This window comes from Leuresthes tenuis, unplaced genomic scaffold (genome assembly GCF_036924035.1).
Source record: "Leuresthes tenuis unplaced genomic scaffold, fLeuTen1.0.hap1 SCAF_15, whole genome shotgun sequence".
Classification (NCBI taxonomy): Eukaryota; Metazoa; Chordata; class Actinopteri; order Atheriniformes; family Atherinopsidae; genus Leuresthes; species Leuresthes tenuis.
This window is the reverse complement of record NW_027325369.1, coordinates 18,849,496-18,909,102: the sequence shown is the minus strand read 5'-3', so window position 1 is coordinate 18,909,102 and position 59,607 is coordinate 18,849,496. Positions and strand designations below refer to the sequence as shown.

At 39.9% G+C, this 59,607-nt stretch overlaps 1 protein-coding gene across 2 annotated transcripts; it reads right to left on the bottom strand.

Annotated features, from left to right (window-relative positions):
* Positions 1 to 7,828: 7,828 nt before the first annotated feature.
* stxbp6 (syntaxin binding protein 6 (amisyn)) lies at positions 7,829 to 58,034 on the bottom strand. 2 transcript variants are annotated; one of them, XM_072365230.1, is made up of 7 exons: positions 57,753 to 58,034; positions 49,894 to 50,108; positions 19,771 to 19,901; positions 19,449 to 19,614; positions 15,781 to 15,879; positions 11,103 to 11,260; positions 7,829 to 9,349 (listed from the first exon to the last, which is right to left on the bottom strand). In XM_072365230.1, exons 2-7 carry the CDS (start codon positions 50,045 to 50,047, stop codon positions 9,326 to 9,328), a joined length of 732 nt encoding a protein of 243 aa, XP_072221331.1. In that variant the 5' UTR covers positions 50,048 to 50,108; positions 57,753 to 58,034; the 3' UTR covers positions 7,829 to 9,325. The 2 variants fall into 2 exon arrangements, with proteins under 2 accessions (XP_072221331.1, XP_072221332.1); XM_072365231.1 differs by lacking the exon at positions 15,781 to 15,879 and having other exon boundaries at positions 57,753 to 58,031.
* Between the last annotated feature and the right edge of the window lie 1,573 nt (positions 58,035 to 59,607).

Genomic DNA, 59,607 nt, shown 5'->3' with positions numbered 1-59,607 from the left:
GGTTCTTCAGCTTCACATGACTCAGCTTAAACTGCAGTGCCCCTCAGTGGCTGAATATGGGGACATGCTAAACTTCTGAATAGAGGTGGGAAAGCGGCGAGAAAACACTATGCGAACACAAAAAAAATGGAATTTTCTGTCAAGTAACATTGTCTTTGCTGTTATAATGTATTTGATGCATATGACACCTGCTTTTACCACTTATTCCTCCAGTGTGATAAAAAAAAAAGAAAGCCCCACTAATTTGCCCGTGAACCATGGGATTACAATCTATTATCAGCTCATTATTTTGAGCAGATCTAATGTCATTTGTGAATAACAGGTAAGATGTGTGCGCCTGTGAGTATTTCGGAATGGGAGAATCCCCAGCACGAAAAGTCAGAGCTCTAAGCAGAGGTGATGGAGACTAAATCAATGTGATTTATTCATGTTAATTGCTGCCCTCTGGCGTTAGTGCCACGCTTGTCGTTACTTTGCTGATATACACGGTTTTCGGTGCCGCCCCTTTGTCCGAAAGATAAATCTCTCAAGTCGATAGAGAGACAGATACAAAGTCCTGCTGCCTCACAGCTTCACACTGCAGTTACTCTGGCTAAGACGAAGCAAAAAAAAGAGAAACATTTAAGAAAGAAAAAAGGAAAAAAACTCAGACCTCGCCTTGCTGCCTCCCCAATTGTCTACTGGAATATGGAGGATATTAATGAGGCTGTGGTGATGTATCACAGACAAACAGGAAGTGACAGGTTTTGTTATGAATTCTCCCTCCTGCATATTCCAGAGTAATTTGGAGGCTTCCCGCAGCCTGCGCCGCAAATCTGCAGGGCGTTGTCTGCACTCTGATGTCCTGCTCACACGATCGAAGGAAACAGAGATATTAAAGGCACTCCTAAAGGCCTCACTTCAAAAAGGAAGCTAAGCTCAAAAACAGAAGGAGTGAGACAAGGTGAGGCAATCACCCCTCCTTTAAAAACGCAGCATCTGTTGTTAAACTTATCCACCTCCACTCTGCTCTGGTCATAGATCAGAGACCAATGGGAGCTAATATTTAATGATGATTAATGACCTGCAATCAAGCAATATCATGATTAGGCAGTGCTCGTGTGTGCATGTGAATTATTACACAGTGTCATTCAGGCATAGGATAGTTTTTTTTTTTCCATTTGAAAATAAAACCTTTTCTATTCAATGTTCTCACAGACAAGTTCGACTCACCTGCAGCCATTACACAAACATCTTCACGCAGGGCTGACTCACACGATCATTCCTCTGAGGTTCCAGAAGCAGTGTGCTCCCAGAGGAGTTAAAGATTGCATGTCACTCCTTGTTTGAAGCCAATCCGTTTCTTCAGTCAAGTCAATATTGTAACAGCTGGATACTCTACAAGAGTGCACCTCTGGGTTTAATAATGACACCATGTTGTACCGTGACACTCCCGGTGGTTTTTTATGTGTGCATAAAGACACACATGACTACCAACAAAACGATTGATTTTTTTACAACAGTACACAGTGTTTCATAGTGTGACTTAGTGTGACAGGCATAAAGTGAGACTTTGCTCTGTTTCTCTCACTAACGAGACTGGCATTAATTTTCTCTTTTGGTGTCATAGAAACTGTTAGTATCTCTGTTTTATTCCCTGTTTAACAAAACTAAATCAGTACATAGTGCATTATGCAGATAAATGGCATGGAATGAAGAGGGACAATGCAGATCTTTTCTGTCCACCCCATTTATCTTCCGAAGCTAATTTCCAGCAGGCGCTTATGGTGATATTAATCCTAAGAGAAGATGTTTTTTTTCCCTTCCCAAATAGTCAACCCAAACCCAAAAGTCTTTGGGTTTATTAAAACAATGCACCATAAAGATACTCAAACTAAAGCGCAAATTAATTCAGAAAACAAAAGGAGGTAGACAAAGCGAATGCTTTGAGCAGCAGCAACAGGATCAATATTTGAAAGAATGTGCACCTTCATAGAAGTGCATGAGGTGACACATATCAGCATAATAAATGATGATTCAAGCACATCTGACATTGCACTCCACAGGAACTCAAAGGCAGAGAGGAGAATTGGAAGAATAGGCTGCTCAATTTAGAACAAGCAGCTGTTACACGCTTGCCTCACTACACATCTGCCAAGTCACTGTGGGCAAGCACTGAGGTGACCCAGGCTGCACCAGTCTACTTCCACCTTTCAAATTCTCTGTATCAAAATGTGTTTTTCCCCTCCTCGTGCTTCCCAGTTGCAGTAATTAGGATTCATACAATTACAAAGATGACAAGGAGCTCTATTAATTGAGAGGTTTGGAATGCGGTACTCAAGGAGGGTTGCTAAGGTGTGAATGCCTCCTCTTTTTAGCTTATTCAAGAAGCTGCATCAGATGTGCTGACTTTGTTCAAGTGAGATGCAGCTCTTTTTTATATATATATATATAGATGCCATGTGACTATGTGTGACTTGGCTCAGCAGAGGTAAACAGTGTGTCTTTACTGTACTCTGTCTACACTGCATAAAATCAGGCTGACCTCTTCACCTTGCTGCTATGAAACCTTTTGTCTGTTTTTAGTTAATTTGATGCTTGAATCTGTTTTCATGTTTTAGGAGTTACCATTAAGCATATTTAGTGGAACCGGGAACGGGGATTGACAAGTCAATACAGTTTATACAATTACCAATCATCCACATAGGAGCATTGCTGATTTAACACGGCGTGGGGCGTGAACAAACACTGCAGTTTTCAGATGAAGACACCTTTCGCTATCTGTAGATACAAATAGTTTGTTCTAAAGAACTCAACAAATGTTACTTTGACATGACTCTACACAAGTGAAAAATGTTGATAATATTGCTATGTGTTTCTGCCATTTATATACCCTCAACAAAATAACTCTCTTGGAAACTGTTCAAGAAAATTCCCAAGGCACCATTTTGTAGTTGGCAATCCTGCTCCCAAGTGCTCTATCGCACTGAAAACTGACAAATGGAAAGCCATGTAAATTTGAGACTTTAAATTGCAAGAAAAAATATTACAATTCACACCTACTCCACAGTAAAACTTGTAACAAGTTTACTCCTGCAGTATTAAGTTACATAATAGTTTCAATGCATTACTATTTACCCAAGTTCTGTGAAAGTTTGGAGCTCTTTCTTTTAGTGTGATCAGCTTGTAGACCTCTTATCAAGCCACATTTCTCTGAATCCCACACTCCAGAATACCTAAAGGACACAGGCAATATCCTGCTCCAGTTATTAGACCTTGGCTTTGTGGTAAAATCGAGTTTCTAACTAATAGGACAGCTGAAAAATCACTGCAGAGATTTGTATGTGATAATGAGAAACAGAAGCGCAGTCTGAATTCATTCGTATTTCCAACCTCTAGGTGTAGCCTGTAATTACTGCTGTGGCGCTTTTCACACGTTGGCAGATTAAAAAGGAGTTGCCCTGGGGCCGGTTGGCCAGCCACTTAGTCAGGCAGCCACCAAGACTCTGCTGAGGCTGACACTGTCTGGATGACAGGAATGCCAATGCACCTCTCAAGGTGACACCTGACCGGATGTACTATCCAGGCTTCATCTAAGGTCACTCAAGAATTAAGTTTGCGCAGTGTGTCATGCCTGGCAGTCTTCCCTCTTCGTGTGAAAATAATTAATCAGAGATATAGGCTGCAGTGACTCGAGGGGAAGCAAAGACATCCACGGGTCAGCGTGTTGGTGGTTGAACCCACAGCTTTCCCAGTCCACGTGAGGATTCTGAACTCAACTTTACCCCACGTTTTGCGCCGCTGTGTGTATTATAACAGTATGCTCAATGTGTAGAATTAAAGTGCTGCATGAAAGAACGTGGTCTGTGCTGTAAAGAGCTTTGAAAAAGCAACATAGCTAGAAAAGCACTACAGAAACGTAATCCATATGGCAGCTGATTTACCTAACGTAATTACATTTGTCCACTCAGAGTTGTCTGAAAATAAAGTGCACCCTCTTTCATTTCTAAGGTTTTTGAATGAAAAATAATCAGAATCATTAGAACTCATCCAATCTTTAATCAAGAAAATACAAACTTCGATGAGCAGCTACAACTTGACATATTAAACTGTGAGTTTTTTTCTTAAAAAGCAAAAATGCTGAAGTAGTATGTAAAAAATCTAAACACACCCCGTGACTTAGAAGCTTGTAGCTACCTTTAGCAGTGGTAACGTCTCTTATTGCTGTGGGGGAATACTGACCCACTCCTCTTTACAGCATTGCTTCAGTTATTTGAGGATTGTGAACATTTGTTCATGTACATGCAAATCATGAGCCCTCCACCACTGTGCTGGACAGATGGTATGAAGTGTTTGTTTTTGCCAAACCTTGGCTTGTATGTTATGGCCAAACACTTTCACATTGGTCTCATAAATCCAAAAGACATTGTTCCAGAGGAATTATGGTTTGTTCAGATGCAATTTTGGAAGCCCAAGCCATGCTGCCGTGTTGTTGTTTTTTTCCTCTTGGCAACCCTTCCAAACAAGCCACATTTGTTCAATCCTGTACCATCATAAACTTTAATATTAAACATGCTGAGGCCTGTAGAGTCTGAGATTCTAACTCTTGGGTCGTTCTTTTTAATTGTTCTGAGGTTTTCCACTTGTGAATAACCTTTCTCAATGATGGATTTCAAATAATCCTGAAATGGCCTTATAGCCCGTCCCAGATTGATGTGCAGCAACGATTGCCTCTCTAAAATAACTGTTAATGTATTTCTTCCTGAGTATTGTGTTAATACACACCTGAATGCTACAGACCAACAGACTGACAAAACGTCAGGTTTTATAGAGGTGCTCACACCCACTGATGATCAGGTAATCTGATATGTAGCACCTGGCTGCTACTTACCCTCATAATTCCTATGGAAGCAATAAGGATGAACTGTGTTTCACACTCAGTTTCTGCATTTACGATTAGCTTTTGTCAATATAAATGATGAAATAGTGTAATGGTTTGTGTTATTTATCCAAGGTATGGCTGTATTTATCTAACTTTAAGACCTGGTAATGACCAGATGACTTGTTTTATTATATTCTGACACTAACCTTTCAGTTAAAAGAGTACATTCTTTCTTTTTCACATTCATTCCACAGATGTGAATTATTTAAAGAGCAAGTTGTACACTATACATGAGTGCATTAGAGATACGTGTTAAGAGAGAGTATTCATTTATGCATTTATTGTAGTTCAGGTGCAACAACTGAATCCAATTTGAAGAAATAAGTTATTTTTTTCCCCTCTAAAAAGGTGCTTTCAAAACTTAAATAGCATCCTCTACATATTAGGGATTTCGCTCTGAATTAATCTTTGCAGAATAGTACTGTGGTGATGGTAATAAGTCAGATCTTAACTATGTGGTCCTAAGAGGTTTACGTGAACTGAACAATCTGTAGGATGGGAAAATGCGATAGTCTTGCTGCCCACTGGCTTTGCTGTGTCATTAACTGCAGCAATTACTGACATCGAACAGTTCTCAGCCCTTAATTCGCAGATTCGATCGCACATGTGATCAATGTACGCAAACAGAAATTACACACTGAAAATCAGCACTCAATACACCGCTGGACAGCAAAATGGAGAGTTGATGGTGCTTTTTTTTTTTAAAAAGACAAGTCCACCCCCTAGTGGTGAACAGAGACAATCAACCTAGCGTTGTTGCAAATGTAAAATGTGCAATGGATTAAAAAAATATTCAGTGCCTTTACCTTGTGAAGAGTGACAAACAGAAGAGCTGTCTTATTCATTTCCATCAAGCACAACATTTTTTTTTTTATCTAAGATGAAATATATGCTAGTTCTGAACCAGGTTTTGTTACCAAAATATCTTACAGGTTCCGAGTCATGACAGAGATACAAGTCCTGAACTTAAGGTCAAAATTTATGGACAATGTCTTGGACCTTGGCGTCAGTATGAAGCTGGGAAGGAAAGAAAGCGGGGACCTGAACAACTGTAGGAGGATTTTAAGAGGGAGGCAAGAATGATTCATAGAGGATGGCATAGTGAGTAATTGTAGGACTCCTGTGCAGGGGCTTTAGCCTAATGAGGTGCTTACTTCCCCCTCTCTGGTACTAAAAGTTATAGATCATGTATTTCAGCTCTGTTACTGTGCTAAGTGCCTCTCTGCAAGTCAGATTCATTTCCACTATTAATTGGAAGATTAAAATACTATCAAATGGAGGAACAGAGGGGGAAGTTAACCTAGATGCCAAGATAACATTAACCTCTGCCCACTTGCCCTGCTGTTTGTTTCAAAAGTTTTTATTTGGCCTTTGTTTCCTCCCTTATTCAAAGAAATCATTGAATCTCATTCATGTCCATCCACATGTGAATTTTATTCAAAATAATCTAAGAAAGTTCCAAGAAAAAAAAACTTTTTAGACATTTTAGTTATTGTAAGCTGGATCTGGATGTTTTTTATTTATTTAATTTGCTAATAATATACAAGAAATCTTTATCTGTATAGACGTTTTTTAAGTAAAAAAATTATTTCTTTTTGTCATTTTTTCACGCACATGAACTTACTGGAATGGTATAAAAAGATCTGTAAACACAAATGCAACCTGATTTGAAATAAAAGGTTGTTCAAAGGTGGACTTTTCACCTTGTTGGCTTTTGAGGTTTAATAAAAAAACAGGTCTCCTGTGAAGAAAGATGTTCAAACTTGTCATGATGAGATAAAGTCCTTTGAGTACTTGAAGGAATTTCAAAGCCTGGAACAAGAAAGCTTGTATGACAAAGTGGAGACGTGTCATTTGAAAGAAATGCATTTACCACGTATGACGTATGTAACCAGGATCTGCTACAATATCCTGCTGCTTATTGAAACTGTAGCATTCATATTGATAAAGATAATACTCTATTAGAATAAAAATCTGTAGAATTTGTTTTAAGTGTTGTAGTGGGGCCTGGTTCTGCATTTTGACCACAGATTGTCCTTTCAAATGACACCACATAAGGGCAGACTTCAATGGAGCAAAGCTAAGTGTGCATAATTTTACATCCTATCATATGTTCTTCTGTAGATGAAAAAACTATTTCATACGGAGCACCTTTCACTTTTCCAAGGAAGAAGCATTCTTATTTTGAGAATACTGGAAAAATAATTAGCAGAACACGAGGTGAGATCTTTACTGCTTATTACGAGACAAGCACAAATGCTAAAATTACAATGTTCCTATTTACTCAAACATATTCTACATCTCCAGTAGATAATAAACACACATTGTAAAGTTAGTCACTACAACATTATTTAAACTAGTGAGAGATCAGATATCAGCATACAGAAAAGACTGAAGTATTCAAATTTATCATCATAAAAAGCTAATACTAGATCTGCAAAAGGTAATTTTCTATGTACTATAAAAAACACTGAGGACTTTATTCACGTGAAGCCAAAACACTCAATTCATTGAGTCATGAATAATCTGAACTGCGGGATAATGACAGACAATGTCAACACTGATCTGCAGACCGAGATTTTTACATAAAGAGGAACTAATGAGGAACCATTTCACTGTGATTATGGACTGAAGTTTATTTCAAATCTTACAGAATTATAGAGTTGAGATCAGAGTGATAGGAGCAAAGTTAAAGCATGAAGTGAAACAGAGAAAGTGACATATTGATCCTTGAGACACTTAAAGCTATTGGTACCTAATAGTTTTTTGAGTGGGGAACATCAATGCGAGTTAAAAGCAAAAATGCAATAACAAAGAACAATCAATAAAATAAATGTACAACTCTGGATACCATCGTTTCACAGAACTATAAAAGCTGGCAGTAAAAATGACACAGAATAAGAAAAATGAATCTTTATATCTTGTTTTATTAAAACAATTAACATCCAAAGTGTTAGAGAGACATAAAAGCACAATAAAGTTAGGCAACTGGAACGTTTCTTTAAGAACTCAACAGTGCTCTTCTGCGACATAAAGTTATCAGTGTACTGTAACATCGTGAATTATAAAATTCGAAATATAAAAAGAATCAAATACATCTCAAGTGTGAGGGTGGTATCTTGCCAGTGAGAAAGCCAAAGCTATACAGTCAGTGTGGGGGACAAAAAAGGAAACGATCACAAGCCGCTGCTTTTTGAGACATTTTGCCCCCTATTAGCATACACATCATTATGATAACCAACTCAAATGAAAAAAGAATTTAAAAAAGCACAAGGTGCGACTATTTGATGTTCGAAGTTGAAATACAGCTAGGATTAATTCCAAAACATCCCATGATCAGGGACAATTAGATCTACAGACATTGAGATAACACAATATAGGTTGCTTTTTACAATGCAGAAGCTGGTTTACTGAACTGTCCCACTGTAACATAACTTAATACACCATGTACTTAATATACTTAAAAAGAAAAAAAGCTTATTCTTAAGACAATGTTTTTCAAGTACACTTCCAAAAAAGTTGGCAACCATGTATCTTAGTTGCTTCAAATTATAGACAAGGGGCAACAATATTTCAACATCTTTAGATAATTTAGAACGGCCGCCCAAGCTGTTCTATTCAGTCTCATATGCACTTTATGAAATGGAAATATTATGACTAATACTGTAAAGATACTTTTTGAGATTAAGGACAGAGCAACAGCCTGACTAATCTCAAGAGTCAGAATAGAGAATCGTCACTATAAAGATGTATAAAGTGGATTGATTGATGGTCAAGGGAAGAGATACTCTTTTCTCAACTGATGTGATCCTTCCTGTCATCTGAAATCCTACACTCCCCAAATATATATACACATGTATGTCATATATCTATGTGATTTGCCTATATTGTCCCCTAGTCCAAAGTAAAACCCACAAGAAAGTCCCTTCCTCATAAACATGGCTGAAAAATCATTATGGTGCTCATAAGTAACTCTTAACAAGTAAAAACAAGCTGTTTCCGGTCTGGGAGTGATTGCTGATCATTACAATTCAGCTTGTGGATACTTGCATTAGTATCTGGGAAAATTAAAATAGAAAGTGTATGGAGGGGCTGTCATTAGTAAGCACAGTCATGGCTGGAACTTTTTGGCCAGTGGATGGATGAAACGTTCTGCTGACAGTCTGAAGCAGAGTTGCTTACATCTCCTCTTCCTCTTCTGTGCGTGATGCATCACCATCATTAGTAATGAGATGCTCCAAAGTACAATAAACCAAAACATTAAAATGTTACCATTGTTAAAAGATATTATTCATGTTAAAGATTTGAAAAAGAATAAAATCTGGGATCCTTCTCCTGTGCAGCGACTGGCATTTGAATCCCCCCCCCCCAGCCCAGCCCAGTTCAGTTGGTTTTGGCAGTGGTCTAACACTTGTGCTTCATGGCAAGCTGTAGAAAAATTAGGGTGGGGGTTGTAGGAAAGTACAGTAAGAAAACTCAAGAGAATGTCATTGCATCAATCAATTACCTTCTAAGCTAAAGTTAAGGCAACTAAAACCAACAGGATGTATCATACTGTTCAATAAAACACAGAATGCGGAAACAAAAAATTGACTGAGATCTTTCCCAAAGAGGAAAGATCTATTAGGCAAGCAGTGAGCCTGGTACTTTCTAAGCAGGCTCTCTGCATATTCATCTACCTCATTAACAGTGGTTCTAATGGGCTTTACGGGAGACTCATTAAAGAGGTGACAAAGCCACCAATCTAATACAAAACGACAGGGTGTGGAAATGTGAAAAGAAACACACACACACACAGCAGAGTGAGAATGGAGTATGCTGCTGTGGAATGAGGAGAAGTGAAATCCACAAATCGATCAAGTGGGGGCAGCAGAGCAGCACAGAGAAATTAGTGGTTTTGATTCAAACTGAGCAGTGCAGTTAAAGTGTCTGCTGTCAGAAAGTGCAGAAATGAGATTGCAGAGATGGACTAAGAGGAAAAGAGTCAAGGTGACTCACTCACTGTACTGCAGATGCTTGCTGCTGTACTTGACTAGAAAGCAGAGATCCACTCTCTGCTCTCGTCTACTTAGAACCAGTTCTGGAGGGTCAGAACTGGTTCTAAGTGGATAATATGTTATATCTAACAGCATTATGTAAGAAACTTACAAGATGATGATAACAATTTAAAGTTACTAAGAAATGTGTGATTACAAAGTGAAACACTGTAAAATGCTCACATATACAATGTAACTTTCATTATGCTGCATTGAATTTTTTCGCAGCACCAGAATTCCTACTTTTGACATCATTTTAGGGAATGCAGGCAAGCACCTCTCGTCTGCCAGTCAAATCAATGTGCGCATTGCACAGTCTCCGTCAGCAGCTTAAGACTACCGTGCCTTCGGACGGTAACCTCACCAACATATGCAGAAGAGTTGAAAAGTGGGAAGACTCAAAGCCTTCACGATACATCCTCAAGTAATGTTCAGTCAGAAATGACTTTCCATCCTCCTCTAAGGCTGCCACTTGCATGTAACACAGAGTTCTCTGACAAACAGTATGTGTCTGGATGACACTGTGCAAGACAAATAAGTTATGAAGACAAATGTGTCGCAAATAATGTATCAAGTGAAATGAGAAACAGCAGCAAATGAGGAATTCTTTGTGGGGGGGGAGCATGCAGTCATTTCCTCCAGAATCAACGGAAGACACAGCTTTTTGTAATTCATCACAGAGGGGAAGCTCATCTGTGAGGAGTAAGAGGGTCATGCAAGGCTTTTCAACTATCTTTCAATTGTCTTAAGCATGATTCACGTGGTCTTTTCAAGGGGTGGTGGACGGATTTGATAATAAAGTCAAAGAGCATGCAATTAGTTTTCAGAACAAACAAGAGATGTGTGGAGTGATGGAGGATGAGAGCACACTCTATAGAAAGCCACCAGAGAGAGAAAATGAGGGAAGAAAAACACTATTATTTCCACACAGCAGAGAACACCACTGCTAAGAGACACTGCTATGTCAAAATGAAGCACTTCTTAAAGGTATCCTCACGTTTAAGCACTAACAGCACACAGTATTTTTCAATATTTGAGGTGACACTTGAAGATGGCATTTCAATGTAATTTATTAAAATAGATACAGTGATCCCACTGATAGACACATAGATACAGTTATGCATTTAGCTTGCATATCGTCTCACCTTGTGTGCAGTGACAGCAAACTGTTCAGCGCTGTTCATCATGTCTGCAGTCCTTTCCTCAGCCCGACCTAACCGCTCACCGCGCTCATTGAGGGCTTGGCTGGCCTTCTGTACAGCACTCGTCACACTGTCTGCAGCTGAATGCAGTATACTGTTACCTGTAGATAAGGATGGGAGTAAGGCAGCAGGCCAGACATGGCAAAGGTAGGCAAGAAAGGGAGGTAAAACACAGAGAAGAAATGGATATTAATTTCATAAACAGCATGATGTAAGTGGCCTGTTGTCATGAAATAGCCTAACGTGGCTGTGGCGCAATCAGTGTCCCTGAGCATTAGTGGTAATGGCGGAAGACAAACCCATGAAAAACAAAATGGTTACCAGCAGGTGCAGTGTGGGAGGGTGGCTAATGAGTTTTCTTCGAAGTTGATTTACTTCAAGGAAAGATCAAGAGAAATTAACCTTTCCAAACTTGAAAGTATGGCGCAACAAATCGAGTAGCTTCAGGATTATTGCACCCTTGCAGGAAGGTTGTCATTGAATGAGACATTTCTTCAATTTTGAACTTGAAGTCAGCCCTTTTATTACTCTTTTTCTAAAGTGCAGTGGGATAAAGGATGTTTAGCTGCATGGGCCACCCTGAAGGCCCAGCGGTGGATATAAGACAGAGAACACATCCTCAGATAGCTGTGGCAGCCTTGCGGATGTTTTCTCTGACAAGCCATTAATCTACCACACGTTGGGGTGCTGTAAGAGCGCTGCCTAACAACTAGACTAAGAACAGCAATCTTGCTGCTGAGTTTCTGTTTTTCCACAGTTACTTTACATCACATGCCAGTTTAAGAAGACAACTGCATTGTTTTAATGCTGTCACCCCTCCTCATATCTTTGCTTTCTGCCTCTCTGAGATACAGAAAAAAAAAAAGTATGAAGGTACAGAGTGTATTAACACCTGACAAGCTTGATTCGATCATTTCCCACAGGAAACCGCAATATTGTACAAGAATGTCTCCTGGCACAAGGCAGGTAGGCTGAGTGACAGATAATTGGGACAGCTCCACTGCACTGGATTATATGACAGCCCAAAAGCAGAAGGAGAGGCCAGCTGGCAGTCCTTCAAACAAAGTTAACTTGATAAGATTCAAAGTAATTTATGTCGAGACATATCCATGCTGCAGACACACAGATGGGAGTACATATAGATGTTTATGCTCACACCTACTCTCACACAAAAAGAAATGGAAACACATGCACAAATACAAGTCCATCCTTCCGTCAATTTTTGGAGGGATCACACTAAATGAATCACACCGCACATGTTAAACACATCTGGAGCAATGATTAAATAAGCTTCCGGGCTCTTGAGAAAATATGTGTTATGATAATTTAATGTGCTGCCAATATGATTTACTTTACACATGGCTGAAACCCTTTTATAGGAAAACACACTTTCTCTCTAAGATTGTAAGTCTTCACTAGAAAGTTTAAAACCTTTTGACCTCTAGAAAGATTTTTTTTAATCCTCTCCTCCTCCAGGGAAGCCCAGGGAATTACTCCCAGCATCCTCAGTACAACCCCCACACTCCAGTCCACACCTCACAGTAAAAAGAACATCTTAATGTATTTCTCTGCCCACTATTTTCCTTTTTCTTTTGCCTTTCCTCTTTTATTCTCAAAGATCAGCGGCTGGCTGTAAGCTGGGCTGCCCCCGAGTGAGCTGCTGAAATATAATTAGTGAAATGCAGGGTGGAGACACTATGGAAGGGTTATGAGGAGGGAAATGAAGCACAGACTGAATGAAACATGTGTAGGAGTTTGATATGTGGCGCCATTTCTGTGATTCATATTGTGTCTTTGTGTCTCAACTTAAAAGTAGAAGCGGATCAACAATCCTTATTATCTGAATGAATAACAGATTTCTATTCTATTTTCATTGTTTTATATTCGCCATGCAAATGAACGAGACAAGAGTTTAAATTCCTTTCTATGAGGACAATGATATTGCATCAAAAATGTAAAAACATAAAATAAAATCTTCTTTTGCGATCTAGTCAATGAATTGACTAAATCTATGACATGCCCATCTCGACAATGTACAAGGAATTTTGTTGCCATTCTTTAGGATTTTTCAAACAATGGAGATTGAGCAAAAAGGCAAGTTGTTGTCACGTAACAAAATATTCCAGAAAACAGAAGCTATGAGCAAAGATAAACAGAACCAGGAAGTGGGACCCCCTCCTCTTTTCAGTTGTACAGTAGATTCCAAGCGGCAGAGTACAGGCTGAACTGCTGAAAACAATCTGATGGTTACTAAGAGGAATACCACGCTGACAGCAAATTCCCTTTTCCTATAAAAATATATACAATTTATGAGATTGCATGGTCAAATTAAAAAAAGCAAACACACCTACACAAAAGGCCCGTGCAACAATACACGCTGTACTTCTTGAACATTTTCATTCTGGCAGTATGTGTGATCATATCGTGACTGTGCTCGGGTAATGGTGTGCAGGGTGTATGTGTGGGAGTCTTCAAGGAGAGTGTACCACATGAAGATTTCTTTAATGCAATAACATGCGTGTGCTTATGAGTACTCCAACAGGCTCCATCAAAAATTCTCTGTATTGCACAGCTATCATCAATGACGCACACATCATTTGTCCAAACAAACGCATGAAGCATTCTGTCAAGGAGTCTGGTGAGTGATCCTCCTCCGAGTTATTTTTTACATGCATATTATTGCTGTTATTTCAACCAGCAGCAATTTCCCAGTTTTTGTTACAAGGGACCAAATTAAGCTGCTTTTAACTGCATACATGTCGACATATTCAGTACATGGATGGCATGAACGAGCCAGTCAGCTGTACTTACAAAGACTATATGCTTCTAAAAAGAGTTATAACATCAAAAAGATATTTTTTTTTCAAAACTGACAAAATTATATTTCCTACTGCTAGAGATTACAAGAAAATAGAGATTAAGCAGCCCTGTGATGGACTGGACCCATCCAAGGTCCAAATTCTAACAATGTTACAATATACCTACAAAGCACACATTTAAAACACTGATTCTTTAAGTAACTACACTGCTACTTCAGTCTTTCCAATGGATTCATTATAAAAAGAATCCATAGGAGATAGCTAATAGACACGACAGGAGCCTATAGGCAAAGCTATACTGCTACAGCTGCAAGATCTCTCTGCTGCAGTTTAATTAATGCAAATCTTGACATTACCAGGAGCAGTATAATGAAACTATAGCAGAGGATCAAACCGAAGGGACACCTCCTCCTGCCTCCTGACACACACACCTATTATTTCTTTGTAGCGTGTTATCCAGTTACTTTTTTTCCCCCCTTAATCCAATCATTTTTCTCCAATTTTCTTCTCCCTGCAGTTTCACTCTCTTTCGTAAATTATGCTCGATTCACTTCATCAAGCAGTTCTTTTCTCCCTCTCATCATTTCCTTCCAAATCGTTTCCATTGTATTCTTTTCAAAGACTCTCTTTTCAAGTCGAGTCAATTCCACCCCTAATCATAAATGTAAAATGTGTTAGAAGGTTTACACGGATATAATGAGTAGTAATTCAGTACCTGTACCACCCCTCCCCCCCTCCCTCCACACTGATATAGCATTCAATTTTTTTTTTGTTACTTTATGCATTCTACAGATACAATTGGCTTTAATTCCTCCTTTCATCCCTTGATGAACCCCTTAGCTGGCCTTTAGTTAAGTCCCTGTCATGCCGTTTAAAAAAGGCTGTTGGGAAAAAACAGAACATTATGTCCTGATTGCACCAAAGAGCTGTTCAAGTCCTGATAGAAAACGACTAAAGTATTCAAGAACAACCTCCTCTCAGAGGCTTTAATTATCAGATAAATGTCATTATCACACCATGCATTAAAAGCCATTACTTCCATTATTATGGTCTTGACTAAGCTTTCACTTTTATTAGCAACATGCTACACAAGCAGCACCGAATACCGAGTACACCATCGGTTAAGAGCCGTGCTATCACTGCACTGCCCTTGGACAGCAACAGGTACCTCTGAACAGTTTTTGTAAGTGACTCTGCACACTCTCTAACAGTGAGGGTGCAGGACAATGAGCATGACTCACATAGCCTTTGGATCTAAAACATAAAATCCTTATCGGCTCAACCCCCGTAAAGAAACATATGAAGGGAAATATGCCCTTGTGCTCAATGGGAGCAGATAGAAAAAACTAACAACATCAGTTGCTGGCCTTGAGAGCCAGGAACAAAGCTTGCTTGTCAAAGGGAAGAGAATGAGTTTTCATGACTTATCCTTCTTTTTCTGTTTATCCAAATTGAACATGCCATACAGCTTGAGAAAATTAAATTGTTTGTTCCCAGGTGGACTGAAGAGCATACGTCAGATATCCTTAATTTGCTGCTTGTCACTCAAAGATATTGCAAAAAGTACATCTATTCCAAACAGGCCACGATTAAAACAAATAACCTTTGTTGAGTACAAATCAGCTAAAATGTTATGCATATTGGGCATAAGATCTGATCATTCTTGACGTAGGTTTTCTTAGCATCAGTGGTTTTAATGTTATGGCTGATCGGTGTTCTAGAAACTCTTTATGACACCTGGAAGCCAACACGATTATAATAGAAAACACACTTTTGTTTCTTACATTTTAATTCATGCTTACCTTGTCTTAATAGATGGCCTTGATGTGAAACTAACTGTTTCTTCATTCTGTTCAAAAAGACCTTGCAACGGAAAATGACCGAATCTACAGCTTGGCCTTCTGTGATGAGAACATATCAGAAATCATATTCAGCTTTGATGTTCAACAAATGATGCAGTTTGAACATAGTTGGACAGTTACCAATCTTTTTAAATATTATTATTAAATTAAGAGTTAGGCAAATCAGAAGTTTAGTTCATTATGAAAATCATGCAGCTGTAAAAGTGGTATCATTCATCTACTGTAAGATCTGTTACGTTGTTAACTGGTTGGAAACTCAAATTACAATAATACTTTTTAAAAAACAGGTTGTCTTAAAACCCTGTAAGAGAAGGCTAAATTCTCATTCTGCTCAGGAAAACATTTCACACACACAAATCAGTTTAAACTAGGGGGAGACAATTTAATTATCAATAGCAAATGGGAGTCAGAGAGAAAAGCTCCGGTGGCAAATTAGGTTATAACAGTATATAACCTTGTGGGCAGCAGCCCCAGTCGTCTGATAACAATGCAATTAGCAAATGAGCTTTTATTTCCAAACCAATTATATGAGATTTAAGATTGGACCTAGGACTTGGATATGACATAATGTTTAATGTTTGTAGACTGTATGTTGATAACATCTTCTGGATTGGAGGCTATAATAAACAGCTGCACATCGTGTCTTTTCCACACTACAGCCCCCATTAACAGGGATTTTGGTGTTGCAAACAAGATTTTCTTCTTTATTTGAATTCTAAACATTTAAATGTACAAATTTTACCTGCATCTACTACTTCTAAGCTTCAGTTTGTTTAGCTTTTTTCACAATAGCATCAATGACCATATGTTCCTCGCGTCATTCTATGTCAAGTTCCTCAGGGAGGGTTTGTAGGTGCAAGTCTGAGTAGCATCCATCCTGGGAGATGGTCATTCTGAACTCCGTTTTTTTGGGTCACAAGGCTGTTACAAATACTAAATTCAACTCATCTCACAGAGCAAAACAGGACCTCAAATGACGGTTTGTTTATAGCTTGCAGTCCAAGTAGCACTGACCAATCACCTTGTAGTTTCAATAAACATTGTGAGGAGAGCAAAACTCTCAAACGCGTTGGTGCAGTTAGATTCACCAAAAACTATCTGTGATCATCTGATGGCGACTTCATTTTTTAGCAGCTTTAAAAGATTGTTCCCACCGTAATGGAGGACTAGTTAGCAGAACAGGAAGGGTTGACCTGGATAATTGCTGTCCGTAGTTATGATGAACACTTTCAGCTTTAGAAGCAAGGAAATACTGGCCATTGCCCACAGAAGGTATCGTGTTAACAAGATTTCTTCACAGGCACATTCCTTGGAAAAAGCTAGCAAGTCAGCTAACGACAAAGCTCAAACCAAGCTATATTTCTAGAATAATCACTTACACTTTTCCTTTCACTAAAAAAGAAATATTAATATGCTGCAGGCTTCTGCTTTTAGCCAGTTGAGGGCTGTCTCTGGCGAGCACGTAGTCCTGAATGTGAGAATACCCTGAAACTGTGTGCTGAGGCAGTTCCAGTGGAACAACCTGTCCTTTGACTATCAAAGCTTTGGAACCATCCTGAAGTTGAATGAGTTCATCATCACAGCCGAGTTATTGCCTATACTTGCTGTAAATGTAGAGGTACAACACTCTCCAGTAAAAAGAGACTTCCTCGGTTTATATGCTGAGTGAATGCATGTGTAAACTTGCACAAGCAGCAACGGCATAGACTTATTCATCACTGATATTGTCGTAGTTCCCAGTTTGACATTTTTCTTTACTGCATGCACACTAAATGAACAGATGTTTGCGGCTTCCTGAGAAAGTTAATTTCCGAGGAACTGTCACAGGAAAGTTAATTTGGCAGTAACAGCCGTCTTTTTTATTTTTTATTTTTTTTACTATATTGCCTAATAAATTGTTTGTACTGCAAAGATAAGCACATCTCATTTTGTAAAACCATGTAAAAAACAGATTTCTGGGCAGTCTTTAGGAAGCTATTTCATGCTTTCCGGGCTCTGCAATCTGGGGGTATTTCTGCAGATAGAGTCTCCCACAGTTATGGTCCCACACCTGAGCAGCGTCATGATTTTTGTTTTGCACTGGTGTGAGACTTAAACTGGAGTGGACAGAACTGGCAGAAGGCTGGCATCCTCCCTGTTCTTCCTGTCATAATGTGCGTGGTGAACTGCCATGTTTTTCATCAATAATGCACAGCTTCCCCCACACTTCCTGAGATCAGGGAGTTAATGATCAGATTAGTGGCCAAAGATCTGACTTGATGTCAAATGCTGCTTCTACGAAACCAATTCTAAAGCACAAAAAAGTCTCTTTCTAATAGAATTAACTGCTTTCATTGATAAATTCTGCATTTATACCGCATTACATACGAGCATTTATAAATCTCCAAGAGTTTGTGCAGCTAAAACAATGCTGCACGGTTGCTAAGAGTAATTTTCAAATCTTCCGGAGCTATGTGGTTGAAATGCAACATTTGCACTCCATAGTTCACCCTTCTCTAAAAAAGCCTCAAATATGGTGCTCTTTGGGACACCGCTACCTTCCCACCTACACATACAGAGACAATAATACACACCAGGGTCAGCTGAAGAATGCTAAATATGGACTGGGCTGTCAGTGTAGGAGGAAGGTCAAGGCAATGTAACAGAAGGTTCAGGAGACAGGGCGTCTTTATCATCAATGAACAGATAGTGAATTCCCACACACAAAGAGGGAAAAATAGAAACAGAAAATGTTCCTCCGCTTCAGATGAACTACAAAATATAACCAAAATGGCAGCTCAACAGTTGAAAGTGGGGGGGAAATGGGCAACGTGCAGGAGGAAGGTTAGGACATGTTTTCATGAATAATTTCATGAATAATGCAACATGCTGAATAATGTTTGGAGATGAGAGCTGCGTGTACACGGGTCGATATCTGATTAAGCTCCGCAGAATGCTAAATTCTCACTCATACCAACCTCCTCCTACAGCAGACAAACCATTGCATTTTCCATGTGTAAAACGTTTGGCACTTGAATGTGCCATGGCCTCTTTGAGGAGCTTGTCTTTACTTATTAATTGGGCATGAAATCAAAATCCTTTCACGGAAGAGACGTCAAATTTAAATGGACTGTTATTCCACAGTGACTGATTTAGTATCATTATAAGAAATTAAGTGACTGCTGCAGTGACAACTTTGAGGTTTTATGTTACTTTTGAGGTATGAAAGTCTTCAAAATCATTAGTCTCAAACATCAGCCACACAATGAAATGTGTCAAAAACACAAATTAGAGAAAGTTACGGTTCAGTGTTGTGCCGAAATAATTCTCTGTGCTGTAAAACCAGTTTATATATCTGTCAGATGCTTTAAGGCAAAGCTGATGTATTTTGTTGGACACTCTCTTTGACATCGCTCCTGGAGAGCCCACAACAGATGCTGTGTACAAGAAATAAGCATACATTTTCAAACACACCAGGTGCTGGTTGTCATCATACATAATTAGATTCAGACTGGCTTACAGCACAGTGTGACAGCAGTGAACATGGCACTGTAGAGTCACTGTGTTCTGAATAGAATTAGCAACAAATGTTACTGTTTTACGAATACATTTCTTTTAAAATGTCTTACCCCCAAGCAGTTTGGACTGACAGTTGACAAAGTCTGGTTTCCGTGCTGAGCTGTAGCGCTGGCAGGTGTGGTGAAGGATCTGGATAAAGGTGCACTTCTCTCCTGCTGAACTAGCAACCCACTGGTCCAAAGCGTTATCGAATGTCAGGTCAAATTCTGGACAGTCCTTAGAGAAAATAGGAAAGGCTAACATGACGTAGCAAGGATAGCATGTGGAAAACAAATGGGTATAAATGCTTTTGTTAAATCTGAAGTCATTCCTGGCAATATAATCGTAGCATGAGTTGAAGAATGAATAAGAAAAATGAATTACTGAACATACTTTGTTTGGGTCAATGCCGTTGACCTGTCGTAGCTGATCAATTGTCCACTGTGACCTTTTGATAAAGGCAGAGGATCCTTGGAACTGCTTCACCTTAGTGATGGATACGCTGGATGGTTTCTTATTTGTCACTGTGGAAACAAAAGCAATGAAACATTCAAGATGAACCCGACGCATTAAACATTAACTAATAAAATTCCACAATGCAAAGTTTAGAGTAACTTGTTGACATAATTAATATACGGCATGGACAGTTCATCACATAACAAATACTGGACAAGCAGAGGTTACAGGCTCTGGGCACAAAGTGATCTTTAACAATGAGCAATTTCCATTTGAGCCAACAGTAACAGTAATGATGGAGGAAAAAATAAAAAAAATCCCATGAGAAGAAACAAGACCTGCTGGCTTTGACTTTATTATTTAATCAGAACAAATTGTATGCACTAATCTTTTCAAGTTTTCAACAGTAATAGTTTCGAAGAAACTGGTTTTGAACTTAAAGTTCCATGACAGCATCGCTATTGGTCACTGTCGGCTTTTCTCAGTTAATACACACATTATAAAACAGCAAAGGTTTTAACTTCTGTAAATGCAACATAAAGTGATTATGTACTGGAACGCAAAGAACTGTACTCTGATTTTTCATCTCCTGCTTAGCGACAGCCCACATCAGATGTTTATACAGGACGACCATCAGCGAGGGTTCTGGTTCCAACAAGTGTCTGAATCTCTGGATGTTTTTGAGAGCAGATTCTGAGACCTTTTGTCCTTCCCAGTGTCAATATGCTCTGTGTTGCTTTTTTAACCCAGACAACAAAATTCTCCTTCCGCTTTCCAACATCCGCCTTTGTGTCATCTCAAAGAGGAAAGTGATCGGGTCACTTTCACTGCTGTTTCTCATCAACCCTCAAAAAACCAATACTTCCATGCTGACTATTATGTTCCATTTTCCCTATTGTTCAGGCTCACTTAGCGGAGGATGCGCCGCACCCTTCTCTGGAAATGATTCTGAAAATATAGGTAGGGCCGAATGTTACGTCAGGTGATACAGTCACTGTGCAAACTCCCACGAGATAAGGGATGTTTGGTTATGTTTTGTGTATCCATTTTGACAGCTGCTGTTAATACTGAGGTACTGACCTGTGGTTCCAGCCTGGAACAAACAGACAGAGAGAGGAAGACAGATACTTATAAGCAAGCAGTCTCGTCTCCGTGATCTTTTCTTTGAGAATTTATTTTCACTCAAACAGCTATGACAAACAGATGAACTGAGTGATCAAATCTGTCTGGGGTCACGCGGATGATTAATTGGAGCTCTAGAAACCAGAACATTTCATAAAGAGGATGACATCTGGGTGTAATGAACCAATGTGTTGAAGGACAGAAGTCTATAAACTGAGGTCATCCAATATGCTACAAGAATAATGTGTCGCCGAGTTACACTGATAATAATAGCACAGGATAACTCCTTTCCCAGACTGATTAAACAGAAATGATAGCTTTTCTGTCCTTATCCTGTAAGGTGAAGGACCGATAGGTGAAAGACACAAGTAGGAATTGTTAAAAGGGAGACATGTCACTGTCTTTTATGCAAAAATGCCGAACACTGCAGGGACGTGGACTAATGTTATTCTCATTAACAATCAATCCGATGTTTTTCAGTTGACAGAAATGTCTCCGTCTACATCATGAAATAGTACTAATGCTAGTTTTAATCCCCCCGAGGCAAAGGTTATGTCTTCAAATACCTTTTTAGATATGCCTGTCAGAATACTTTTTTTAAGGTAAATTACTGACCTATCATATTAGCACAGTCCTGTGTCTGTGTGTGACCTAGCGCCTAATAAAGCACAATTTACTGACATCTACACAAACAAAGGTATCAAACCCACTGGAAGAGAAAACAACACAACCAAGGCTGGAAAATGGGAAACAAATGCGTACAAAAAGGTCACATTTGATTTTAGTGGTGAAATGCTTGAAAACACAAAGACATACTGAGTGTCATAACTCCTCCTGCTGATGCTGCACATCTGTATCTGCTTTCAGCTCAGTTTTACTGTTTGGTAGCTTATAAAGACTTAGCTCTGGGTTCTGTACCTTGTCAGCAGTGCACCCCACCACACAGAAGCTTGAAGACATTTCACAGATATTGCTCGCGGGTGAAAGTTATGAGAAGGCAACTTCGCATAATTTAAAGACATCGAGCAATAAGTTGTTTTTCCCATTCCACGTGGGAAGGACCTTTTTGCACTCCGTCTCTGCTGTTTAATCATAAAATGCCCAGTGACTGAAAGTAAAACAGTAATGTAACATACTGAAAACCCAGCGACTTTTGCAATACACAGCAACAACCAATGGTGGCATGGCTCAGTGGTTGTAAATGTTGTCACCTGTGGCATACTATTCATCATACAATATGATAAAAATATCTAATAACGGTTATGAAAGAGTAGGAAGTACCTAAGTATGAGCAGCTTTGACTGACAGTCAACTCACAGCTTTCTGAGCCTGACTTCAAAACTATCCCACACTTAGTCCACTGTTAAAATAACAGTTACGCAACACTGGACAAATGGGATTAAACAGGAGAGACACATGCTGAATGCACTTTTTCGTGTCAAAATTACAACACATTTAACCTGTCAACAGTGTGCATGTTTTCAGCTTTTATCAAATCAAGCTCTGACATTGCATCGAGACCCAATCACTGAAATGCCTGAAGGCCACGGAGAGAACTCATCCACACATCAATACAGAGGTCTTAATCAAGGCACAAGACACCTTTAAGGCTCTCAAACCAATTTCATTTAGAGCTGCTAACTTGCATCTTGTTTAGGGAGATCACAGATTATCAGAATTACTGACAGTTAGAACAGGTGGCCTTTTTCAAACAGCAATCAAGAAGAAACATGACGTTAAACTTTTTCAATAAAGTGCAACTTGATGATGCTCTAGTGGTATATTTAATCAAAGCAATATTGTTTGTGATGAGCAAAAAGGCACAGAGGCAAAATTCTAACAAAATTCAAATGGCAGCAAACAAGGATACCATTTATAACAAAAATCATAGAATGAAGTCTGGCATTTGTTTACCGCATTAGAAACACAGAGTTTATCAGTGTTAGATATCTAGTGTAACACCCCAAACACCTTGCTGTCGCCACAGAGTTCTCCAGTTGCTCTGTTGACTGCGTTTCAGTTCTTGAAATGATCCAAAAGACGGATGAACATGTTGCTCATCCCTTGAAATAAACTACAAATGTGAAAGTTTATTATGAAATGCTGTATCTCCACAGTAGAAATCACCCCCAAAAAAACAGGCGTCAATCATATACAGGAAAAGTCTCCAACCACTAAAAGGTCGCCAAACACTTTGTTTCCATGTGGGCTGGCTGTCAGGGGAAGGCCATGCTGTTCCTGTCCTGTTTCTTTCTCATGCTCTGATGGTGACATGCTCTCACTTCCTCCAAAGGATAAATCCCTTGTTGTGTTTGGCTATGCGTGAATACTGCAGCCTGAAGGGAAACTCGTGGTGTTCCCCTCAGACTGCGGAGATCACAGAGGGAACATTCCCAGGATCAGCTCACCCTCAAGGAAATATTATCACAGTTGTGCTTGTTAACATAGATATGCGAGTAGCACTACATGAATGACAAGGTAAGTGAACCCACTATGAAGGAGGACCACCCACATGGGCATATATTAAAAACTTCCTTTCCCTTACATAACACAACATGATCCTCATTTCAACCCTGATGCTTATCGAAAATTTCCAACCAAATGCCAGAAATATGATAAGCGTCAACATTTTGGGCCATCCAAGCAAAGCTATGAAAATCCAAAACCGCAGAATAACAAAAGATCACATCAGATATGGAAGATAATGAGAAATTCTACGGTCTGGGAGACACAGTGTTGCTGCCAATTCCTTCTCTGGTAACAATCCCAAAATAAGGCACTTCTGTTGCTTCTAGAAGTACAAAAATCATATTGCCACACATATCTTTCTTCACATAAAACTTCAGATTAAAAGGTAAAAAACATCTTGTTAGTATATCTGAAAAAAACCTGAGTTTGTTTATAATTGCTTGGCTCCATTCTAACCACTTCAAAGCATTTCACAGCCTCTACCACCACCGGGTGGGCTAGGGACCTCTTGACAAATCTAGCGTTTTCCATCAGTAGTCAATCTTCTCCTTGCAGGCACAGGTGGTTACCAAGGTGATCTCAAGTGAATGGAACAGAAACACCCGAGAGGCCAAGGCTGGCACCTGACTAGGTTCATACTGGGATAGCGAGGTATGAAGACAATGGTGCAAGTTTGACTCTTAAAAAGCAAATAAGTGCTCAACTGCAATGAAATGCAGTACTGGTGTTTGTTTGGCTTGGCAAGGGGCCCCGTCTTCATTAGTAATATAGGAGTGCTGTCAAGGGAGAGAGCATGTGTGTTCGAAAAAAACTAAACAGATGAGGCCGCGAGAACCAAGTCATCAGCACTGTGCGGCAAATTATTCGAAATGTAAAAAAAATTTTAAATTAAAATCAGGAAGGAGTTCAAAACTTGACTTTTACAGACAAAAACACCAAATATTTCAAAGCTCGATCTCTTTGCAACAGCCTGAAATCATTTCCTGCTAAGCTTACAGACCGTTAAGTATTCAGTAAGGAGCTTGTGTGTCTCGGCACGAAGGGCACATTCTTGAAAGCTACACATCCAAACAGTTTGCCTAACAGGTTGAATTTTGTACTTTGTTATTAGAGCTGCCAACTGAGCATGTCTAACACTGTTCTCCATCTGAGTCTATGATTACAGCTCTATTTTAAAGCCGTCCCCACTCTGTACGAGCTGGAACACACTGTTATCTTCAGAAAGAAGCTGTCACTGCAACGGACCACAGCACATGCTATACTGGCAACAGCGCCCTGAAACAAAGACATTTACAGTCTATTCATGGGTTCAGAAACAGAGGGGCTGCTGTGTTCAGGGCCTTTTCAGGCAGGATGGTGCTCATGCAGTGACAAGGCACCAATAGTAAGAAGTGCATTTACAATGCAGAACGACAGCGACGAGACAAAGACAAGCTTCTTCCTGCTGTTGTGAGTGACGAGTCACTCGTGGAACAGATACACATACCACTGGCATGTGTATAACAGTAATAATGAAGTAGTTCAACCTTGTGTAACAATAGAATCTTTATTCAAGATGGTAACAATACAGCTTCAAATCTGAGTAACTATGAACTTGTTTGACAAAAAACAATGCAGTGCTGATTTTTTAAATCTTTTTTATCAATTCTTATGAACTTCATATTATGCTATAAAGATCTATTAAATGAAAAGATCTTTGATCAGTAAACAGGAGACGGTAAACTTCTTTGATCAGAAACAAATTTGGTGTAAACTGGCTGAAATTTACTCCACAAAAAGGGCTACACATTGTTCAGATAGCATAAACTTAAGAAAAAACACATTCGGCGTAGTTCTTGCCATCAAATATCACCGCCGACTTTCACGTGAAGCAGGACTACAAATTCAGTTGTTTGTACTACAAGTTTGGGTCACCGTGACGTCATTCCCTTTCCATCTTCTGTTCATTTGTTTTTTGCTTAGTAAGCGTGTTTTGTGTTCTTTTTTAATGTAAATGTGTTTCCCCAAAATGTTTTTGTGTTAATTTGTTTCCTAAAATTATTATTTTTTATTTTTTTGCTAAAATGTCATTTTTTATGTGAATTTGTTTCCTAAAATGTAAATTTATTTTTAAAAATTAAAAGTTGTTTTTCAAAAATACATTTGTTTCCTAAAATCTAATTTGTTTCTTAAAATAATCTTTTTTTTTTTTATTTGTTAGTTGTTGTTTTTTTTATTTGTTAATGTGTTTTTTGAATTGTAAAAGTGTTTTACACTTCTCAGCCACCGTACAAAACCCCTGGAGTCAAGGGTCTTTTGTCAAACAGATGCACATTGTTGTGTTATTTTCTCCTCCGACAAAGCTAAATTAAAAGCAAAATTGCCTTTACATGCGACCTCATGCTTATGCATCATGCTCAACAAATATATAAAGAGTAAAAAAAAAAAAAAACAGAGTATTTTGAAAGGCACATAATTCCTTTTATCCCAGTTCCTCTTAAAAGTACGATTTCCACAGCCAAATACGCTTTTCAAAACATCGCCTGCAGTCAAATCAACCTCTGTCCAATTTTAACACTCACACAAGGAAAACACATTAAAAGGATACTGGAGCCATGACAAATAGCGTGTCAGCCGTTCAGAACCAAGACTCTCTTCGGAAGCATCAGACAGCCTGTAAGTTGATGATTTATTTTTATAGTTATGTCATTAATTAGCGGGTATGGAGAGTATATTATGACGACATCATAAAAGCACTCATAAGAAACACCTCTGTACAGTGTGAGTTCCCTTCTGAATATCTGAGGCAGTCCACAGAAATACAGGATATTTCATGTCTCATAAAAAAGTAATAGATGGTTTTAGACCCACAACTTGTCATGGAAAGATTACATTTAATCACGACGAAGACGCGATATACGACTTAATTTAAAAAAAGAATACAGAAGAGACTAAACCAATTTCACCTTCTACAGAGGCAGGTCATAGCTTTTCCCTTTTTCATTTTTCCTCTTGCTCATAAGTGCATCTCGGGAGCCCAAGGTCTATTTTTCACATAACCCCTCCCATCCAAAACTTGTCCATCACCCGGGTGCTCCATGGACCACTTAATAACCCAGCAATGCAGACAGGCTCCCAGCCCACATAGTAGACATTCCTCTAAATTCAAAGATCATGGATACAAGGACATATTTAATTACACTGGGACACCTACCTGAGGCTTCCCCACTGAGATGCAATGGGACTGATTTAACACCAATTCGCTTGTCTCGGTTCCCTATTGGCCATGTAACAAACCTGGATAGATAGTGTTTCTGCATGATTCCGCAAGACTCAAGGGTAAAATTTGACACGTTTTAATCTTGTCAGTGTTAATTGTTAACTGATTGGTATTTCTCAAAATCTATATCCCTCTTCTGAGGTTAAAGAACAAAACGTTAGCAGGGAGAAGAGGGAGTGATAAAGATGCAAACCTGTCCGGTCATATTTTTCCAAAGCTAGTAGTTAAAAAGATATATACATAAAGTATGTAATAAACAAAGCAGCTATCAGCAATGTCATCTGGATATCATCACAAAACAGCAAGCGCTGGCATTTCAAACAGCCAAAACAAGGCGTATTCCTCAACAATGAACTAAAGTGATGGGCCTGGAAAGGAAATCCTCAGAGCAAAAAAAAAAAAAAAAAACACCTGTGTCAAACCAGGGTTATATGTTATTTGAAAGAACTTTTTATCCAGTAATAACTGGTTCATAAGCTGAGATGGCAGGGCCGCAGAAGTCAAATGCGTCATACTCATTACAGTAGCATATACACTTCTAGTCTAACCTTGATCCCGAGAGAAGAAAAAAAAACAATGCCACCAGTTTATTTAGTCATTTTAAACTAGAGTACATCCCTCTTAAATTGTATACACTGGACAGGAACATCCATAGTACCTTCTCACTTCAGTTGTTCTTCAAGCTCTGCTCGCACTCTCTTAACTGCAGGCCAATTTGCATTTTTAGACTTCTGTAAGTATTTGTTTTAGAAATGTAAATGACAAGGTGGTTCCATCATTTCCTCGAAACATATTTGGAAAATATTCTCCTCTGTCCCTCTAAGTGATATCAATAATTATTGTTCCAAACTTCAGAGTGAGGCTATTTCCTCCAGAAACGCTTTATTTCTCTTGGTCGCCTCAAATGAGTCCAATCCAGTGGAAGGCTTCACTGTAGCCAACATTAAACTGATTAACCTAATGTGTCTGTTTAATTTCTTTCTGTAATTAAATCAGCCTTTTTTTGCATTTCACCTACTGAGTTCAGCTGAATGTAACTCACCAGCAAAAAAAACCAAAAAAAAAAACCTTTGCACATAAAGTTTCAATTAAAGTGCTTTTGCCTTCACATTGCATATCCCACAGTGTTTTGGGTGTAAAACGCTATGACATTTTGCAGCTCTGTCAAAAACTGCTTGATTTGTTTTGCATGTCGGACCACAGCATGATAGAGGTCATGCAGACAGCCCAAGGAGACACAACTGTCCTGCCTTTGCATGGAACAGAAGGTGTAATTAAGTGTGGCTCCTAAGGGACTGTATAAATGTGATTAAAAAAAAAAGCATTCAAAATGACGGCAATTCAAGTTTTACTATCATAACCAAACACCAACTTAAGACAGACAACGCCCCCATTAATGGCCGGATAATCCTGACTCCTCCTGCCTTCTACTCTGGGGTCACTAATTGGACTGTTCTGGATTCTGATCCACCAATCCCTGGAGCATCTTAGCCTTTCAAACCCAGTTCTTTCTACTGTTTGAGGCCACTGATTTGGTGTGAGCAGCTTGCCACTGCGCGCTGTAATTGTATTGCTAGGTTTTTGGTGGGTGGCACTTGTTTGTGGCCTTGGTGAACCTTTTGTAGTTGTACTGCTTGCCCTTGAGAGGCTGTAAGCCTTAGATGCAATATTTGTTTTTGTGTAGCCTTAGTGTTATAATTCTTAAGAATCTTTGAAGGGGGCTTTTGAGGCAGAGTCAGGCATGGTTAAAGCCGCTTATGCTACAATTTGATTTTTTCTGTTTTGTTCGACACATTTAAACACCCCCGTTAACCATTGAATTTATGTTAAGGGAGTTGGCCCTTTTGATTTATTGCTTTGTTTTGGGTTTTTTTTCAGTTCAATCAATTTTGAATAGTTAGTGTCTGTTGTGTGGATTTCTCTGATCTGTAAACACCCACAGGCTCTGTTTTCAGTTGCTTTTCTGCTTTTGCTGTTGTACATCCAATCATTGTTGTCACTAAACAAGAAATTACTTTTCCTTGTAACACTTTGTTAGACAATTTTCCCTTAAAACGGCCCCTCATTTGTTGCCTCCATACAGAATAGTCATCTCCAAGATAATACAGATGACATAACCACATCTTAAAAATGACGCATGATGACGGATGTGTTCACTTCAATAGATTGCAGGACACATGTATCAAATGAGACTGGAAACAGATGATGTTTCTTTAGAAATTCAAGTTAAGTAAAGAGTTAAAAGCATTCTTAACAAAAGGGTCACACAGTTCCCTTAACTTTAACCATAAAACACATCTTTTTCTTTCCTGTCCTTTATCATTATTATTATTATTATTATTATTATTATTATTATTATCATCATCATCATTCCTGCTCTCAGTAACATTTGGCCAAAGCAGAAGCTGAGAGGAAGATGAATAATGCTGTGATCATAACAGAGGGGTTGTAGAGGAGAACAAAGTGGTGATCTGGTTACGTAAACATACAGTTGTCAGCTGTGAACATATTTGTGCAATGACACATTATGCAGGGAATAAGCATGACACGTGGCTCTGTAAAAAAGGCCTGGATCTCAGATATATCAAAAGAATAACCCGAGTCTGAGCACGAGTGGCTCGTATCGATGGCAGAAGAGTACTGACAATCTAAAGGAAGACAACTGGGTCGATCAGAGGGCTATGGCTTCGAGGTATTTATGGACAGAAATATAATTATTGCTGTGAGCACAATAATGAGGGAAAATGAATAATCTTAAAGGAATGAAATTGGTATTGGTAAACCTCAACATTAGCTCACCTAAAAACCGGATCAATATTCTCTTCAAGTATCGAATTAGACTTGTTGGCAAACGCTGGATATTTCTATTGATTTTCAGACATTTTTTGGTATACCTTTGGTCAGACTTTCAATTTGTCTGAAGAACTTATATTCAAGGGGGGAAAAAAAAAGTTATCTTGTTTATGTAGGTTCAACTCAAACCTGAAGTCCAAACTAAACACAAAGAAATACATCACATGAAGAAAGTACACTTCAGCAGGCACAAACTCACTCTACATCACACTCTATCATGATCTGGAGCAGCCAGCCAAGGAGAAAAACTTCTGTGGTGGCCACTGGCACACTCTACAGCTAATGTTCCATCACATAAAACTTCATCTTAATAATGGTATTTTCTAATGAGTTTGCCTGCCGGATTGTAGAAATATGATGCATTTTTATAAAAGAGAATTAGGCTTTTGGGTATTTTATCATACAATGTTTGATGTATAAACATGTATGTACTTTACCAAATTATTGCAAAATGTTCCTTTCTATATTCTTAAATCCTACTTTGTTTTCACAACATGATTTGGGGTTTAAGGAGTCTGCAGGATTGTTATTTTGATATCACATCAGTGTGTGTTGCTAACTTCTCCTAAGGGCCAAGCTTCCTTTGCTTTGACATTAGGTCCCTTGACACTTGCCAGGGGACTGCAAGAGAAGAGGATGGGTCTGCACTGGCTACAGGGGTTTAAACCTAATTTTAACTATGGGAAGTAGAGAAATAACTACAAATGGAGAGAGAGAGATACCAGTTCTAACTGCTAGGCTAGGAGACAAGACAACAACACTAATAGAATGGGTCAAGTACAAAAGGAGAAATATATTTTGCACCAGCTGCTCACACAGTTAGCGTCGTTACAATCTTTGATGTTATTAGAAAAGCAGATCATTCCATAAAGAAAAGTACATACCACAGAAACAAATGACCACGACTCTTGTTCTGGGCTCAAGTGGACAGCAATCCTTAGCTGTGTGCACACACATTAATAGAGATTCTGTGTTGGCCCAACTGATAAAGACAGGCAGGTTTCTCTGTCGTTCTGTTAGCATTCAAACCTGAGGGTAGTATTCATTAAATGCACACTACGAAAAGTGTGCAGCCAGTCACTGTGAAAAGCATAGCAATACATTCATTCATGTGTTGCTCTGACAGGTTGGCAGAGCTCAAAAGACTCTCTGAACTCAGTCAAAAGTTGTCGTTTTATTAAAATCCATTCAGCAAATTAGTATTATGCATACTTCATGGCCACAAAAAAGGTTACACATTTGCAGTGACATCATCTTGATGAGCATTTACAAATGTTAAAACACTCATTTCGAACCAGGGTTGCATTATTTTCTGACAGTATAACCCTGTAACAGTAATGGTAGAGTGGGACCGTTGCATGTAGTCTTCTCCAGCACATCCCAATCTGTGAGGAAACGTGTGTGTAAAGCCCCCCCGAATAACTCTTTCACAATTTGAGCCTGATGAATCTAGGGTTTGTTGTCCTGGAATATCAAGGAAGAAAAAAAATGCAGGATGTATAACTTATTAACTGAAGCAACTACATATTCTTTGCCTCATCAAATTAAGGTGTGACTTTTTTTTTTTCCTTTTTGAGCCAGTCACAGTATATAAATATATGGGTGGATAGAATGATGGGCACAGATTGTTGCTCTACCAAGCTGAATCAGAAATATGCAGGAAAAGGTTTTATTTGTTCCCTCAGTCAATGGGTTTCCATCTCGTCTTTCCATGGCTGATGTTCCATGTTACAGGAAAACAGCTGGAGGACGTGAGACCGATATTAGTGATCTCATTCTTCCTTTCTTTTCATCTTCAGCACTGTGTCGGGGACAAGCGGGAAACAAAAGGAGAGCCTCTGCAGTTTTACAGTTAGTTCATCTAAACAGTTGCTAGCTACTAAAAAATAAAAGTGTAACAACACTAACAGATCCTCCATCAAACAAAACAGCAGGAAATGTCCCAAAAATAAATATATATGCGCATGTATTCATTTTTCTGCACGTGTGTGGGAAGCATCTCACTAGTAAAGAAAGTGTATTGATGAAGCACTGTCAGGGAACCAGCAGGGGTGCTGAGCAATGCCCTTAATGTGAAATACCAGAGCAAAGCCCACCCTGGGCCTGACAGAGGAAGTCTCAACTGAAACCATTAGAGTGCCTGCAGTACGCTGTCATCAAGCCTGTTCAGCCACACAGCTACCTGGAGAGAGGGAGATGCCAAAGTGCCAGCCCAGATCCTGTCTAACCTTTAAATCCTGAAAGAAGCTCGTCTTTAAGCTACCTGACAGCCTGGTGTTGGCCTGAACACCTGCTAAGAAAAAGTCATGCACAGAGGATAACTTTATTTGTCCAACTACCTCTGCACAGTATTATAAAATATGGTTTTATAACAAAGTGAAAATTACAGAGATCTCAGAGATAAATAGTATTCAATCAGACAGCAACAAAAACTGACTCGGGGACCTATAATGGACATGATTCTGTCCCCGCTATGACAAAAAAAAAAGAAGCTATGAGATAAGAGAGAAACTGAAATGCAAAGGCATGACACAAGTGGTTGGTCTTTAGATGCAAAGTGCGGCTTTGATGCTCACTTTGAACCAAGACACCTATCAGGACAAGTCCACCGGCAGCCATAATTGAATGACACAAACTAAATGTGCACATTTTTGAGTGGAAAAAGGCAACTCCAAAATCCTTTGCACCAAGAAGATCCAAATCCAACGCATTCATCGATGTGCTCCTCTTACAGGATTGGCAGGTATGCGTTTCAGGCTTGAATGATCTGAGGAAAGTTCAACTTTTCACGTTGTGTCAACTGTTAAAAAGTCACATCTCTGCAAATTTACCCACAACCTCGCAAACTTTTTCTGTAGCTGTGAAGCCATGGCTCTGAAATACCTTTGAAAATGTGCTTCAAGTCAGGTGGATGCCATGCAAACTACTGAACTACTCCCACTTACATCGCAACGTGCGTGTTGCTCCGTCTTTGCTGGACAGTAATTCTCTGCTTATAGTATTGCAGCCATACCTGCTTAACAACAAACTGAGCATTTTAAAAGGTGTGTTTTTCTAAAAGCTTTTACTTTCCGATTCTTCTTCAACAGCAACAACAATAAAATATTTGGTAACTGTAATCCACACCTCAAATTGTGTCACTACAATTCTAAATGGAAAACAGCTTTTTAGGTTTGTGTCAGGCAGGAGAGTTCTGTCTCATTTAAACTTAATTTGCACGTCCGACCTCACTGTGTCTCACATAACTTACACGGCTTTGGGCTCCGATTGAATTTCCCAGTAGCAAGCCTGAGAGAGGTGTGAGGGCGTAGGTGGGGAACATATGGTGTTTTCTGATGTCCTGGTGAGACATACACTAGGCAGCAACTTCCCAACTGAGAGTGTTGAAGACACAAAGTAGGACTCCAGCTGCTCCTCTGGGTGACCTTCATTATCACAATTAATATGCATGCCACTCAGAGACATTAGGCTTAAGAGAATGTTTCAATGTAGAAACAGCATCGGAAGGGCATCATGATGCAGCTGGACAGTGTGTGTGAAAGCATGGGCTTGATTGACAGATGTTCCATTAAATCATTACATCGATTACGTGATCTAACCAACTTTCGTAGCAGAAGTTGACACGATTCACTCCTTCATCCATCCCCAACAAGCTTTCCAAACTGAGAGAATTTCTTATTTTTTTCTTCCTCCACGGAGACCTAATAAAACAGTGATCTGCGCTTTTTTGCATAGCTGATATTACCTCCCACAGCAGAACAGCTATGCACAAGCCCCTAAAAAGAAAACATCCGGTGCTCTTAGACCACTCTGTTCCCGTCCATACAACTGACCGACTATTGCCTAATTCCATTGTGAGAATTTATTGGTAAATTAACCAAAAACTGTAGCCCTACTGATTACATAGCTGGTAAGTCATTATAAAAGATTGTTTCTTACATGCAGTGTCATATGTTGTCCCATGTTTTATAATGTTATTTGATGCATTGTTGCAAAAGCACTTTAAATACAAGGTTTATGTCACATGCTAATTCTGATGAAACATACAGAAAATGCACTTATTTGTCACTGCCCAATACTATAGGCAAGGCATTTCAGTCAAGCTGAAACCATAGTTTAAAAGAAATCAATACACAGGTTCCAGAGTATTAAATAACTATTCCCTGTGCATCCCACCGGGCGCAGTACAGAAAGAGGTACAAATCAAATGGAAAGCGCAGAAAATAAAAGGCTCTTTTCTAATTTCTCTGTAAGACAGACAGCCATATCTACCACTGACATACTTGAGCTTTCAGTGAGAGTGAGTCATTGGGGTTATCAAGTCCACAGGTCTCTTACCAGAGTGCATAAAACCCTGACATACCAAGAGGGCAGGACTGTAGCCTTTTTACTGTTATTGCAAAACGAATTCCCACAATAAACACAACGCAAAGGGCAGTAATATAAATTCACAGATTCATAAAACATGCAGCTCCTGGTCTCCTCATGGCCGCAATAAAGTCCAACGCACAGTCCTTAAGTGCAAAAGGGAGAGAAAAAAAAACACTGACAGATGAAATCATATAGACCAAGGTGAAAAAATATCTCTTTCACGTAAATGCAAGGTGTGAATCATAGAGGGGGCCGAGTTTGATTCATATCTTACTTATTTCCTGAAAGCTATTTCGCTATGGGCCGTTTGGTTCCCGTCAAACCTGGACGAGAGCTCGGTTTACAAAAACTGTGACAGTTCTGTCGCCATTTACCACATTTTCTTACCTGCAGGTGGTCCATGTTGCGATGCTTTGCTAGAAAACGGAGATCCCATCCATGTAACTGTCCGATGCAAAAGCCACGCTGTGCAAAACAGCCATGATATATCTTTTGCCTGCGCTGCTTTGAAATATTTAAGGTTTGAGTTGTTTAAGTTTTTCAACCTAATCAATAATCCTTTATCCTTGAATAGTAACTGCAATTACCGAAGGGCTCCAAATGATAGATGAGCGAATAGACCCTCAGAAATATTCATTTTCAGGGGTACTGGGATCAAACTTGGACTCGGACTTGACTGTGTTTTCCAGATAATAAATCCCAACTATAGTCATCTCCAGTCATCTGTTTGCTCGTAGAGTGTTTTTAGCTTTCACTGCAACTATGCCCTCTGTATGGGCCCACAGGTGTTATTTTTAGCTGACCCGTAAGTCGCTGCAGTTTGGTGCCCTATTGAGCTGATATGTTGTGTACAAGCTGAAAATATTTCCTCATGCTGGTTTAGCTTCTTTGCCTTATTTGAGGCAACAGTTAGTTATAATTACATTTGAATAAGGGTGTTCTTGTCCATTCTTTACCTGGCACTGAAGTACATGAATGTACACTCCGAAGAGGCAGGAGAGCTACATTTAGTGAGCTGCAAAGCCTATTCGTACATCCACTGATCTATCGGACACATGGTCTCAATGTCTCCTCACAAATGTGGGATCAGTCTGATAAACCTCAACTTCAACCCTAAAAGCTGAGTTAGATCTTTCAAGAGATCAATTACAAACAAAACAAAAAAAAAATAATCAATATGAAAACAGCTAATGGACACTTTCATTTGGAAGCTTTTGCTTGTTATTCTACAGCTAATCAATCAAGAAGGTGAGACAGTTAACTCCTATTTTCCACTGCTTTCTAAACCCATATACGTTCATTTACATGCCTGATCAGGTCCCTTGGTTCAGGCACGCAAAAACACTGCTTAATTGGTCGGTGAGAGGGACAGACTTGTAATGACCAAACCACAGCAGAACCACAGCTCTACTTCATTATTCAGAAGGCTTCCCACACGTATCGATCTACCTTGGTGATTATTAAACAGAACGGTGGAGGCTAATGAGGGCACGTTTGGCTGTCCAGGTGTGGTCATTAAAGGTGAAGTCGGTCACTGGTCACAGTGATGATGATAAAAACAATTATCTGGAATAAAATACAGCAGACTTGGGGATGCTACTGGAAACCATAACAAAATCATTTTATGAAACAGTAAAATGTGTTATTTTCTACATTTAAAACATTTAATATTCCATTGTGAATTAAATATAGGTTTATACGATTTGCAAACCACAGTGTAGAAGCTGGAAAAAAGAGTTGGCGCTCCTGCCATCAGGCTAGTTAAGGATTAGTTTGGGCCTTATTCTCTATGTAACAATACCACGCTACAGTCTTCATAACCCTGACTGTCAAAGTTAGCCGAGTTAGCTTATACTGTGCTGACAGAATGAATTAAAGACAGAGATTGAGCTAGACATTGAATGATATAGCAGTGAGATAATGACTTATTGCTGGGTTACTGTTTGGGAAGTGTTCGCTGGCAGATGGCAAACGCACATATTTCTCCAATCTCCTGCAAAATCAAGAGCCTCAACCGCACGCCCCTCTTTCACTGCATTTTTGAGAGAAAGCTTAATGGATTTAATGCATATTTACAGCAATCAATCAACCAAGCATTGGTTGTTAAATTAAAGTCCTAATCCAACTGGGCCTCAAAGGGAAGCCTTCTTCTATTTGTCTTCTTCAGTGTCACGTAAAAACATGTAAATATGATAAGAACCAAACTGAGAAAGGAGCTGTTAGAAGTTTCATGGGAGTACAACAAAGTTAACTCCATCTCAACTCTTATCAATTTATTGATAGATCAAATAGAAGGAAAATGTGGATGAGACTGGAGCAAAGTTGATCTTTGAGCATATGAAACACAGAACCAGCATGGCGACGCGAGCATTTTAAGAAAAAGACATTTGTGTAGCAGTATCACTCTGGAGAGTGGGTCTACATGGCATACAAAACAGCCTTTTTGTCAGTATTTATAATCAAAACGTCTCGCTCTAATCCTCTCTTCTAATTCAAATTGACAATTCTGATGGGTTTCTCAGAAAAGGCCAACTTCAATTTCACACCCACAGCCTTAGTTGATTTCATGACCATCGTGAAAAGCCACGATTAAAGAACATCCCAGCAGAGTCGTGTTTAACAGACATGGTAACACTTGCCAATTATGAGGACCAGAGTTGATTAATATGCGTTTCCTTTTTTTTTTTTTTTCCTCTCCATACTTTTGAAGTTTGTGCTTCAAAGTACATATATGATTATACAAAGCGTATTTATATTTCTTCTTTTCCTACGTTATTAAACGGATGAAAAATACCAGATCCATCCCAGCCTGTGTGATCCCGACCTACTTACTGAAAAGATGGAAAAGAACCAAACTGGAATTCAGAATAAACAGCTTCTAATCTGTCAATGAATGTAAACAACTGGGTCTGAGAAATGAGATGTCACCACAATGTGTGGGACCCACCACATTCCCTGGAGAACTACAGAGGAGTATAAGTCCAAACTTGGCATTTACACCAGTTATCATAGATTTTTTTTCATTTAGTGAATTTATTTCATAGTGAAACACTGTGTTACTTGTTCTTTTTTATTATTATTCATTTAGTCTTTTTCATGACAGCAGCAACAACATACATTTCAGCAAGTAGTTTCAATAAATTAAGAAACATTTCAGCCTTCCAGGAGTTACTGATCGTCGCTAGTTGCTACAAAAACATTTTCTAATGTTTCCCTAAAAGGTTTGGTCAAGTCGAGTAAGCGGTGAAAAAAGCACTTCCTAAAAAGACAAACGACCGATGATGCTAAACATTTGTTTTGGCGAAGAGGCTCCAAAAGCCATCTATTTCCAAACAGCCTGCGATTTAAATTTTATTCTGTAAACTGTCAGAGAAAGTGTCACTTTGGAAAGCAGTGTGTTTGCGTCTGTGTGCATTTATTGTCATGAGGGTGCCTATGTTCCAGACGTGGTTCTGATGTTCCCCACAGGGTCCAATTACTCAAGCTCAGATGATTCAGTCCCATCTGTTTGCATCAAGGTTGATCTACGTCTAATGGCCTGATCTTACTGAAACCACAAGTCTACATTCATAAAGAAGAGCATAAACAGTCCCTCCATATCAGCAAAGGACTGCTGTGGGAATAGTTCATATTTGTAACTTGCACTGGACGTCTACCTGCCATAAAAACCAAATGTATTCTGGCCAAGTACCCTGTACAGCTGTGCACTTTATGTCCACACAGCCTGAAATTTGCACTTGGTGACTTCTCCAACTGCTCTACATTGTCATTCAGTCTCTCCAGCATTTTCCAAGTTCTCAGCCATGCTTTTTCCCCCCTCTGTCTGCTGCTTGTTCAAGACCTGTGAGAGGGAAAGAATTAGAGAAAAAGTCAAAGATCTGCCAGGTAGGAGAGCGTTTTCAATATGGTCCCAACTGCTCTGCGGAGAACTAAAGATGGCTTGACTTGCATTAAGCTTGAGCACATGTAGCATATTGAGTACAAATCATTTCCTGTGCCAACCTCCCCACTGGGGCAGCTTGTTGTGGATGTGGTGATGGGAATACTTGTGCCTCTTCATTACAGACAAAAAAGAAAAAAAATAACAGAAAAAGGTGAATATGACGAGACATACTATGTAGTTATGAATCCAGCTCCTGCATCTTTCTGCAAAATGCAGCTCATCGTGGATTTGCTTGGAAAGCAGAATTTTTCTCCATTTTGGGGCCAAAGATAAATCCCCTCTCCCCTTAAAGACACTGATAAGAGTTAACTACAGATGGACTAGCTCAGCAATTCCATGGGCCTCACCTCGAAATCAATACAAGCAGCTTTAAATAATATGAGAATCACCAGCCTCAGCGAGCATATGCCCAGGAATCAGATACACCCCCGAATTCATTACATCTGATGGTATCAATCCCGCTGTAATTCATTCAAGCTCCTCGAGGAAAGAACCCTTTCCTTCTCCTCCTTTTAAATCTTTCTTTTCTGACAGAGATAGACTTTAGGTAAGAGGGAGAGGAGTAAGAAGTAAATATCTGAAAATAGGAATTCATGACAAGAATAACGGGGCAAATAAATTTCATAAACTCCTTTCCTGTCGTCAGCTTCGTGTAATCCTGCTTATTTAAGTAAGTTTAGTAAGAAGGCTACTGACAACAGCAATACAGCCCCCATTTAATCACAAACCTTCCATAAATCAGGTTCATGTAACAACTTCATGAAATTATTTGACCTTCACATGTTGAAGTCAGTCTATCACGTTGCCAGTTTGCAACCTTTAACATATAAATGCAACAACACTTCTGCCTGATAAAAGCCACGGCGTTCATTTATCACACATCTGAGAGGACACAGCACAAAGCAACTGTGGCACTGAGTGGAGACGCTCTCTGCCCGATGATTTGTTGCTGCAAGATGTGTCACATCACCAGAACGTTTCTTACTTTATATTTTAAAGGAAAAATTAATGAATAACAGAACATGGAACAAGTAATATGAAACACTTTATTTTTTTTTAGTCAATACTTTTATGATCACATAGATTATTTTTTAATGAAAACACACAAAAAAAAAACACTGATTTGGTATCGTCTAAGAAAATGTAAGAAAATGGTCACAGGATCCACTAACTGGTGGTGTTTTGTTGATCTAAGTGGTTACTGGTAACCAAAATTAGACGGTGATTGAAGTTTCATCCAATCAGCTGTCATGTATTTTCAATAAAATAAAAAAACACCTCTAAAAACATGTTCCCAAATGGCTCAAATAAAGTGAAATTCAATAATGATTGTGACCTTGATCATCCCACAAACGATGTCCCACATTTTGATCAGCTCTTACTTCTTTTGCAGTTAACACTGCAGTGGTTCATTTGCAGATTGGGGAAGAACATGACACGAAGACATAGACTGTTGATTGTGCTTACTTTCTAAGTTGGGCCATAAAAATTTGACTTAACACAAACATATCAGTTGGTTGGTAGAGATTCAGTCGCTCCCACTCAGCCCTTTCACTTGATCTCTTTGATTAGACATAAATGCTGGATAAAGAGATGGTTTTAAGTATCTGCTTTTCCCAACTGTAATTAAGCATATGCTGTCTGCACCAGTTCTGGTGGAAGAGTGCTGAACAAATCTTTGCTATGGAAGCTGAAAGAAACCTTTATCAGTCATTTTCAGTTATTGCCTTAATTACTTAAAGGCAGTTAATAAGCCAGCTCTTCTCCCGAAGAAATAAAAAATATATTTTTAATAGCCGACAAGCTAGATTTGAAAAAAAGATTATAATGCCATTCTGTTTCAGCATTTTATATATTCATGTAGATATGGAAAAGGCATCCATCCATTTTCTATGCTCCTTTCTGGAGCCTATCCCAGCTGTCACTGGTACATTAGGTCATTAGGAACAATAGGAACACCCTGCACAGGTCACCAGTCAATCACAGCGCGGTGGGGGGAACATAGAAGAGGAAGAGATATAGAAAAGCCACGTTCTCAAATAGCTCTGCATGGAGAACAATCGCACTCACCTGATAAAACTTTCACACACCCATGAAACTATGATGGAATTATGATATTCAAACAGCAGATAAGGACAGCTCAAGAGAAAGAGGCTGGTGAAGCAGAAATATCATGCTTCTTGTGAAGGATCTTCAGCTATGTAGACAAGTCCCTCAGGGTACCGCAAAGCAATTTCAGCCGTATGGCTTTTTGTATGCGTGTGTTTTTCTGTGGGGCCATTTTAAATACAGCAGGCTTTCCACTTCAGTAACCCCGCCCCATGCAGGTTTACACAGAGCTGACTAAAGGCATCTCAATGAATGAGTAAATAGGAGAAAAACTAGTTTAACTGTATGAAGAAAGAAAAAAAAAAGATTGAGAATTTTAAAAAAGCAAAGTAAACAAAACTACTTACTTGTAACCTCATAACATCTATCCTGAGAAAGTTTAGGAAACTGAGGAGCAATAAAAAAAAGTTGTGGAGATTGAGTTTTATTGTTAGTAGTTCCACACAGCAAGACTGCATCTACACTTAGAGACAGAGTGCAGACATGCGCGACAGAGGGAGGAAATATCTGACTAGAAAAGCAAGACAATGCCTGGAAAAAGCTGTAAATTAGGATTTTTTTTGTGCTACTGCTTTCAGATTTGGACGAGGACTTCTTAAGGTATAAGGCATGTGTATGCATGTGTTTTCCAGCTTTCAACTGTAGTCACCTACAGGCATCTGCTTATATCAAAACAAGCGCTTTGCCATTTGCTCGTGTTCTGTTGCTGCAGAGAGAAACTGAAATAAGAGCTGCAAAAGGTTTTGCTGCCGCAGATGTTGCATGACGACTCCTAGTTAGAGATTCCAGGTAGTTTTTCAGTTCCACTGACCAATTGGGAATAAAATGGCCCGACAATCAACCTGTTCCGATGTCGTCCTTTCCTGGCTGTATATTAGGAAACAGCAGAAGAAGACAATTATTCCTTAAATGAAGGGAGATTCTCGTTCTTGGCTCACTCTGCTCCCACCGGTGTTGTGTAACACCTGCGTGTCCTTTTCTTTGGCAGTAAATAACGGCATAATTGGCGGCGAACCGCACGGCACAACGCTCAGTAAATCTCTCTGATAGTCACTGTTTCACACCAACAGGTTAGGCGACTGGTGGGATGCATCAGCAGATCTACCCTGTAGTTTTACAACTTTTACTTTCCATTAGAGATCTTCCCTCTTTCCAGTAAAGAGCGTCAGAGGTCAGGACACTTGAGATCTATCCCACCCTTTAATCCCACACATCTCTGCTGTCTGTTTTACTACACAATGCCCCCTCCCAGTCTGCTCCTCTGCCAGGGCGAGTCGTTACAAACTGCACCAAATAGCTCCCCTTTTCTTCTTAATTGTGTCACAGTTCTCAAATAGCCTCCAAAAGTTTTTCATGACCAAGAGAGTCACAACGGGCCTCTTGACATCACAGATTTACTGGCTGCACCTACAGGAAAAGGCAGAGGATCTCAGCCAAACTTATCCATAGACTGAAGGTTATTCGTGGAAAATTGGTACAATTCAAGCTTTTGGTTTCTGCAAAAGAAAGGGAGCTGTAGGCAGTCTTAAGGGCCATCTTTAACAGATCAGAGAAACTAAGATATTATCTTTTAGATAAACTGCAGTCATTTATTTTTACTTGAATGCATATCATTGCAAAATATAAAACAAGAAGGAGGAGTGACTCTTTTTAGATTAACCTACTAAATATCTCACTATACCCATGGATCTGTGTCATCTGTCTTTAAAAAGCTCCATACCTTTCATATGTATCCCAAAAGCCAAAATCAGACAGAGAATGTAGCTGTATTGGAGGCATGAGACCTGAATGAGTGTAGTGTTCAGCCAGCAGACACTTTGGCAAGTAATCTAACAAACAGCAGCAGAGCTGAGAGGAACAACCGACACTAGACTTCACTGCAGGAATGTCCCCTGAGGATGAGTGAGCTCTCCTGTCCTCTACACCTTACATGCAAATCAATGTTTTGGTGGGAAACCCCAGAATTACATTAGAAATAGGAGGATATAATAGCTCTCTGTACACAGAGACTGTGATGAATCATGCTACCACTCTATAACTGAGCAACTTGTACAGTTGTGGAAAAATAGAAATACCTCATGGTAAACATGAATAAAACTAGAGTTATTAGATTCAATAAGTAATAAGCAGCTTTTATACGTGGTACACCCATAAATAAGGTCCGTTCTTATGAATACCGTAACATACATTTGGGTACACACGTGCAGAAATACTAGGTTACAGGAGAGATTATACTTTTCAACATGGTTGAGACTGTAAGAAAAGTTAAAACATGTGTTTTTCTGTTCCTGTTTCTAGAGAGCATAAGTATCTACACAATCCAAATGTGGTACAGGAAGCCGTCTGTAAAGATTTAATGCGAGTTTGTTGCTTTGTAAAGACTGGGACAAAGGCCACGCTCAAACCATGTTCAAAAGATTCAAGAGAGACTAAGCCCAACAAGAATTTAGACTAAATATTTGAAGAATTTTGCCCACCGTTTCATTAATACCATGTAATTTTTTTTCAATTACTGCTGGGGGAATCAGACCACTGCATAGAAACCTCACACACAGGAAATGAGTGCAAGGAAAGACAGACAAATACAAAGCAATATCCTGCAGGTGCATGCCACCTCCCAGTCATACAGCAAGTAAACAAGAACACTGCACTGGTTTCATCACAAACCCAAGTATATAAAAAAAAAATAAATAAATAAACCAGGTGAAGCACTCTGACAGGACAAAGAATCTGAAGAAAAGGTCTAAATCAAATGTCAGAACAGGCTTTTATGAGTTTTATCATTTTATTTATATACACTGCAAATGTGTTTTCTCTAATAAATTATCCCACAATCGGTTTTCAACACGTGCAGCAGAACATTTTACTTAAGGAATTCAATTGCTGTTTAATATCATCTGTTATTTCTGTTCTTCAGTTTCTTGGTAATCCATGGGCTGACATATCTGCTGCACGGAGCCATGATGCTCTGGTGCTAAAGACAAAAACAATACCTCATCTCCCGCGTGTTCTGCTTATTCTTAACAAAAACTACAGAGCTCAATAAGAAGAAGAAGAAGAACAAGAAGAAGGAGGAGTGCATTTTCACAAGACAAATTTAATTTACTACTGGCAGCAGCTGGTTATCTCGCACTCCTTGAACTATCGGAAGACTTATTACATGTGGGATTGTAATGCAATACCAACATTTGTCTTCGCACAATGTCAACAACTGCATACTAAAAAAAAACTTTATTTGACCAAGACACAAGTACTTCTTTCAGTACATGCAGACACAGCTTTAATACAGCTAAATAAATACAGCCATGACTGAATTTGATTGACTAAAGTTGGTTGTTAAACATTTAGTTGTGAAGACTCTTGGGTTTAACAAGAACTGTGCATCAGCTAATTATACGGATGCCTGACTTTTATAAGGCTACGCACTTCACTTCAGTGTCACCGTTCTTCTGTCTTTTGTCTTCTCTTCCTCCCTTTTTTCCTTCATTTCCCACCGCAGAGATGAGTGGAAGGATGTGGAAGCTTTGTTTGCAAGAAACAAAAGCTGAGAACACCACATATATAGATCCTTTTCCCCAGGCCAGATCTTTTCTTTGTTAGTGAGCCAATACATATGGTGGAAGTAACTATCAGAAACCGCTGTAATATGATCCCCTTCTCTAAAAAATTACTTCCTCAATGGCCACAATACCTCATCTACACAGGCCATTTCCTGCTCTCTGTGTGTCGGCACTACTTCCAGAAACAATTACACACCCAAGCAAAGAAACCAGATGGGGACCCTCTTCACTCCAAACACTTCCGTCAAAACATGACACAATAGCCACAAATGTTTCAGGTTAAGAGCAACCACACCAAGTTCTGGAGCGATCAGGCTGTTCTTTAACAAGAAGAAGTCTCTGTCTACGTCAATAAAAACAGTGTAAGAAGAGAAAATGAAAGACGTACACATTCTGAACTTTTCTTATTTATTTAATTATTCTGCAAAAGATTACCTAATTTCAGAAGTATGTATAAGAAAAGGAAATTCATCTCTACACAAATGAATCCAAAGCATTCAGATCCAAGCTTAACCACAAACAACTTTCCAATAGAATCTGAAAGTATGCAAGGTACAATCAAAGAATAACTCAGACTTATTCATTTCCATTTTCCAATGTCATCTCTTCTTCCAGTGTTAACAGGAACACCACAGAATTCCAACCCATGGAATCCAAGGAAAAGTGTGCAGTTACACAAATAGCAGCTGAAGAGGGAAGCACGAGAGCTGAAGGCGTCTTCCACACCCACAATAGTGCACCGTCTCCCCTACAGCAATCATCACATTCGTGTTAGAAAGAAAGCACCCGACTGCGTCTGCTGAAAGATGAGACACACCTACATGAGATAAAAGCAGCAGAAACTGAACAGCACACATGCGGCTGAACTGTGAGGAGATCCTGATGTTGAACAGAAGGAGCGTTCGTAATATGAAAGTCAAGCAGGATGAGTCCAGCAGCAATGGACAGGAGGACGAGCTGATGCAAAATGATGATAGACAGCTTGGCTTCAGTGCTGTGAAGACAGCCGCTGGAACCACTGGAATGCCCTGATTTCCCAACAGACACACTCACATACCACACTTCGTCTTCAAAGCCTGGGCATGGATGGTCTCTACAGAAGAAGGCTTTGTTGGACAGCCCCGCACACAACACTGCCTCCTAGCAGAGCACCGGAGCCTTTCATATATCAGCTCCACCTGCTGTGGGTGCCAACTGTTTGAGAGACCAAGCACACATGCAACTGCCAGGCTGCGTTTTGTTCGTGTCTTTAAGAAACATCTTCCTTCCATCTTAAAACTCGACAAGTTTGCTTTGGTAAAAGCATCTTTTGGTTTGCGAAGGGTCTACAAAAGAGAACACGTGGTTCCCAAACGAATAGAATAGAAAATGTTGGAGTGCGATGCAGCCATAACAAGGGGCTGAAGTGCTATTGGAATGCGATAATATTTGATAAAAACACAACATCTGCAGGTAATCAAATGTCAAGGTCAGACCTGTTGGAGTCCTGATCATTTCTGTTATTTCTTACCCAACAAAGATGATGTTATTTGTGGGGATGCTTAAGCTGAATAATAAAGAAATGTGCACTAACTCCTGCCATTTAACACATCTTGAAAACATTGTTCTTTCACACTTGGAGACTTGCACATACGGAGAGATGGACATTCCATCTCTTTAATCCGTTGTCTTATTTGGCCTTTACATCTCAAACCTAATTTTCTCTGCTCAGATCACTCGAGCTCTAGATCCTTTCTTATAACTTCCTCTTATCCTGGGGATATTTGAAGCAATGGGATGAGGAGAAGGTTGACATTACAAGGCAGGCAATTATAAGGGGTGACGGCAGTCCATGTCTAAGAGGGTAGTCAACCTCCCACATAATTTGCGTCAGTAGAGGGAGAAAAAAAAACACTTATTCTAGATGAAGAATGCCAAAGCACACTATTATACAAAGAGGCTGTGGTATGGATGGCATGAACATTGAAATGCATGCACACAAGAAAAGAACAGACAGCCTTAGAGTCATGCTGATGTATCTGGTCCTGTGTGAGTGGGCTGTTATGTCTCTGCTCTCTGTAAATACAAGGAGGCCAACATCAGTCACAACTGCTACACTGGCCAACAATCTTCACAACAAAATACAGAACACCCACGCCTTGCAAAACCTCGCTAACAAGCCGGCGATATGCTTATAAAGTCTCATCAGGTCGATGCAGGACAAACTGGAACATTTTGTTAAGTTCGGCACATGGCTTAGTGCTGAGGTTAACAGCCAGAGCCAGACTTTTCATCTCCACTTCAGACATAATGAATGACCGCAGAAGTCCACAGCTACACATTTATGGCCCTGAATCAATATTCATTCGAATTTGTTGTTGCATTCGAGCGATCTCTGTTGTTTACATAAATCTGCAGCAAAACTAATCATTGTATTCTTTTTTCTTTTCTTTTTTAAACCGCCAGCTGTGTTAACAAGTCACGGTCACTGTTTTGATTGGTTTGCTTTAAAGTTGCCAAAAATCAAAGAGTTTTTCGAGCTTTAAAAAAATGTGAATCGATATTGTGATGCTGAAAAAACTGAAATGCATGTATCTGAGTACAAAATGCTGGACTGGTGAGTTTTAGGATGGAGTAGCTAAGGTTTTTAATGATCTGCCTGTGTGACTGGTCTGAGCTCTTTAATAAAATAGACTTTTTTCACACTCATCTTAACTGGCTAATCAATGATGATGAAGACTCTTGTGATGAACGGAGTGAAGTAGAAAGTATACAAATGAAGTGTTTGCTGTGGGTTTTTTATTCTTAGGGGGCTGGGGAAAAAAAAAAAAGCTGATATATCGCTGTGCTACTGGTTGCATGTGACAGAAAGCAAACAAAGAGGCCTCAGTGTTGACAAGTGGATGGAAGATAGATGGAGGTGACAGTAACACGTGCAGTTGTTATAAATCACCAACTCCAGTTCAAGGGTTGAAAAGTCTCATGAAAAGTCACAGACATCACATGAATAAGATGGCCTACAAACAGAAATAAACAGTTAAACCAACCCACAAAACAACATGCCTGCATAAACATGCCATGCGCAGAACATCCACAGCTATGGAGGCCTGTGTGCTTCCCACAAGGACATTAACATAGAGCATCAATAAAGCCAAATGTGCAAAAATGACAGTCTCTGATATGATTCAGAATCAAACAGATGGTTTATTATTTCCTTCACTAAACTGCAGACCCATTGAAGTTGGAGCAAAAATAAGAAGAAACAAAGAGAATATATTTCGTTCAATGGGTTAAAAGGGACAGAGGAGGAGGAAAAATGCGTATTCCTCTTGGACGGGAAATTTTTTTTAAAGAAAACCGGGTAGGTTATTGAGCTACACTGTGCCTTATCTCATTCAACTGGCCTCAAATCTCGCCTGCCAAAAATTCTGTGGGCGGTCCAGAGTTTCAGCCCGAAGGTCCAGCCATGAAAGCACCACGTGAAGCCCCGTGATCAAAGAGGAGTCTCACTCACCAACATGGTCCGTGTTGAGCTTCTGGCATTGCTCCAGCACACTCCTTTGTCATGGAGACCCCTGATGTTGTTGTTAAAGCGTTAACACATGTTTCTGGGCAGTTGTATGTGTGTTTAAGATCAAAGACATCTTGGACATCTCTATATAAACATGAAGAGTGTTTGGTTTTTAACTAAATTTGGTACAATAAGCTAAAATATGAGGGAGTCAAAGATTTTGGACACGCCCCCCAAGTAAAATCCTTAAAAATATCTCCTTCAAATTCATGTGCAACTATGTTTGCTTCCATTGGTTCATACTAAATAAATACAAGGATTGAAGCTGCCTGGTCACACAGTTTAGCTTTAGTCCTGCTTATGCACACTGGCTTGTGACAAATCAGTCATGATGTACTTCGAGTAAATGTGCTTGCAGGTATCATCTTCTTTGGTGTTCATGAAGAGCTAGCAATGAAATGATGAGACAGCAAGAAAATGATGCAACCTGACTTCTGACGACATGATGATAATTCCCATTCAGCATCATCTGCGAGATAATCTTGAAAAAGTTTAGTTTCGCCTTGCATTGTACCGCACATTTTGAAATGGAAATGGTCTGAGTTGTCACTGAAGGCACACGAAATCCAGGCCCTCGCTGACATTTACCGCTGCTGAATTAGATCATGTGGACAAAAGGCATCAAATCAGTATGATTCCAGGGAATTTGAGATAACTGCGAATCTGTTTCGCTAACATAGAAACGGATTTTTTCCAAGCTTTTTACAGTGAAGCCAAACAACAGTTAGCCACGTCAGCTGAAGTTGCCTCGTTTTCCTGGAGCCACGTGTTATTCTGACAAAAGAAGGCCTGCGGCCGTCTCTACCATACAGCTCCTCACACTGTAGGCTTCCCTTAGCCGTGACATGCCACAGATTACTCAACTCTGCCACTGCATGGCCCTCAGGCCTCGACTATCTGCTACTGTAACCCTGAGACAGTCAGCGACCGCCCCCTCACTTCCATCCCCCACTGTTCCATACATACACAGTGCTGTTAAAGATAGTCACATGCACACATGTTTCGCTCCCAAAGTCACAAGTCGCACTGTATGCCAAATGCCCTTTGAGCATGTGTTGGCCGCTTTCACAATCATATAGCACACACACACCCACACACACACATAAAACCCAGAACAATGCTTGGCTGGCAGAAAAACATGCCACAATACTGAGAGAACTTAACATAACAGTGTGATCCTACACAGAATCAGCTGTGTCAGGAGATTGTTTAACAGAAAGCAAAAGTCTTACAGTCACACTGAGGCAGGACATGTTATATTTGTGCTATGGTGGTAGCACTGGTGATGAGGGTTGTAAAAGTTTTCTGATTTGTGTGAAAAACGTTGTGTAGCATCCACTCAAAATGATAACAAAAAGCCCAATGTTTCTTCTTTAAGAAAAATGACTTGCTCAAGAGAGGTTTTCATGTCTTAAGAGCAGCAAATGCAGGGCAATTAGTTCTGTCTGTGCTTTGAAAAATAAAAGGCAGCCTCAGAGTCAGCGTACATCCTCTGTAGACCAAAGCAGAAAACACATCTATTCAGCTGGGCTGAAGTAAACCTCTAAATCCTCCACTAATAGCAACTTGTGAGGCAGTTAAATTGGCTCCCAACTGACGCGTCTTTCAGACACACATCAGCAGAGCCCTAAATGCTCACACATGAGCTGTTTTTTATGAAATAGTCGAGTGAACTTTGAAGTGAACTTTTGAAATGCTGACAAATAACATTGCTGGTGTCAGACGAGTTTCTCTTAATAGGTTTGGAGCAAACAAACCAGGCAGCCAAATGATATGAGAAGGTGATGGTATGTCCGTCGCTATCCATCCCTGTAATAAAAAAAAAGCAGTGGTTGCCTAACCACACCTCGAAGAGGAGCCCAAAAACAAACCCAGCTGTGATAACTGTATGTGAGCGAAATGGAGAAAAAAATCTCTTTATTTTCCATTTCTTTTTCCCCACAAATGGGTATGTGGCGATTCTTATTTCAAGTCAACAAGTATTGGCTGTGTTTAGGCTTTAGAAGGGGAAAAACAGCTGATCGCTCACGTGATTAGTTAGAGCAATGCTTTCAGTACGGCAGCGTCTATTCAGGAAAAGCGGCTTCCACAAAAAACACTGAGCGCACATTAAAGATAAAAACCAAAAAGCTGCCGATGGGAACGGAACATGACTGGCATTAGAGAAGTGAATATCAAGTGAAATCAGTTTCCATATGAGAGGAGGCGTGACTCATCATGAGTCCTTTGGAAAAATGACATGTCTCTGTGTTACTTTGGGACTTGTGCTTGACACAACTGGCTTTAACGCGTCTCTACCTGTGAAAACTCAGTGTGGAGTAGCTTGACTAGCACCAGGTAACCTAAAATGGGAATCTTTTAATCTGCAAAAGCATAGCCTTACTACACTTGGGGCTGTATCTAAAGTCCTCCTCCTCAACATTAACTAAATCTAAACCCTTGGTCATGGAATCTGCCGCAGAGCAGTTTAATCTACATCAAAACCGCAAGACTAATAAGATGTCAGTGAGCTTCATACGCAATCCTGCAGGCACCAAAATTAATAGGCTTTAGTTGTTCTCCTCATGAACAATATGGCTAATTCAATTAAAAAACATCGTATCGGCTCATGTTCCAACGGCAAAAAAAATGAATAAATAAAAGTAACCTAAACCCCACTTCCCAGAGAAACAATTATTCAGCTTCAGCTTAAATCTAATCTATTCAAAAAGCGCCGACCTGCGGCCCAGTGAGTTAATCTAGCACAGCTTTCATCAGCATAAACATTAGTCAGAGAATTAAAAGCTATTGAAACAAAGTTTTGAAAGACTCCATTTCTTCTTACCTGAGACGCAGATGAAGGTCATGTAATCTCCCTGACCACCAGTGGCCAGGAAGGGGATCTTCTTCTTGGTCCTCCTCCTCACCTGCACGGCAGCCAGCATCTTCTCATCGTGAGGTGTGAAGATCTCCTTGCTGATGACTGACTTGACACTCATCGCTGATAGAGGCGGGAGTGAACAGCTGGCGAACTGCTCTGGTGACCGGGTCCAATCTTCACTAAAAAGGGGAACAGGGTAAAGAGAGAGAGGAATAAAAATTAAGTAACACCTAAAATTTGACGAGGTTTTGCTATCTTAAACTTGTGTTAGTCTAACTTGTTTTTTTTTTTACAGTTTTCTTTGTGGATTTTATTTTGTTTCTCTGTATTGTTGTGTTTATTACTGCGGACCCTAGTCCATCTCGGCCAGGACGCTCTTGGAAAATAGATTTTGAATATCAGGAGTTTTATTTCCTGGTTAAATAAATAAAGAAATGATCACCTCACAGTTAAATGCCTCCATCATTCACTAAATATAACATTCACATCCCCGTCTGTCTTGTTTGGACTCTTTAACTGTTTGGATATAAATATATCTGTCATCACTTCATTACATATTCTAATTTGTGTGAAATGTCGTTACTGGCGCCTGAATTCTTGATTTATGGCCAAAAATGTATTATGTGACCTTGACCGACCTCCATCGCACAAGGAAACTTGAAAAAGCAAAAGGAAACGCTCTCAAGGCCGTCCTGCTATCCAGCATTCACCAAAGAGCTCACAGTGAGCTTGGCCTTTGATCATCATCACCTAATCAGGCCGTGCTTGAATCCAAAGTGAATGTTTGCGCCAAACTGAAGAAATTCTCTGAAGATCCTCAAGTGATAAACAACACCAGTGACTCAGGAGAGCATTACTGCAGCAGCAGACGGTAGAAATTAGAACTGTCAAGCTGTGGCAGGAAGATCAATAAATATGGGCAATCACGGTGGTGCTGGCTGAGGCCATTAACAGTGCTGTCTCTTGATTTGTTTTAGAGCCTCCTGCAACATCCATTACAAACATGTGGAACAGTTTCAAATATGACACTAGGATGCCAATTATATCCTCTTTTTTAGCATTAATACTGTGAATCGGGGATGCTTTTTATTCAGAGCAGGAACGCAGGTTGCAGCTGGCACGATTAAAACTGCATTTCAACAACGTTGCCCTGATGAGTTATTGATATCCTGGAATTCCCGGATCAATCTGCTGAAGGAGAGGAAATGCACTTCATGTTGTGGAGAGAGGCCGGTCTGGTACGCTGGCATTTGTGTGTATGAATTAATGAAAAAGTCTGAAGACGTGGCATGGTTTATGGTAACTCGAGGAGAGGCGCGACAGCTTGTTAGCTGTGTCACAACGATCTATGCTGCTGTGCGTAGATTACACGTACCATCATATCGCCAGCGTGATCTGCACGGAATCCCAGACATCTGAGAGTGATCAGCCCGCCATCGGTCATACATGACACAGTTGGAAACTGTTCAATCCATCTCTACACACTCGCAAAACTCCTCTGAATTTTCACATTTTCTCCTGCTCACAGTGTAGCAAGTTGAAAGTAAATGGTTCGCACTGCGCCTCCCAGCAGCATTTCTCCATTTTACAACCAGTCATCACATTCTATAGCTCTATATTATTTAGCAAATGTTCTTTTTGAAACTGAAATGTTTGATGGCGTCAGTGAAAGCTGGGCTTACTTGGCCCAACTGTCTGGGAGCAGGAGATAGTAATAAAGAGGTGGGTTATTTTAGTCCCAAATGCTCTCCTGAGGCCTACGGAAACAAATCAGTCTCAGCCACACACATTCATTTGAGACAGATAGAGGTTCACAACCACATACCACACAAGCCACCTTGCTGCTGACGAACCGAGCTATCAGTGTCAACCCCTGCATGAATTACTGTACTTCAAGGCACAGCAGGGCAGACGGCAGAACAATGTCTTCATCGAACTGACTTCCAAATAAACAAATGCTAACGAACACCCCGCTGATGTCACAGGACAGCAAGCTTTAAAACGTGTGCTCAGCAGCTATTGAGAAGCATCTGTTTATTTATTTCTTTACTTTTCATTGACAGATGCAAAACCAAAACCTCCAGGAGAAGAAGAAAAAAATTTACATGAATTTGCAACTCTGACCTTCCCAAACCAAAGACTTACAGGCTGACGTTGGCGGCGGACGGTTATTGTTAAACGAGGACTACGTCACACCAGAGGGATCACTGAAACCGCTTAGGTGCACAAACACTTTGGAAAAACGCAGCATTGTCAAAATATAACGCAGTCAATTAAATAAACCTAAAGAAAGTACTACTTCCACGGAGCTTTTGTTGTTCTTGTTTAAGTGCATGAGTGCTACAGCCATTTATAAGAGTAATGCCGGATGGTTTTACAGGTGCGTGGATGCTTGTTGTTTCATTAAATAATCAATATTAAACCGTCACATTTTCAGGGTTTTTCCCTTTAATATCTAAATACTGTAAACACAGTTCAGCCAAAATATCTACTGAGTCTACTGAGACTAAACATTTAATACGATAAAAGAATGTAAGCTTTATCGTTAGTATCAGTAGTAACATTTGGTAGTTTGTTTTCCCATTAATGTTTCAAGTATGAGCAATTAGAGATGAATGGCTATGAGAGCTTTTCATCCATCCATCCATCCATCTTCCGCTCTACGTTTTCAACAAGTCGTGCCCTCACAAACAACAAAATCCTCTGCCAAGAGTTTGTGGAGAGAGTCATTGAAAATACGCATGGTACACCAACTAAAACAAATCCAACGAAATCAATATAAACTTCTGAAATTCAGTAGCAAATCTGCACTGCAAAGCTGTTCTCTGTGGAAGCCCTCAACTGCAGAATCTTCTGCACCGTCCTGCAGCTAAGAGGGAAAACTGGGTACATCTCCCCTCAAGCTTCCACCAGCGCATATCCCACCTCAGGTGGCCCACTGAAGCATAACGGAGGGGGAGGGTTACGGAGATGGGGACGAGTGGAAGAAAACAAGAAGCAGGGATATTGGGAGGCTGGAGTGAAACTGGGTACAGCTTATGGTTCGACTTTGGACAGTCTTATGCAACGCTAACAGTGGAGGGCTGAACAGATGTAGCCATGGAACTCCTGTGGCAGTAAAAGCAATGCGCATACATCCACCGGCTCCTTATCACCCCATTTTCACGTGAAGCCCCTTTCAAAACACTTCATTAACTGAGACTGTGTAACACAAAGCAGTCCAAGGAGCAGTGCAGGTTCCCGCGCATTCCCTCGCCCCCCCCCCCCCCCTCCCTCCTCTTGCTTAGTGTGTTGACGTGAAATATGTTCAGTCAGTGCTCTTCTGGGACCTCGCTGAAGTGGGGCCTTTGAGTTAGCTTGCACAGCCACTTCTTTAAGCCTCAACACAGTCCTTCTCTCCAGTCTGTGCTCACAAGTCAGAGCAAGCTGGCCCGCAAGCAGAGGCAGAAATAGGGGAAACAGATAACAGACACTGATATATTCAGCTGAAGGTGTGCATTTCATTTTCTTTTAGTAAAACACAAAAGCCAAACCAGCTCCTGGCAAATGGGTATTGAATCTATTTTACTGTAATCCTTTTATTCCCGAATACCTTTACTCTGCTGCTCCAGTGTGGGAGCTCATGTGGAAAAGACTTAATAGGTCCATAAGAAAAAAACAACCGCATACATACGAAGATTTGAGGCAGACTAAGTGACAATTGACACTTCAAGGTTATAGATTTTGTCATAACTTCAGGCAGTAATCAGTTTTGGCCCTAGAGAGGGAAAGTGTGGATGGTTTGTGGAGCACTCGCAAAGTATCCTCAATAAAGGTTCCAGACAAGGTTCAATCTATGTGTGCACAAAGGAAACGGAGCTCTCTGATGCACTAGAGGGCAGTAATGTGTATTTTATACAATAAGGGGAACCAGAAGACCGCACAGAATTTAGTAAAAAAAGACCAAAATGCTGACATGAATCATGACGTATTGTTATCAAAGCATCACTTGTTATGGCGAAATGAGGATGTGAAATGAGAAGTGGTCACTTGTGCGTGACATGTTTAAGCAGGCGTTTGCTTGCTGTTGTCACGGCTACCACACTTTTCGCGCACGTATTCCCAACGCTGAACAGCCAACGAGAGTGGGCCTCTCTCACCAACGGACCCAACTCAGATTCTACACGTGGAATCGGCTGAAAAAGGCTGACAACGCCAAAAGTACATGAGACGGACCGACATTCACCAACGCTCCAGACTTGCCAAACAGATTGTTGACTTGATGTATAAGGCCCCTTAGATAAGGGTAAAGGCAGGGATTAGTTATAAAAAAGTAAATGTTTAACCAAGATCATATAAGAATGTTGGTTCTGAAGTAAGTAGGTGAAGACGGGTATAAAAAAATAAAAAATAGTAATAATTCACGAGCCTCAAGAATTTGAAACTGTTTGAAACTGTCTCAGTGTTATTCCTGAAAAAAGCACGTTCAGCAAACACTTTCAGATTCACTGCACCGGTGTGTGTCAACAAGGACCTTTTTTTTTTCTTCCTGGTAAGCATGTACTGAGAATCTGTGTCAACCAGCAGCAGAGAAAGAGGGAAAGCCACGTTAGATATGTCCCTCACAGTCAGGTTGTAAACTGAACACGACTCAGATTAGTTTGATTTACAGAACAGGTTCATTGGAAAGTGCAGAACATAATAATCATGAAAGATAAATAATAAATCATCTTGAGGAGGTTCATATCTACTCCTCCTACTCATATTTCATTAGCTTTAAAAGCTTTCATAAACAAACTAGACTCCCTCGTTCCACACTGCACCTACAAAGTTGTATGAAAGAAATAAAAGCCTTCGCCTCGCCTGCAGCTTCCATGCATGTCTTTCATGTTCACCCGCGGCTCTGTAGACCTTGAAAAGAAGAAGAAGAAAAAAAACTCCCACGGTGCAGCCATCTTCAGAGGCTAAATCTTTGCAGAATGATGTCATTCAACAGTGTCACTTTGAAAGCAGTATCCTGCATCACCACCCGGAACAGATGGCGAGTGTTACCTCTCATAAAATAATTGAGAGATTACACCATCTATCCTGCTGTTTCTGAAGTGCCAGGCTGGGATATATTAGAATTCCGTGCTACATCAGCACAGCACTGATCTGCAAATAAACCAAACTAAGTGCTGTAATCCACAGAGGAGAAATTATAGAAGAAAAAAAATTTCAAAATGAAATGTTTCCATAACAAATACCCGTCGATAATGGCCAGTAACACTGTGGATTATCATGTTATACTGCTACACATTCCGGTTCATAAAAGGAACGACTTGCTGGTGCTTCAGAAGACAAAAACATGAAAGTCATAAAGTCATTTTTCTACACTGTACCACCACAGAAGATGCACCCAGGGCATAATATCTGCGTGTCTGTGTATGACAGCAGCCATAACTTGGCCATTCTGTGAGAGACTCCTGTAATTTATAAGCCACTTCATTCTTGAGGGAGTATAAGAACACTTTTCTGGAAATGCATCAATTAGATCAGGACGGTTTCTCTGCATCAGGATCATTTTCAGAACTTTATTGTTCCTTTTTTCATCTTGCATTGTAAAGCGACATCTTTCATGAGAGCAGTGCATTTTATTTCTCTTGCCCCCCCCCCCACACAGATACTGTGGGACCAAAGGGACAAAAAGTAAAGGAGAACATGAGAAGAGATGATGTATGTCCCATCGAAGTCTCTTTCATATCATGAATAAGAGAAACTATACATCATAGTAAAGAATAGCTGTCCAATATAGCAACATGCTGAGGAGGAAGGGGTCTTTTCTCTCAAAAGGAAAGAAATGGAGGTACCTATTCATTTTTCTGGGTGACTCAGCTGCATGCCAGGGAGGCATGGGCTAACCGTGAATCAATGAATGACACGCCAGGCCCCCAAATGAGCTCATTCTTTATGGGCCAGCACCTTATAGCCATAAAACATTTTAAGAGAACTGAGTAAACAGCAGAGAAGCAAATGCGCCGCACTTACCAACAGATGTCTCAAACACGGCAGGATCATTACCACAATGATTCTGTTATACGTTGAGGCCACAGCACGAGGCTTTAACAACACAAAGGCAAATGTGCATTAAGCAAAGTGTACGGCGGCTGAAAATAGTACACGTGAATGATGTGCTTGGAGCAATAATCAACTAAATTTGCAAGGTAGAAACGCACACAAACAGAAGCAGATTAACCAGTCGTGAGCGAGTATATGACAAACAGAGGTGTTACATAACGCTGTAGCATAAAAAGCTCCATCACGGCTGTAATGCAGGGAAGGAGATTGCAGCCCCATAGATTTAGATTGCTCTGGGACTCCAAGTATTAGCATCAATTTGTTAGGAACACAGACAGGCCGCCTTTGTTCTTTGCCCCCCCCCCCCCCAACATCTGACCCTTTGAAGAAACAAATATCTTTATGTCTGCAATAAAGGATGTGTTTTGTCTAGCAACAGAACAAGCTGAGGTTGTGGACACGCAGGGAGGGAGCAGGCTCAACAGTTTACTTTATGCTGACTGTAACTGGACACTGAAGAATGGGTAAATGTATAAGCTGATCTTTCATGGCTTGCCAAAGCAAATTAACCCCTGTACTCCTGCATAGGAAGAGGCAATATCTCAATGTAAGTGGGTTACTTAAAGCCATTGGGGAGCCTCACAGCTAATCTGACTTAAGCGGTCATCCCCATGCCAACTTGTCACAGAGATACAGGGAAGGAGAAATGTAGCAATTGCTCTTCTGGGAAAATCACATCTAACACAAATAAATGCGGTTCTGGTATTTTTTGGACAGAATCAATTCTGATTGATTCTGATCTTACCAAAAGAGGGCATTCTTGTCAAAGCTCCTTTGACAAAATAAATAAATAAATGATTAAAATGCCTAATTTGACTTCAATATCTACTTAGAAAAAACGGGTGCGGAGACAGCTCACACAATTGCTCATCAGTACGAGCCTAAAACGTTTACATTTGAGGCAGAAACTAAATGTTGAGAGGCGTTTAGTGTATATTTAATCACACATGCAGTTATATAATGTGATAGGTTGAGATAACTGTCATTTGATGGGCAACAGGCTGGTGATAGAGAAGCGCAGCCTACAGTCAAAATACTCAGCTATTCTCAGACTGGACAACACCCAGATTCACTTTGACATGACAGGAATTTCACCGGATTATTTGCACATCCAAATTACCTGTTTATATAATTCACAGTTCATAATACACATAACTACGTCTTTTCTTCCAATAATAAACTATTTAAAGTTTGTCCAAAACAATTAATCATATTCAAAGTTTAACTGTCGACACACAAACACACCGCGTGACGTCATATTTGATCACATCACTGTAAAAATGAGTAAACGGTGTTCACCTTCATTAACTAGATTAATTACGATAGTGACCACTTTCGAGACACAATTACGGCGAATTATCTGAATTTTGACCAAACCAAAGCGTTTCCTAACGCCGGATACTTCCGAAGAGCCCCACGGAGATGATTAGCAAAAGTTTATCTCATAAAAATCATGAAAACGCGACTTAAAGTAATTTGGTTATTGAAACAACTCCACGTGAACGGTTAACAAGCGAGAGGCGCGTGCACACAAGCGCTGACTCCACCGCAAAGTGGCAGAAAGGTTGTTGACGCAGTCTGAGCCAGTCGCTCATCAATAAAGCGAGACGCACTACGTTGACACAAAAACAGCGATTAAACCATTTCTTTTGCTGTGCACTGGGGAAAAAAAACAACAAAAGTTTGTTATTTTTCTCCAAACAAAAGTAACGCCTGGCGTTACTCACCGACGTGTTTATGCGAGCTTTTTCCACGTGCTGCCCACAGTTCCCTCGGTCTATTCCTCCAGCTGTTACAGTTCACCCGCTTCTTTCCGCAGCTTTTTCCTTATTGTCAGCTGTCCTCTCACACTAAACAGTAGCATTTCGTGCCTGACATCGCGTCGACTTCTCGTCTGTGATAGTTGTGGGTCTCTAAGAGGCGGTAGAGGACTTATATTCTCCTGCTGCTTTTACTGTGAGCAGCCAGCGTGCCTGACTGTGTGTTTTGTGTGTGAATGGGAAACCAGTAGCAGGTCCCCCAGACACACAAACACGCCCGCCAATAGCGTACACTGTCACACTACCACGTACCCTCCTCTTCACGTCTGCAATTTGGAGAAGAGACGAAGAAGAAAATTCCCAAGCCATGATAGTACAGCGTGGGTGTTTATTGCGGTTGGTAAAGTTATAAAACAGGTTCGCACACTTTCCATCCACAGGGGTTTATTACTTACTTTTTTTTCTAAAGGATAACCCAAAAAGTTTCTTATTTTAAATTTTCTTATTAGTAAATACATTTTCTTATTAGTAGCAGCTACACTGCAAACTGTATTCTGCTCTGATTATTGACAAAACAAGGTGACTGTATGACTCAGACCTACGTCTGATTACACTATGGCTCCCTTCGCAGGAGTTAGAGACATTCACCACGGTCACCCTAGCCTTAAATTACTATTTTGAAATCTAAACTACTGTATGACACATCCTCTAAACTAAGGCTGTCATTATGGTGACACTTTCCATCTTTATGGGGATACAATAAACCCGAACTAAACTCCTAATTGTTTTTGGGACTTTAACATCTTTCGAATCACATGTTCAGAAAGGTCTATGTGGTCCGAAGGCTTCAAGCCCTGATGATATGCTACAAAGCAACTGCAGCGGGAGTGAAATAAAAAGTATTTTATGGCCCAGTCTGTATGACTCAAACGTTAAATATACGAGCTAATAGTCGGTAACCCACAATGTGATGATCATAACTCTTAACATTTCCCTAAGTTACTATAAAAAACAAAAGTGGCTGAACTACTTCAGACATGTCCCCACTACTGAAACACGTTGCTCACATTAGTGTCATAATATGGAAATGTTATTGGCTATCATTGTGTTAAAGATAAACCTTACTCAGATTGTAGCAAGATTCCTTCAGCATTTCCCTAAGGTCGCCATAAAAAGCTGCTTCACTTCTTAGATTTACTTGTTTAGACTTGCCTGCACTACCTGAACATTTTCCAACATCTCAGTGCTGGATGACTGGGGGCCACCAATGATCAGAGCTGTTAGCTGATGACCACCATCTTTTCTTTCTACAGCCATGCCAACAGGAATCTGCTCCATAGGAATTCACACACACACACACAGTGAAGAGTCTGTCTCTGAGATTTTGTCTGTCTAATGTTTTGCTTTTTCTGGTTGTGAGTCAACCAAATTCCCCACAGAGCTCTAATTGCTCTCCTGATAGATCAGCCTCCATTTATGAGCACTTTGGACAGACTTGGACGCTGCTGCTTCACCCGCAAAAGTTCATGTTTTATGTGCTTCTGCTTTTGTTTTGTTTTTTGTCTTTTTTTTTGTGCGTCTGCAGCCAATCATTAACATATTTCAGAGGGAGCCGATGGGCGTCTAAAGTGTCGTAATTTGTCACAATGATATTGATTGCACAATGATACACTGGAAGAAAAAAATGGAAGAAATGTTTCCTCAAAAACTAAATTTAATTGCAAACACAGGAGTTTTCCTGCCGTGACCTTACAGAGGAGGGATTACGTGCCGCAACACTTTTGCTCCTGTAATCTGACACCAGCTGTATTTTTTGTAGATC

Coding starts and splice junctions, on each gene's coding strand:
- stxbp6 (XM_072365230.1), bottom strand. CDS start 50,047: ATGAGTGTCAAGTCAGTCATCAGCAAGGAGATCTTCACACCTCACGAT. Junction 19,902..49,893: donor GACCTTCATCTGCGTCTCAG/GTAAGAAGAAAT, acceptor TTGTTTCCACAG/TGACAAATAAGAAACCATCC. Junction 9,350..11,102: donor TTGCTGTCACTGCACACAAG/GTGAGACGATAT, acceptor ATTTTTCTACAG/CTTGCCATGAAGCACAAGTG.